The sequence below is a fragment of the Ptychodera flava genome, chromosome 5 (genome assembly GCF_041260155.1).
Source record: "Ptychodera flava strain L36383 chromosome 5, AS_Pfla_20210202, whole genome shotgun sequence".
Classification (NCBI taxonomy): domain Eukaryota; kingdom Metazoa; phylum Hemichordata; class Enteropneusta; family Ptychoderidae; genus Ptychodera; species Ptychodera flava.
The window spans coordinates 42,099,843-42,171,931 of NC_091932.1; the positions used below are offsets into that span (position 1 = coordinate 42,099,843).

Sequence of the window (72,089 nt, forward strand, 5' to 3'; positions counted from 1 at the left end):
TGAAGACACTGGCACTCAAGTTAATGCAAGAATCTCATACTTATAGCCAAACAATTTAACTATGCAACTAAAATGAAAAATAGTAAACTACCATTTGCTATGTAAGCTTGTGCTACTTGATAAATAGAACTGCCACCTAGAATACGTAATTGTAATGGCGAGAGATAAACTTGAGACACGTTGTTAGTTGTTTAAATTACTACTAACAATAATTGAAAATTGAAAAACTGTACTATTACACCTTTGTGATAGGCACTGTGGGCTTTCAGCACTGTTATCATTAAACATCTCTAAATACAAAAAGCAGACAACTTGCTGATGTTTATGGAGCACTAATACTTTGTTCGGAGATAAGTCAGTTTTAGAATATTCCCCGGCGATAGCTACTAGCCAGATGTCACTGAGGAAGGTTCGGTCAGGTTCAAGTGTTTATCCAGGATGTTCCCACTAGTACTGGTAAGCGTGACTTTATGCCATTGTTTATATTGAATCATTAGACAGCTTCTTGTGACTGAACATAAATGTTTAAAGTTTACCACGTCACATTCAGTTACAAGTTTGTAAAAGTAGTATAGCCAAAAAGCGATGACGACAGGGAAATGAGGTCAAAGGTAACGTTGTAAAAGGCGCGCTAAATAATTTTTGGGGTAGGAGTTAAGAATTGGGCTTGGAAACTTAGGGGGAAATGACTGAAAAGAAGGACCCAATTTCCACGATTTGTCACTGTATCCCTTTCGTTTTTGTGGAATCCTAACTCTGTCCACGTCATCTTAAAGCTATAAAGTCACCTGTGATCTAAATATGCCCATATATGGTCAAAGGGGCGTTCCTTGGTATTCAAAATGCCCATGTGGGGGCGCTGTTTTTAAAAAGGGGCCACCCGCTTAAAATCTATGATTGGTCAGATTTTCTTTTCAATGGTAACTGTAGCAAAATTGGAACAGGTGACAGTATACCTTAAGCAATCCTGATACCTGTGTGGGAGGAACAGTACATTTAGCATACAAGAAGAGCAGGAGTTTCATTGGTTCTCATGTGTTTCTTCTACAATAACAAAAACTCTGTTGCTATTCGAGTACATACATAACTAGAACAAATTGCAAGAAGAGGGCAATTCCATAGAAAGGTTACAATGCTAATACTATGCATGTACTGGTTGATACTTTATAATTGCCATTTCAGCTTTGCCAGTCTCTGTGGAAACTTCCCTCCAAAGAGCAATTATTCACAATAGAGTTTCAAGCTGACCTTCTGCTCATTGGAAGATGCGACACCATGGCTTATAATACTAACACACCTGTTTAAAAATTCAGAGACTGGTCTTGCAACGAAACATAAGAAATGGGATCAATTACAGATAACTTTAGAAGGTAGCTGCAAACAGCTCCGGGTTTTGTCAGCACATAACGCCTGCCTGAAGACAAGATGCAGCTTCAATCTGTAGAGTCAAGGAGATTACATCAATATGTTGAGAATGGATGATAAAATCAATGAAATGTGAGACTCAAGATAAGCTCTTCATGATTGCCGACTTTACGAACTACCTTGCAATTGACTGTAAACATGTGTGCAACAGCTTTCCATTTGGGTCAATAAGAATAACGATTTGTCATGATTATTTTCTTTCATTTTATTATTTAATTTTTGGAAAGCGAAAAATGTATGTTACGACATATCTCGGTTTTGCAGACTCCTGGACATTTACTCCAAGCCTTTCATTTTGACTTGAAATCATTATTTTGAAATTTAAAAGTTAAAGTACTAAACTATGCCTCAAAAGTCATAGCAAAGTTCCACTGTTACTCGAAATGTAATCGGTATTATTGTTTTTTTTTTGTCTGTGAAACACATTTCCTTGTTCTGCCTCAGACATAGATTAGCGTATAACTTGTAAATATCAGTTCAGAATATGTGAAATGTCAAATATTATTGTTGACCATTGCATTTTAGTCCTGACTGACTGCAACTAATTTGTCAAGAATACCTTGGCATATCAAATGGTTTCTGTCTGAGAATGTATACTGATGTTTCGACATACTTTAGGGTGCAAAGAGAAAATGAACTCGTTACAGACCACATACGATCAAAACATCATTAGAGTTCCAGCTATTGTCCCATTAATGGCTGTTTCCACGGCAACTAGATATGGATGATATCGATATCATCAAACCACCAAAACCACTTAACATAATTTCAGACAAAGGCAGTGCAGACGTTGTACAAATACTGTAATAATTTTAGCGTAAACGGATTAAAAGCTAGAGTGAATTGTTCCATACATTTACACTAGAATCAAAACGTGTCGCTCAAATTCAATTTACAATCGATTCGTTAGTTTCATTAAGACTAAATAATCAAGACCGACAGAGTGATTGCTAAAACTTCGATCAACCACCGACAAAGACAAGCAGGCAAAATATCAATATCCGACGCCCTGGATTCCTGAACGGGTTCATCGAAATGTTATTCTACGCTTTTTCGTGTGTGGTTGAAAGAAATTGAAAGCTTTCATTCAACAGACGAAACGCAACAAGTAAAAATGATTTAAACACTGAAAAATTATAACTTTTGATAATTGAACATTTTGTTTGACGGTACAATAGTTTCTACGCAACCATTCAGAAATGGTAGTTTCTGATATTGTCAGTAAATCCGGTGTCATTGTGGAAACTGCATAAGGGAGTATCATGAATCGGAACTACAATGATAATCAATCGAGACACTAAAACTAGATATTTACCTGCCAGTGTTTGGCAAGGGTTTGCTGTTGCGTATTCATTTTCACTTGAGTCCATTTCACAGCAACTAATTTAATTAGCGAATTCATCCCCCAATCAATCTAGTACTCCAAGTTTGCGTAATGGTTAAGGCTATGACAAATCGTGTTGCATTTAAGTCATCAGAAATGATTCCGAATTTTCCAAGGCTAAAACACGTTTTCGTCGACATGATCGTCGATATGTGCTGATGTGTTGAATGTTAATTTATTCGATAAACTCGTCCAATCATTCATCAATCAATTCAGCCATTCATTTATTCACTAATTCACTCACTCCTCTTATTTTATTTATTTATTTATTTATTTATTTATTTATTTATTTATTTATTTATTATTTATTTATTTATTTATTTATTTATTTATTTATTTATTTATTTACACTTTTCGGCGACCCAATGATGGCGTGACTCTCTTCAAATGTAAATCCAACAACAAGCCGTGTGATGTATTCCGTTCTGAGTTGAAATTGTTATTACCAGTGTGGATGGCGAAACAACGAGTCTTGTGGAGAAATGTCCTCAATTGAGAGTGGTATTCTAATCTTGAAAAATATGGGAAAGTTTAAGACGAAAATGGTAAAAGTACAGACCTTGTACTGTAACAAAGCTTTATCGGAAGTCAGTACATACTCGAGTATCAATCGTATTAGACTTATTTCTCCAATCTTCACACATACAGTTAAGGTACTATCCTCCTCGAAATTGAGACCTCAGAACTTTTGTGCAAACTTTCCTTAATGAAAGCTTCAACCATTCTCTTTTCAAATCAAGAATAAAAGATCAGGGGTCATCTTGCAGAATTTAGTACTAGCGAAACAAATTTAATAACATTTATTTATCGATATTTGAAATTCAAAATGGTCGCAACCCTCTGTGTTAACTCTATGGGGTAAATAAAATTTTCGATTTTCGAAAAACTAAGACAGTTAAAACTGTTCTTACTTCAAGAGTTTTAAAATGAGCTCAACAAGTGGTAGATCTTAAACGGATCGTGAAGAATTGCGAGTTCGAATGTCTGTCTCGGGGCGCATTCTACTTAATAGTAGACCCTAGGAATCGTATGATAAATCATGTACAGTGATTTCTAATTCATCGTTGAAAATAAAGATACATTATTAAGTACTGTGGACAATTATCCATGTAATACTAATTTAGAGGAAATTTAGTTTCTACACCTTATTTTTGTTGTCATCTCTCTACTTTTGCCTTTCCGTTTTACACATTTCGTCTTAAACTTTGTTGAGTTATGATGATTAGGTGCCTTATGTAAAATTATTTCATGCTGTTTGCCGTCTTCGGGCGGGAAACACAAATAGTGTTTAAAAGACTACAAATAAAAATAGCAATTTCCTTTGCCCTAGTCAAGAAACATATCAGAAAATTTGTAATGTGTTGTACTGTGTTATATTTCTGTGTTACGAGGAAAATGCGAGGACTGCAAATAGAGAATTTCATTTAAGGCGCCTTATGTTTGTTCGCAAATATAGCAACCTCATTTATAAGTTCTGTGTTTATCTCTGTAGACGACGACGACGACGACGACGACGAACATGTCTATAAATCTTTGTGATGTTCCTTGGTGGCGTTACTTAATATAAACATTCAAATCCTAGCTAGAAGCATGTAATCTGCATTGCAATGCATTGATTTATTTTCTGTAAACAGTAAGTTGCTAGAAATTTGCAATCTGTAAAGCATAAAAGCGGAATCAAATACTCTGGAAATAATATTATCCCATGCCAAAACCGAACGTATAGAGACGATGTATAAAATCAGAATGTAATAAGGATAGATTTCCATTTTTTAAGTTTGCGACTTTTTTATATCAAAGCTTAAATCAGTGCAAGGCTCTGTTAAGACTTATATAGGATAGCTGAATGGGCTAATTTTGGTATTTATCCTTCAGATGTAAAAATATCCTTGAATCGTGATATTTTCTTCAAACTCTTAATTTAGGATCATTCCTTTTGCACTAAACTATTCACAGGCACTTATTACTATTTTCGCGATTATGGAATTAAATATCAATTTATTAACGTAACATTTCAATATTCTGCTACAATTAGGAATCATGTCGCGATAATTTCTTACTTTATTGAATTTGTTTGTATCGGTATACTGAACGGCAAGATTGTTTACGCTATTCATAGTTTCTATATGAACAACCCACAACATTAATAGTTAATGTAGGATTTACAGTTAAAAAAACATCCCGTACATACTGAGGCTTAAACAATAATTCCATCTTTATGGAGTGCTTGTCACATACAAAATTAACTCGCGTAAAACCTCGCTTTGAATCCAGGGAGTGGATCTATACCTTTCATCATCATCCGCTGCCGGAATTCTATTTCCACGTGTTTTGTTAGTCCCTTAACAATATAAAAGAGGCCTTTGTTCAGGAGTTTGTTTCGTTCATGTTATTCGAAAAAAGTGCTGAGTTGACGAGACAAACCTAATCATGTGAGAGGGACGGCTAAAAGACACCTGGTCCATTGCAAGCCAATAACGGACACAGGTGCTAGGGACTCCCTAGCAGGTGCCTTTTCACAATTTCTATGGAAATTTTAGTATGCAATGACTATCCGCAAGGCACTTTATAGATCCTGCAAACCTTATATTTGTTGTATAGCTCAGATAAAGATATTTACACTTGTCGCATCATCTGCGTCCGTCACTTCCATCCCGGCGAACATTTCATGAGATTGAGTTTCTACCTCTTCGTCACCCTTAACCCTTTCACCACCATGGTTTGTCCCAAATCCATTGTTTTCTATGGTAAAGTTGGACCTGTACACAGGGAACTGGGGGTGAAAGGGTTAAGTACGCCAATATCGGAATGCAATTGTCACGACAACTGTGCAGAACTCTCTCTACAAAGAAAGTACCCTATTCTTACCCTCAGTAAGAATGGTTTATTCCTGATCCTTCCTAGTTGCACTTACAAGTGAAGGTTCGATCGAATCCAGCAGGTGTATAAAGTAATGGTATTTCAGGCGTCACTCTAGGGTACATATCATTAGGAAGTTGCCATGGCGACGACTGAGCTGTTTATCGTCCATAACGTGATATTGAACACTTTAGGTACGGTTGGTTTTCAACTCTATTGTAGAAAGAAAAAGTAAAGGCTACCGAAGACATATTTATGATGTGAAAACAATCAGTCTATCGTTTGTAATCTGAAATTATTTAACCAGCTCAGATAACATCAGAGCTAAGCAAACAACCGTAAGTGGTAGCTATGGTACGTAAGTCTGTATTTAGATTAATATGTTGTATTCCAGAGCTCAGATTGACTGTTTATTTTGCATTTTGCTGAAAGCATCTGTGTAGATATTGGTATTTGACTCGACTCTAAAGATGAAAGTATCCGTTCTGTGGTGTCTCTGGCTGAAAGGTAAGTCTTTCTTTTAATTTCACATCTGGCGATATTTTCATCTGCTGCAGTCGGTCAATATATTCGGTTTTTGAGGAAATCACAGTTTAAGCGACGCTAGGGCGAAATCAGACTTCCAAAGAAGAGATCAAGCATTGTCGATGTTTGTTATGCTCTAAATATGAACTGATAAATTACACAGAGAAGTCGCATTATGCTTACCAAATGGGGAGGCCATAGTTCAAATAGAAGAAAAAATTAAAGACAAAAGTGACCACTCATAAAATTCAAGTCTTTATCTGCTTAAGAGGCCTTTGAGGGGTTTCTGATTCCATTTTACCTCTTCAAGAAACAAAATTAAACTTTCATCTGATCTTCAATATTTCATGATATCAAAATGTCGTTTACGAGGTTTTCTTTGAGCCTACTGTTCTTAGACACTAGACACTGTACTATCGATTGCACCATTGGGACAGATTTTAGAACTAATGAAAGTCAAAATGTTACGTTTCTGCTATGTAGTATAGAGCAGCGATCTACGTACAGGTTGGTATTTTGTTTCCCAACAAATGTACATTTTGACGTCGAGGCGGCACAGAGAATGGGAACCCGACTCGAATTTTATACAGAAATATTCAGAGACCTTTTTCTACTGAGAACGTATAATGGGAAAGAAACCGGTTTTAAACTACTATGGTTAGTAATCAGCAAAATGACAAACTTTTCTAAGAAGCTCCAGGATTAATAAAGAAACTTAAACCACACACGAAAAGGGGTCATTTCTTGGCAAAATAATCGACTGGCTATCCTGGAAGAAATTTCAAAGTTTTTCACGTACAGAATATGGCGAGCTTTTAAGGCAGTATGCGCCTCGAAAGTGAAAGACTTAAGCTTCTGCTCAAACTTTCCTCAATGGAACTTTCAACCGTTCTCATACCAAATCAACAATAAAAATCGGGGTCACCGTGCAAATTTTGGAACTAGTGAAACAAACTACCCAACATTTTGCGATATCTGAAATTCAAAATGGCCGCCATTTCCGTCTTAACTCCATGGAGAAAAATTAAATTTTGGATTTTCGAAAAACTAAGAGACGGTGAAGTTTTTTCTTTCTCCAAGGCTTTAAAATGAGCTCCCACAGTGGTAGATCAGAAAATAATTGTAGAAATTTGAAAGTACGACTATCTGTCTCCGGCTGACACATTCGTATTTTACACTAGCTATTGGTTGTGACATGAGTATTATCTTGTTATAGGCGCTGTTCAAATGTACATGCGCAGTGTTTCAATAATTCGAACTCTGCTGAGCCAACACTCTCATGACCCTGATATTGACTTTACAGGGTGAATGGTATTTCCGATATTTTAATTAAATAACAGAAAAGTACAAGATACCTTAGGGAACTCAGGTATTCGTGATTTAAATAATTCTTATAGTTTAAAAGAAACATTAATGGTGAAAATTGTCTGCTTATTTATTAATTTGCTCAGTAATATAATCTCTTTAAAATCAAACGAAACTAAAATTCAAAAAGAGATTATGAAAAATTTTATTTGATTGTAGAGGACTTTATAGCAATGCACAAAACCCTCTTGATTAAATATCGTTTACTGCTTCAGGATAACTTATTGCAAGTAAATCATTTCGGTATTATAAAATGCTACTTAAATATACAGAAATTTAACTTTATACTCATGCATTGATGCTTTGATTTCATCAATTTCTGTCTTTATTTGGTGATGTTATTTTAAATCGACAATGGGATGACATAAACGATTCAAATCTTTTAGAGAGATGTAGAAAGACGAACATGGCACTTAGATCAGAGAATTCGAACAGACAGAAAGGATGGTAATGGAGACAGAAAAAGAGACTGTAGAAAGGAGACACGGAGAATAGTTCTGACAAACAGAGAGGCAGAAAAATAGTTTAGGAGAGATCTAGTTATAGGAATTGAGACAACAAAACGGAAAATTGACAATAAATGAAACTCGAAATCAATCAGTATTTGGTTTGAAACAAGCTACTTGTAGTCGCATTTACTTACCCATTTCTATAGAAAGGGAAGTTGTTTATTTTCATATAATGTAGCGAATATACATTTGATCCGTTGAAAGGAAATTCCAGTCTGCGCGGTTTTTAAAAAGATTGCCACAACAATAGAGGTTTTCTAAAGGCCATTTAGTCGCCAGGATATGCTTTTATTACTCTTACGTATCAAACATGAAAGTTTTCGAATGACTGGCTGGTAAAATGATTTCAGAACTACTGGCAGTCTATAATGTACGCAATTTGACGCAACTTGATCGAAATAAGTTTATTAACCACAATTCCACTTTCTAGCTAATGGAACTGATTGTGTTGATTTGAGTTTAATGAAAATCTTATATTCGGTTACGAAATTACTGCAAATGTTCGACTTCCTTTCCAGTTCAAAAAGCATAAATTGCAAAGACAATTTCGAATTTGTTTCGAGATAATAATTAAAATGAAAAGTTTATCACACATGTTGAATCACAGCTTTGAATGCTGGAACTCTAACAAGAATCAAAACCCCCTACCTAAACAGAATCCAAAGCAGAGTTGCATGTTAGGAATCTAAAAAAAATCAAAATATTTTTTGTGTTTCGCCATCTTCATTCTCGTTACACGTATTTTATTTTCAGATCGGTTTGTATCGTAAAAAACCGCTACACGGGCTTTTACTAGACGAATTAAAAATTCCCTATCTTGCGCATATTGATAATTGGTGTTACGATACATACTTACAAAACCTAACCAAAGTGTAACATGTCTTAAATTTAGTAAGCCAGTTACAGAAAGTGTCTTACTTGCGCACCTCCATTTCACTTCTCAATGTATCGTGACTTAGATGAACAAATACCTTTTTCTTCATGCCAACTCAGTGAAAACCAAATGTTTACAAAAAAAACTTCCCCGGAAATTAGACACTATTAAGAAAACCTTGAAGGCATAAATCATAAGGTGGCGGTAAGATTTCAGGAGTTAAGTTTCCCATTAAAACAAATAGTGATTGATATCGATTTCATTGTATTCTGTTGTTGCAGCCGTTTCAAAATTATTGAAAGGATTGTCGATTTCCTTAGCAACCAATGTAATTATAACTTAGATATTGACCAGACGGTGTACATTCACTCGACAGCGTCTCTTTACTGGGTTAAAAAGATATTACGATAATAACGCTCTCTATGTAACCGTGCAGGGTGAATAAAAACGGTCATGATATGACATTGACGCATTTCAATAGGGCACTAAATTTTGTATTATGGGAATATAGCTTTTTTCCTTGATTGATTGAACTCTTTGCATAACTATTGACAAAAGATGAATTTTCATGGTATTGATTACATAGTTTCGTTTGTATTTTTAGTGTTTACTGCGGTAAACTCTTTGCCACCTTATGAATACGTTGGTTGTTTCATCGATAACCGGGAGAGGGCGCTCGGCTGGCACAAAGACGAATCGAACGATCAAACCATTGAACGATGCATTGATATATGCGATGGCTTTAACGCGCCCTACGCTGGACTTCAGCACAGAGATCAGTGTTTCTGTGGACATGACTTTGATCTTCACGGAAGAGGAGACGAGAGTTCGTGTCGTTTGACATGCAAAGGAAACAGTCAACAGATCTGTGGAGGAAATTGGAGATCAAACGTATTCAGAATTGGTGAGTAAACCTCTTTGTTTAAAAGAGGAAATTCTCAACAACACTATTGGAACTGATTTGGGATAATTGCATAGTGAAGTGAATTAATGTCGGTTTAACTTGCAATGTAAGCTCATCTGTTTTTCTTTTTAAGTTATACACTTATTTTTATGAGTAATTTGTAATATTGCAATTGAGAAATTTGAACAATTTGAAGATCCGATTCTCCGAAATTAGTACCAATCGTGTTCAACCCCAAATACCCCCATGGACATACTTTTTCGCCATCATCTAAAATTATCAAATCAAATTTGTAAAACATTCTGGACGTCTTTGATGGCACTTTGAATTCGCTGAAGGTTATCATCAGATGGACTTTTGACTGACATGTGTACTGGTACCATCAAGTGACAAAGTGTCTACATGAGAAAACGGCCGGTGAATTTTGTTCGCTGTATGCTGGAGGAAAAACGTAGCATCATAATGCCAGGTATTTTGTAGGGATTTGTTCGGGGGGGGGGGAGAGGAGACATATGGTTGGAGAAGACCCTAATCTAGATGTAAATAAGTCTGAAATATTTGCATAGTGCATTCTAAATCATCGTTCTGTGCATAGATATTGCGTACCCGTCCACAGGCATGACATTTTTCACTCTTTTGAAATAAGAATCGACCATGCATTTGATGACTGTACATCTGTACATATACCAAACTATGGTAACCTGAGTTAACCATATTCATCGGAGATTGATGCGTGTAGTGCCCCGTGTGGTCGTCAAATCATCATAGTTCCCTTCTATACCTGTTTGTACCATTTAAGGTAGCACGCGCCTCGGGGACAGATAGATTGACTCTCAAACTTTTACAATTCTTTTCTGACCCACTACTTGTGGGGATTCATTTTTTAACTCTTGGTTTAAGAAAATTTCACCGTCTTAGTTTTTCGGAAATTGAATTTTTTTTCTCCATAGAGTGAACACAGGGTTGGTGGATATTTTGAATTTCACATATCAATAAATCTTTGGAATTAGTTACTCTCGTACAAAAATTTGCATGGTGAGCCCTGATTTTTATTCTTGATTTTCAAAGAGAATGGTTGAAATATCCATTACTTGCGAGGAGCATACTACCTTAAGCCAGAATGCGACTCAGGAACATATATTCGGACTCTCACATTTTACGATACTATTCTAGCCGCTGCTTTTGGTGACATACTTTGAACACTTCAGAGGAGGGAAGTTTTTATGGTTTTCGTTTGTTTTGTAAAAATCACAACTCCAATTTTATGCATGGCGTTAACTCTGGGTATAGCGACCATTAACTTTAAATACGAGTACCGATAGATTTTCGGTAATTTCCTTCGTTAATCTGAAACTTTGATCGGTGACTTCTGATTTTGATCTTGATTATAAAAGATAACGGTTTAAAGAATAGAGGAAAATATCAAAACATTGCTAATATTTCTGTGTCAATATGCCTATTACATAAATGTACATTCCTTAACCAAGCTGTTTATGAAATGATAGCATAGCCGTTTTTCAAAGTCGCTTGATTTAAGATGTTCCGTCATCAACAATTGGGGGGGGGGGGGGGGGGCTGAAACATTTGTAAAATCGATGACATATGCGAAATTGTATCAGTCAAGTGGCGACAGACCTCCATGTTTCTGCTGATTACTAAAACAGAAACATGTTAAATTCAACTAAAATTTCGAAAGCGTACGTGGTTAACACTTTAATTAATCGTGTTTGAGAAATTCAACCCAAAAATGTTTGAAAAAAAAGCTTGAATAGAGAATTTATTGTCTGAAGACAATATTTTATTGAATATGCTGTTCGGAAACATTTTTGTCATTCCGTGAAATTCTCAATTTTAAAATATTTGTTTAAAAAGTCTCTGGGAATGACGTTTTAGTTTTTAATATGAAATAAGCAGATGCTTCATTTGTTTTCACTGCCCTTTTGAACGACGCGACACGATAGCTCAAGTTGCACGTGAAGTCTTTCCGATATAAACGACACAAAACTTGCATAGAATCGTCATGATTTCAGTGAAAAGTTGGCAGAGAAATAGGGTGAAAAATGATGGACATTTTGTAAAGGAACAGTGAATTCATCAATTTGAAACGCTATGAATTAAATGTCAACATAGTATAGAATTGATAAGCTGACTTATGACCACAATTGTACATGTACAGACGGATGCTGATCAAAGAGACAGATAGCGACAAACAGATAGCGACAAATAGACAGTAAATAACAAAAACAGGTACGACACTAACAAACTGTCAAACGAAGACATCACAGAGAATACAACATTTGAAACAGGCGAACTGCGACAAACCGATTAGTATTTTCCTTTATTTAGTGAAGTGGACGAGATTTATAAGAGATCCTGCAGGGCTGAACAATCCAATACGAACCGGGATACCAAGTAACTGGTAAGTACTATATTTCTTTTCGTATGGTCAATTTGTCGTGACTTAACGCTATATGACACTTGGGTGGCGTTATTTACACTACTGTCTAACACTCGGCCACATCTCCGCAATGGTAATCAATACTTGTCTGTGGTGCCTGTAATGTTCAGTATATATTACAAAATAGCCTCTAAAGTTAATGTTGAATTATAATTACAAGTTATCATTATGCAAGTTTTTTCAGTCTTTCCGCACACTGTTTTATTGTCAGTCAAGCCCAGCAGGAAGTCTTTATAGAATTTTTTCTCATTATCAGCCAAGTAGTAGTTTCAAGAAGATTTCAAGAAACACAGTAAATCAATATTTCTGACTGAGAATTCGCTATCATTATTGATTCATTGATTTTACCATATTTATTTTAATTGACATTTGGATGCAATTTCATTGTTTTTCCATGCCCAGGACAATTTACACTGAAATGGAAGTTCTGGACTGTGCCATGGAATGTTCAAGGCTGGGGGAATGTTGGTCGTTTTTCCATGACAACACAACCGCGAAATGCTTTACACAGACTTTACCCGAGTTTACTCCACGGCTCTACGTCAAGGCCAATACTTTCTGCTCCGATTGCTGATGGGACGGTTAAAAAGCAACAGCAGTCTATAGGTAGACCCAATTACCACGTGATCCAAAGGAACCAACTGAAAACTCACCTGCGATGATCGGGATGTGAAGCATAGTCCTAAACCAATGGTGTCCATCGGTAATCGTGGCAGTCACGCTGGTTGTCAAGCAGGTGACCATACAAAAACAACCGTGTTGCGGGACTGTATAACGCTACTGACGCTTACGGGTAAATGAAGCTGACTCACCTCTGTGACCATATATGGATGCCAGTATATGCAAATTTACGGTGACGGAGGACCTTTCATTAAAAGAGCGGTTTTTATCAGCTTTTTCACAAAACAAATTAATGAACTTGGCACATTTTAAAAAGAAGAATAATAGATTAACACCATGTACATCGTTAATGTCAACATGCACTGATACGAGAAACTGGGATTGATCGTGGATTGAGGAATGCCATTTGAAAGCCCCCACTCAATTATCATATTTATCTAATATAAATATTATCTAATTGATAAAATATTCAATGGAAAACAAAAGAATGACAAACTGTTAATGAGCTATTGACACATTTGCTAATGCGAGAACCTGGAATTGAGAAGGGCGCCTTTAAGCTTTTTTTACTATCCCTATATTTATGAAGAAGATTGTCCGTAGATAACCTCTAGAACACATTCAATAGTATATGCGTAGCGCTCTCCGTGTTGACATCAAGACAATATTTCAAGAGTAAAGTGTTAGTTCTGACAAACCATACAAACACATCTGGGATATCATTGCCATGATGCGAAATTGGACTCATGAAAGCAGGTTGGGGAGTGGTTGAAGGGCAATGCCTCGTTTTTTTGATGTTCGTTCATTTACTTAATATATTTCATCGATCGTGGACAATTTATGAATTCTCTCCACAAGTGCGTGAATCTAATAGACGAGCTTTGGGTCAGTCCCATAAGAGTGTGTGGTAATTTCTATTGAATAGAGTCCATCACTGTACTTTAACAATCCTTAAAATGACATGATACAAAAGACAGAAACATTCCAATGTACATTAATGCATTTTACTTAAATTTGCCTTTATTATTTGATGTTAAACCAATACAGAACAGCATTGAGACAGCAAGCAGATATTGCCGCATCGAAGAAAATACTCTTAGTCGATACAATAATCGTTTAATACGGCCTTCATTGTCACTGTGATAAGTGTTTCCTGGAGTAACGGTGCCTTATCACCATGACTACGATAAAGACTGTTGTCAGAATGATGAAGTAGATGAATAGGTAGCCAAAGTATTGCCAAGCACCTGAAAAAAAGTGATTGTGTAAGACTGTTGGCTAAATCGCCAACTTGTGACGTCATAATTTGTAAGATCAGTGATCACAATAAGCCCCTTTATTGCATGCTTCGAATATCGAACGCCGCGCGCTCCACTAGGATTCAACGTGACCTTTGGTGGTGGGGTGGGGTGGCGCATAGTCAATATTGACTGAAACGAACCAGAACTATTTTCAAGTTTACAACGTTTGGAGTTAGCAATGTTCAAACTACATGTTTTACGCAGGAAATCTGATCTTCAAAAAAGTTCACCTAAAAATATTTGATAAACCGCATAACAGTGATTTAAATATATCAATGCGCCATTCGATGATGAATACAGGTCTATTTTTAACGGATTTTGTTCTTAAAATGATTAAAGCATTTAATTACCATTTGCCAATAAACATAAACATTTGGAGTGAAAACTATATGTAAGACAGGTATGTAATAAAAACAGTTAATATAGCCAAAACAAGGGACTATGGTTAGCTACCCTAAGGCACAAAATCCCTTGTTTGGACGATAAGATGACTGTTTCATCCTAGCCTTTATCCTGTAAATGTTTGGGTGTTCAAGATGTCACAGTTTTCAGACAGAACGCTATAGAGCAATATCAAACGCGTTGCTATTTATAATTATCAGCGACTGCATAAGACACGCTCAGTCCAAAGGATATGTATTTCTATGCAAAGCTGTCATCCGTTTGTTTCGCAAAGAATGAGTACGGAGAATTACAAGTGTAAAAATTCTGGTCAACAATATAAAGGAAATGTTGATGTCCTGTATATTTTTGGAGAAGAAAAAGTCCTGCTATATAATTTCCATGTTTTGACGCCATCGTTGTTATAATTGTGTCGCTTTGAACATGGTGGTTATTAGATAAATTTTGCTGCGTTTGCCAAGAAAAACTTTTTACAGGCATTTTATTCGATAATGATCGCAGCAATCTACAAGCTGAACGATTTTATTGAAAGGTGTATAAGACCGTAGGAAATTACCTTTATTCACCAATGGCTTCGTTACTGTATGGAAGAAAAAGAAACGTGGGAGGTCAGTGTACATTTCATTATGCCGTTTCATCCAAAAACGAAAACGGCAAAGTTTTGGTGAATTTGTGGAACGCATTGCTGTATGACAAGTGTTTTCGTAAACTCGCTCATGTGAATATTTTCATGAACAAAATGAAGTAGAAATACTTGGAAGAACATTTTAAAGGTAAAATCAGGTGGTAATCACTTAAAATACTTACAATACTTAAAGTGTTGTGCAGATACCCGCTTTGAGTGGGATTTAGTTATTATCAGTAAATGTGAGAAACTACAAATGTATCTAAAGAACAATGGAATATTGGCAAGTTACCTTTAAGCCTGAAGTCCGCCACTTTTCTGCCCTTAATCCAACAAGTGTACGATCCTGAATCAAATCTCACGAGATCTCGTATATGCAACACGTTCATGACGTCAATTTTCATCCTACTCTGTCCTCTGTGCAATTCTGAAGATTTCAACGTTTTGGTTCCATTCATCCACGTGATCGGAGTTGTCATAGAACCCCTGTCATTGGAAGATTATTTATTTCTATGAAGATAATGCACTCCAATATTTGTTTCACACACAAACTTAAAACAAAGTAACTAAATTTCATTCACATATATCCACTCTTTACTGCATCACAAGTGCGTACATGCGTAAATTAGTTAGGTTGTCATGAGTGAAACACTTACCCAGGGCACTGAAGCCGCACGCTCTCACCAAAAACTCGTCGGACAATTTTCGTTTGGAGTTTACCTAGAGGCACTGAAAAGGGAAAGTTTTATTGGAAGCTGAAATAGTGTAGGATAAAGATGTTCAAATACGACTCCAGTGTATAAAGGGTGAAGGCCAAGAAAGTTTATTGTAGGATCTGTCTTTATGTAGAAGAAGAGTTTTGAGTATGAGTGTTAAATCTGACTTAAAAATTATCAATTACATTAAAGGTATACTGTCACCTGTTCCAAAATTGCCACAGTTACCATGGAAAGAGAAAATCTAACCAATCACAGATTTTAAGCGGGTCGCCGCTTTTTACAAACAGCGCCGTCACATGGGCATTTTGATACCACGGAACGCCCTCTTTGGCCATATATGGGCATATTTAGATTACAGGTGACTGTATACCTTTAAGGAAGAATGCGCATCGAGGACAGATATTTGGACCTTCAAATTTTTACAATACGTTTTTGAGTCTACTGCTCGGGATGGGGGGGGGGGGGGCTTATTTTGAAATTCATGGATGAAATATAGTTTTCACCGGCTTATTTGTGTGAATATCGAAAAGATTCCCGTATATTAACACAGGAATGGTGGCCATTTTGAATTTCAGGTGAAGGTAAGTATTTAGTAATTTCTCTATAGTTAATTTTGCACGGTGATCCCTCATTTTTACTCTTTATTCCGAAAAGGAATGGTTTAAAGTTTCCTTCTGGAAGGTTCGATATCGTGGCGCGTAATACCATAACTAACTCACTTTCCAATGAAACATTCCTTCAAATACAACTGCACATCTCGTGAATGCACAGTCGTCTAGATTTCTTTCCCACTTTTAGCGCCGACTGCAATAGTGAGTGCGCAGCCAGCGGCAGAAACGGGGCAGGGAACCGGACTGGAACGTACAGGGGCTTCTCAGTTTCTACAGATATGCCTCTGCTGGTTCCTCCCTTGTGCTCAAATACAAATATCGAAATATTCCAGATGTCTTGCGGATATAACATGTGAAAGTTGTAAAGCTTTTATACAGTCCGTTGTTATCAACGGTGAATGTTATAGAAATAACGGGCGACGCGCTGACCATTAACTTTTATTTGTGGGCAAGGGCGAGAGGAAAGCCAAAAATTAACGGGCGAGGCTTGCCGAGCCCGTTAATTTGGCTTTCCTCGAGCCCGCGCCCACAAATAAACGTTAATGGTCAGAGCGGAGTCTGTTATTTCCATTATATTATCAGCGAACCCGAGAAATCCGTCAAAATTTGCGAAAATTTCCGGAGCGAACGACAACTGGGCCCCAGAAACTGAGCAATACGCGACGCACTGTCACGCGCGCTGTAAAAATTGGCAAATCCGGAGATGTTTTCAGAAAAAAGTATCTCAACATGACCTACAAGTGCTTCATTTTATTTTGTGATTGATGGTGATTTACGTTTGAGCTGTAAAGTTACGATACTTTGAGTTGTTAATCTTATTATTCATATTCACGGGCATGTAAACGAACCATTACTGTGTATTTGTGGTCAGTCACGTGGTTCAGCTCGACCAATCAAAATGCGACAGGCAGGGCATGGTAATATAATTGTCTTTAAAGGGCTGTGTACAGTGACTGCAAACTGGGCGTTATGATCGGTCGGTCATTCACCGTACCATAAGCGATGTGTATACCCAAGTGTAAAATATTTGAAAAGTGCATAAATGTATATTTGACTTACCTGTGTGATCAATACTTGACTCCATTTTTGGTAGGCTGGTTCCGTCATCTGAAATCGTAAATGTTGGTGATAGTTAGATTAAGGGCCGATACAAAGCTATGCTGTATTCTTTAATTTACAGTATATCAACCAGTCATACAGATGGAAATTTTGATAAATTATCATACTGTCATGCAACAAGTGTCATATTTGGTTGTTGCTATCACAACATACAACCTTGCTCCCTTATCGTCTGGTATAAATGCCATAACGCGGTCGTTGAAGCATCATACACTCGATGACTGGCAAGGCAGGGCATTCCCGACCGGATGTTCCATGAGGAAATTGCAGGCACTAGGCTTGGAATGCATCATGGAATAAAACGAATGCATAAAGTCTAACAGGCAACGTATTCTGCAGTGAACACTAGCGTCTGAGAGATGAGAGGCTATGAGCTCGCACGTGGCTACTAGCATTTTCTTTTTCTTGTGTGTAATTGTAGATTGTCTGGTTATGCACGCGTACATGTCTTGGAAAACAAGATAAATCTAAGCAATTATAAAAACTAAGTTTATAATCAAATTTTAAATGTTCACAAATTGAAATCTGATTCGTTACTATCATCATGTACTTAACCTGTATTATCGCAAGGTTCATGGCAAATGTCGATCATCTTTTCATCCTTGCGGTGCACGAAAATTTTTCGGTGACGATCGGAAAGTTTCGTAGAGGAACAGGGTAGACCATACGCATACTGATCGAGTAACACCTCGGCAAAGCAGTAACCTATGACAAAAATCGAATCGGTGAATAATCATTTGTTAAAAAATTGACAAAAAAAAAAGAAAAACGAATTTAAACAAATACAAACTGATTCCTTTATTTGATCTACCCAATTTTGAACTGATAAACACAACCTTTCCAATTCATTCATAAAAAGTGCGTACATTTACATAATTTTAGCATTTTTCAGAGTCACAGTGAGCAACGAAAGGTCCACAATTTGACATGTCAAAAGGCATGGTACAGGTGTGCGTGTCCGTTGACTTTTCATAATCTGAAAATAAGACTTTGGAAACTGCCGGTAGATTAATTTTGTCCGCTCTATTCTGGGATATAGTATGTACACCACAACGCTAGGTATTTGTCACTGGTTGTGGTCAATGTTTTCATGAGGATAGAAAGCTTGTTGAAGAAGACCTAATCAAGGTGTTAAATATTTACATGATGGAATATATACAAATAAAATTTTCACCACTCAAATTTCCTGTATCCCGCAGGACAAAACATACCAACTACGCTTAGCATCCATTTGATTTGATAAAGATTGTAGATATTTTTTTATTTATTCATTTATTTATTTATTTTTATTGATATTTGGCAGCAGAGGTACTATACAGTAATTTCCATCGGGGCCCATTCAGAAAACAAAATTTGAATAACTACAGATCACAGAAATACGTACACGAAGAGAAAAACTACAGGGAATACTCTGATATAATCTTTCAAGATCTGATTTCAAGATTCTGATATAATCTTTCAAGTTACATTTGAAGGTATAAAGACCTAGTACTGTGATATCTATATGAAAGGCATTCCACTCTTTAGACCCTCGGAAGTGTAACCTACGTTGACCAGCTTTTGAAATACATCGTGGAACATAACAGACCTGTCGATACGCAGATCGTGTGTTATGATCATGAACATTGCAGTTGTAGAGTAAATAAGCTGAATAAATTTTTGGACAAATTCAATTCATACATTTAAAAAGTAAAATTGCCATTTAAACATTAATGAACTGATCAATTGCTTGAATGACATGTGACAAGGTGGCCTGGTGGAAGGAAGAGTATTGTACTTGTCCTATGATTACAACAGAGTGAACTATAAATGAAAGAACAAATTCACCTGTTTTCACACATCATTTTTTTGTTTAGAAATCGATTTTCTGTTGTTTACCAACAACAGCTCCATAAAAAACATAATGCTGCTGTATGTGATAAACACGCGTTATGTTTTAATCACGGACTATCTTGTGCACATTGGAATATATGACGTGGAGTTCCCCGCTTACCCATTCGAACTCTTTCTCCTTCCTCGCCACACTTGCTACAATCACTCCATTCGCTCCATTTGGTGTATAAACGCACGCCCTCTTTAGTTTCATCGGTGAGAGGCGTTTCCGGTTCTGTGAGAAACACTTCATGGACATCACTCTCTTCTTTGACTTCCACATTGTACATTCCTAGGATTCTTCAACAGAAATTGGAAAACTTGTTTTACTGCCAATGTATTTTGAACAGAAATTAAACATAAGTCTACCATTCGAGCATTCTTGAACACTCCACGAATTCTAGTTAGGATTTTTGATCAAACTTTTGGATCACTCAAGTATCCAGAGGCACCGATGAAATAAAAATTCAAAACAAGATGCATTGTTACTCGTCTGGTTTAAAAATTCTACGCGGCGGACACTCATCTCACTTAAAAAAGAAACAAAAGTGTCGGGCTATTGAAACAAGATATTTCGTCGGCTGTTGTTATTTGTTTGCTTTACATTTTTACCTCATAGAATGCGTACTATCTACTTGTCGTCTGCCTGTGCCAATGATTTGTATCACAAATATCACACTCACTTTCCATCTTTGATGGCTCTGCATCGATATATCCCGGCATCCTCTGGTGAAGACCTCCTAATTTGCATAGACATGGTTTCTGTCAAGACAACGCGATTGTCTTCTTCGTCGTCATGGAAATCAAATGCTATTTCCACTTCACGTGATCCGACATCGTCAACGATTTCCTTGAACCAGTGTACATGCTCACTTGACCTAGAACTTCAAGGAAAAGATGATTAGAGTGTTAAACTGAGGAAAGGTCAAATTCTGAAACGTACCAGATGACGGCCTATATGTACTGATAACGTCCACAAGTCTGTTCTTCAACACACGCTTGTATTCTCGCAATTGATGTTCATGTCTTGTAACTGAACACTTGGACTACACAGACTTAGTCTGAAAATAGCGCAAGCAGGCAACAAAACCACATTTACTAATGTAGGTTTACGTAAATGGTGGTCAGATGCAAAAATGTTATCCGACCTCCATTCTTGAAAGTTAATCATATTTGTTACATTTTCTTTATTCAAAAGAACAGCATTACATTATGAATGATGAGATAGACCGACGGGTAATTTTGGAATGAATTTCCAGTACAAGCATATCGTATGATAACACTTACCAAGGGTCACATGGCATATTTATGTGTTGTGTTTGATGGGTTACCAACGCCATGATAAGATTCTCCTTTATGCAGTACGCCGCCGTGTTCCTCTTTACGCTGTCATGTTCATCTGCGCTGTTGCCAAGTAACCGACGGATCAGAACTCCGCCTGAAATAGGCTGATCCGTTTCAACAGGTGCAGATGAGACAGCTCTTGGCTCACTCAAACGAGTCTCGGGGCTTTCTATGTCAGGAAACAGATCAACAGACTCTTCACCGTTGGCTACCATTTTTTTGAAGTCACCAAGTAAATTATCCACTGTTTCATCTTCTCCGATGACGTCAGCCAGATTAAACATTGCTTCCATGGCAACATTTTCTGAGGGACTGTCTGAAAATTTCACTTCCTTGTCGCCCGGTATTATCTTGGCAACCAGTGATGACGTCACGTTCCGGTAGCTGTCGTCCATCAGAGCATCCTCACCACCTTTTGATGTTGAAGTTGCTTTGCTTTCGTTTGCAGATTTTTGTCTTCCTCCAGAAAGCTTCTCACTTTCCTCGGTGCCACTCCTTCACCTTGCTTGGAACAATTGATATTTTTTCCGTCGTCATCGACACAAATATGGACTGTATACTTGACATGATATTCTTTTCGTTTGTCCAAGAATTCCTGTGGTACTGCGATAAGACCGCTATCACTGTGATTCAGCGTTTCGTCTCCGTATTCTACAAACAAATCACTTTTCATCGGAACCTTTCTTTTTCCCTTTTCATTTTCATCGAGTAGCTGACTTCCAAAGGCTTCTGGTCCTACCCCCAAGCGTGATGTCGATTCTGTAGGTTTCTTGTTACTTTTCTCCAAAGACACTGAATTCGAGTAGTCATCGCCATCCGATTCTAATTTTACCGTGGTGTCGTTAGCTTTCCCGGTTTCGCTCAAACTCATTTCATCATCATCATCATCATCATCATCTTCGTCTTCTAAAGGTATACTGCTATTCGACTCATCGACTGTAAGTTTTTCGTTGTTTGTCCGACCAGATTCCTTCAAAATTACATCTTTACTGTTTGTCGAATTCATCTTCACTGATTGGGACATGCTATCATTGTCGGGTTCTTCAACACTTCGGATTGCTAATCTATGAGGTATAACGTTGTTGTTTCCGCCGCCTAGGTAGAGAGTATCGTCTCCGAGTATAGCTCCTAATAGACGAGACACAAGTTTTCCTTCTGCAAACGCAGACGACAGGCGTTTGCCTAGTGTATCAAGGTTCGAAACGTCTGATTGGTTCATTCTCATGTTCGCGATGTGAAACTCGACATGATTGGATGTGTCGCTGCCATCACTATCGACATCGATGGTGATGTTATCGACGTATCTATCGACCAAGTTTGACATATCATCAGAGAATTCTTCGACATCATGGAACCGAAAGTTCCCGAAGAAACCCGATAGAGCATTTCGCAATGCCGATAGTTTGTAGTCGGTGACCTCCCTTAAAATTTGCTTCTTTAATTTAGAATTCCGATGTGAACTCCCTTTTGCTGTAAAATAAGACACTATGAATTATTTTCTCAAAACTAAATAACCTATTTGACAACAAATATTTCAATACGATCGATTATATTTGACCGAGAATTTCACCTTCAATTGTGCCGAATGGAAATGCAGCTTTTTATGAAGAACTAGTTTCGCATACAAATCAAAATCAAACAACAAAGTGCTTTAAATTTCTAAACAGTAGACTAAATACTGGAAGGATAATGACAAGGAGCAAAACAATCCATGGGCAGGATATTGAATGGGAAATAGAAAGTTGGGGAAATAGGAAGAGGAGTAGAAGTAAATAACGAATAGATATCAATGGAAAGATCACTGCCTAGCAATAGTTACACGGTGTTTGGTAAGCGAAGTTCGAAATTTCGAGGATATATTCGAGTTTGATGTGCAATTGCCTTATTGTTCCCTTCTGCGATATAACTTTAAAATTTGTTATATCGTCAATTCTTTAAAACATTTACTGACATTGGCGCGATGTCCGTGACATCACTTGTCTTTCACAAAAATCATAGATTGACTACTTTTGCTAATATTATCAAGAATATACTCACAATAAGAGATTGTCAAAAGTATCAGAACCAACACAATTTGTAAAGATACTTTTTTCATCTTTTGGTGTCATTGGAACAGACGATAAAGATGAGTGAGTCCGATCTTGCTGTAGGTTGCCGATCCTTGTCGGTTTCTGTATGCGTATGTGGATCGATCGAACTTGAAAACCGAATACAAGCATCGAATTCGAAAAAGTGTTCCAGTGTACGCGTGGTGCAGATTTGCATAAGCGGTGGACCGAGTGCAATGTTCAGCGCAGTGCGTCGAATATGGCGCGCATCCTCATTCAGCCAACAGTTTTTCACTTCCAGAAATTTGGTTCAAAAATACAAGATTGCTTTGCAATTACGATGAAATCACGAAACATTAATAACTTACTTGAAAGATTCCAAACTGTGGATACCTGATGGTTGTTGAACTGTTAAACTTAGTCCAAGAATTTGCACTACATCGCACGAGGTGCGATGAAGTCGATGCGCGCTGAGGCGAAAATGTTCGAAAATCGGCACTTTTCGAACGATTGAGCAACGGTTCGCACTTGGACAGTTTACGGGCGATTAAATGTGACGGACCTTGTGAAATCACAAGCTGACAAAATGACTTTCGACGTCATTTTGTTCAAGTATGCTGATGTTATCACTTAGTACTCTGATTGGACTCTGGGTATATGTTATTTTGAATATGACGACATTAGTGCACGGGCAAGGTAAGAACTTTACGAAGCACACACCCTTGCATGCACGCCTATACGCATGTGTCTACGTCAGCTTTAGTTTGTTGTTTACCTGTCAACCGTGGCTTAGCTTATCGTGTTTATGTTTTCTGTCGTTCACATGGTCTGCTTTCGATTCTTCAAAACTAACGGATCTTACGTTTAAAAAAGTGAGAGAGATGACAGTTTTCGTAAAGTATAAGGCAGACACTTACTACACTGAGGGAAATAAATATGCAAAGAAAATCAAGATAGCAGTGATTTTCACTGAATTTCAAAAATGGCTTTATGACATTGAATGCCTAGTCATTTCCGGTGTGTAACAAAGAGAGAGTGTTGAATATGTTTAATAAAATAAATCCATTCTGTAATAGAAATTAACGGGAGCAGAATCATAGGTTTTGCATCGCATAAACTTGTAATGTGAAAGTGTTTATATGTATTTTCAGGTATATTAGAAGACGTTGTAAAATTCGGTGAAAGTAGAAACGCCCATCCCTTGTAACAGTTCTTTAATTTGGGTAGATCTAAGGAACAATCCTACTGTATGAGATAGACAAAGACAGGGCTATTCCTAGAATTTTAATAGAAAGCAGCATGAGTTCGCAGTTGTCTGTACTTGCAACTGATGAACAAGAAAGTGTATGAAAACCTGCATAGCTGTTAAATTCACATCTTTTTGTTGGAAATACACATCCAATTAAACAGTAAATTAGCACTTACGTCGAGCTGCTGTCTGATATATCGGTCACGTTGCTCTATTTCCAGGACAAACATTCCAGGAAAAGCTGGCTTTTCGGAAAGGAGAAAGAGTGTCTCTACCTTGTAAGGCAGAATTGTTATTGATGTATCAACCCAGTGCCGTTGTTGGGTAAGTATCAGCATAGAAACCATCACAAAAACTACAGATAGATTTTGTCCTGTTTATGCGGAATGTAAAAAAAGTCAACATCACAATGTCAGGTATTTTTTGTGTACGGATTATCTGAGGCGGCAGGACAGCTGGTCTTAATCAAGGTGTTAACAGTTCAAACGTATTTGCATAATATCACACCAGTAAACAAGGCCGGACAAAAATCCACTTGCCCGGCTCAGCATGTTCATTCCCTTTTAAAGTAAGCCCGTAGATCATGCGAACCGACCGGGTGAGAACTTTCATTGTACGTAGAACGAGTCATCATTATTCTCATCAAATAATTGGGAAATGTACAAATTCGTCAAAATTCTCGTTTCCGTATTTCAATAACAAAATTACTTGATGAAAAGTTGGAGTGTTGTGAACGTTGTGAACTAATTTTCCTGCTTCATTTAAATCCCTTTAAATACTTTAAAGACGTATTGTATCAAATGTTGACCCAAATAACTTTATTTGAATGTAAAACAGCTTTCTGTTTTCTTAAAGTCTTTCCCATATCTCTAGCGTCAGAATAATTTATCGGAATCAGTTATTCCTTTTCCTGTTATTAAATCGTTGTGTTATTACTCGTACTTTACTGCAGCTGTGAACTAATCAGTCACGTCTTTAACATTCTTTTTCAGGTGGTATAAAAATGGACGCTTTATGGAAATCAAGCCGAGCAAAATTGACATAGATGAAACTTTCACGTTACACATGAGCTCGATAACTTCAAATGATGCTGCCATATATACGTGTCAGTTGACCTATTGGGATGTTACTGTAGTTGCTAATGAAATCGCGATAATATCGGAATCAAAGAAATCACAAGGTATGTATTTTATTAATTTCGCCATTTTATCATGATTTCAAGGTCAGGTTGAAAACAACTCCCTGCCCATCGATGGCCAGAAGTCAAGGTTACTAGTTAGACATTTAAAGGCCCGTAGTCCCTGTGTCCGTCTTATAGTGTGTGCATATTTTACACTTCAGAATCCCGGCTTTGACCGACACACGTTGAGTATGTTAGACCCTGTAGCCTTTCATCAGCCTTCATAGAACATTACAGTTTATGATTATACGGTATTTTAGAATTCAACTTTCACAAGGCAACTAAAACAAGTTCTGCAGACCTTAACCCTTTCATCTCCATGGTTTTGCCCAGAACCATTGTTATTTATTATGGTGATTGTGGACCTGTTTACATGGAATTGGGGGTGAACAGTAAACAGGTTAAATGAGTAAGGTCTAATTTCAGACATCATGGAAGTCGTCTGAGGTCTAAAATGTGTTTGAAACACGGTACCTAACGGTATCTACCTCCGAATTCCAAGATGTCAATTTATCGAACTCTAAAATGTCAATCTTTTCTAAACGCTTTTTAAATGTCAGACATTCATTTTATGTTGCCTTGTCAAAGTTTGACTGTAAAATTTTACGGTACAAGTCTCGTCATATTGCTCGGTAAAACCTATAATGCACACGTTTTAATGTTGTGATGTACACAAAATATCTGATTTGGAGCTCATCTAAAATGCCAATCTTGAAGGTTTAAAATGCTCTGTGCAGATCCAAATACTATACAGATCTAAAACATGTTTGGTCTAACGTGTCTAAATGTCTAGCTTGTAGTTCATATTCAATTTTCTTCCGACATCCGAACCAACATATCAAATGTGCCGACATAAAATGCAATGTGCATTCCTCAGTAGTATAGGGTATAACTTTTCTAAAATCTATAACTTGCTGTTCATTTTAGCTAAACTTCCTAAGTTGAAAGTGAAATCCATGGCCCAGTGCAAGAGGGGCGTATGTAAAGGTAGAACGCGCCTCGGGGTCAGATAAGCGGACTCTCAAACTTATACAGTTCTTTTCTGATCTACCACTTATGAGGGCTCATTTTGAAGCTCTTGGTGTAAGAAAACCTTTTACCCGCTTTGTTTTTTGAAAATCGATAATTTTATTTTTCTCCATAGAATTAACACAGGGATGGCGGCCATTTTGAATTTTAAATAACGGTAAATCTTTGGTTATTTGTTTCTCTAGTACCAAAATTTGCATAGTAACCCCCGAATTTTATTCTTGATTTTGAAAGAGAATGGTTGAAAGATTCTTTAAGGAAAGTTTGAGCAAAATTTTTAAGTCTTTCACTTTCGAGGTACATAGGGCCTACTACCTTAAAGCATAGGCGATACGCCCCTCTTTCACTGGGTAATGATACGGCCTGTCTCTAGACATGGGCGTTTAAAATGCCGAGTGTGCTGACGGCCAACTGCACGTAGACACGTGGTCCAGGCGTTAGATCCAAAGGCCAACCTACGTTGTTATGTGAATACTCAGAATACTAAATGTGTCGGGTCGGACGTGTCAAAAATGACAAACTTGCAACTGACAGTTCAGCACTTATGGTCATTTAAACATCAAATGTCTGGAGAGAACTTAAAATGAGCTGCACTTAAAAGAATTTTGACAAGTTACTCCACATTTTAGGTCATGCACGTCACATTTTTATCTTTTCTTTTGACATTTAGTGTTCGACATCTACAATGAGCTGCGCGTTTGTTGTTTTAGACACGTACATTATATATAAATTTCAGGTCTATAGACCTAACTTTGCCACTGTCAAGTCAGACTCTAAATATTACACGTAAGGACCTAATGTAAAGCTTAAGTTCTACCCACAATGTATAAGATCATAAGTGTTAAAAGGAAGGGGAATGTCAGAACTGTGCCCGGTGTGCGACTTTCTTGTTTATAAAGAGTGTGCTAGTATCTCATGAATGATATCTAGCTGAATCAGGTCAACATGCATGTAGCTACAACACATGAATATGATGTACATTATGACAAAACATGTTTCGACATTCATCAATCGCCAAGGTACTTGGATACAGTGTTTATATCGGCTATGTTGGCCCACCTTTGAGCGCAGTTCCGACGACCATCCGCCCCACTTTAAATTATCTAATTTGCAGTTCATTTTAGGTCTTGTAACCGATGTCAGACTCTTTAAACGTCAGAATCTTTATTTTCAGACGTACCCGCCTGGTATGAACTGTGCGGACCTGTTACGTATAACTTCAGAGTCTAACACGCATAAATTTTCTTCCGAGTTGTCCTTATGCAAATAACACGATTTGAACTAATTTGGGATAATTGGATTTTTATATTATTAAATTCTAAAAGTCTTAGGGGCAAGATAGTTGATTGTTGCAATAATACAAATTACTCATGAAAACAATTGTGTAATGTAAAAAGAAAAGCAGATGAGATTACATTTGTACATTAAATCGGCATTACTTCACCATCCAATTATCCCGAATTAGTTCCAATCGTGTTAAATACACATCAATAGTGGATAAATTAACAATTAAGATTCACTGAATTCTGCAAGAAACAAAGTATTTGAATAACAGTTATAGGTTGATCTTGATTAAATTTGCAAATGCTACCACATAACTCTCTTATTGTCACTAATTCGATTTTTATTGATACCAAAAAGTAAATTAAATGCACCGGAAGGGGGGGGGGGGGAGATTAATTTGTTTATTATCGTGCAATGATATACAATATTTGGTGCGTTATTTTAAGGGTTTCCAATGATTTGAGTATACAATTCTTCCAGTGGCTATCATTTTAGCGTATTCTCTATGAAATGATCTTCCACCGGAGATAATTCGGAAACCGAATATTCAAGCAGGTAATTTCAAACAGGCTATCGTGGCAATAGCGATGGTATGCCAAGCAAGGCCTAGATTTTTTCCGGTCTGATACACAAAATTTGCAAAAAGGTTCATTACTATGCTTATGCAAATGTTGCACCCCTATAAAATATCCATTGGGGTCTTCTCAAATTGTTATGTTTCTTTCCAAAATCATATACTACAAATTCTACAGGCGATTTTTTCCTTACGGAAAAGTGAGGGAATACCGAAGTTTATTGTTTTTATGCGATTTGGGTGCACGGATTGCGGCGCATAGCGTTTCAGTAAACTGTTGGTCACCCTTGATAGAGTTTGAATGAAATATCTTTTTCAGAAATTTCATATTTTTATTGTTTTTATTGTTATTTGTAACACCAAGGTCTCTGGGTAATTCAACACAACGACACCATCGGTGCCAGTAATCTGTGGATTGTTTCGTCGATACTTTGTGCTGTAATATTTACTACCTGGGTGATTGTTGCTCTGGTGATACGGAGGAAAAGGTCAGTATTGTCAGTGATCCCCCTGATCCCCTGCCCCGTTAATGCTTTCACCCTTGCTAAATGGTTGGTCAACAGAACACTGCCCTCACCCTGTTAACATAGTTGCTGACCTGCCAGTCATCAGAACCACTGCCCTCGATCTGCCCACAGACTTGCTGATTTTCCAATCGACGTCGTCAGAACGTTGCCCTCAGTCTGCTCAAGGATCTAGACTTGCTGAATTGCCAGTCACGAGTACACTGCTCTCACTGTGCTGACAGACTTGCTGAATTGCCAGTCACCATAACACTTCCCTCACAGTGCTGACAGACATACTGACCTGTCAATCATCGAAGCACTGCCGCCCCTCGTTTTCTTGCCAAATTTTCAGTCATCAAACCACTGTTTTCACCGTGGCAACAGACACATTGAATTGTCAGTCATCAGAGCGCTGTTTCCACTTTGTTACGGACCTTTGCCTAGTCTACTGAAACAGATTGCCGTTTCTGTTCGAGAAATTTCTGATTTGTTGCTTATAATCACCTAATAATTATTAAATTCACATTAAAGAATCTGTACTTTTTACAAAGCAGCACGAAGTTTCATTAATAAAGAGTTTCTTGTTTAATTTACAGGAGGGGACGCGGTGGATATAAGTCTCTGGACTCCGATGAAAGTGATGATGATGATAGCGATTAAGACTGGATTTGATGGATAATATGAAATTCTCGGTCAGCTTTTAATTCAGATCACGATTCTCATTGACTCAGTGACTAGTAATCGGGTTTAAGGCTGATGAGAAAACAGTGATATTAGATTTGACAGTTTCATCATAATTTATTTTATTCAAAATTCTGCCTATGGAAACTGTCATCGATTCGAAAAAAAAAAGACTATTATTAAGGGTAATTGTCATCCATCAGAATACTGCACTCATTGGCAAGTTAGCGCCCTTTGACATTTTTGTTTCTTTGTTTGCTCAGTATAGTAAAAGCTGAGCTGCCTGTTAAGGTAGAGAGCGACTCAAGGACAGATATTTCGTATACCACTTGTGAGTGCTCACTTTCAAGCTCTTGGAGAGAGAAAAATTTTCACCATCTTAATTTTTCGAAAAAGGAAAATTTTATTCTTCCCTAAAAAGTTAACACAGGAATGGCGGCCATATTGAATTTGAAATATAGGTATATGTTCGGTAATTCTTTCCTCAGTACAAAATTTCGCACGGTGACCGCTGATTTTTAGTTTTGATTTGGTAAGAGACTAATGAAAAGTTTATTGGAGAAAGTCTGTGCAAAAGTTTAAAAATTTCACTCTCTTGGCGTAAACTACCTTAAGGAGAATAACTCAGCTGTAATAATGGTTACTTTGCTTTTGTTTTCTTCACAATTGTGTTTTAGGAGAACATTTTTTTAAATAAACAGAATTTTACACATCGACATACTCATAGAGTACTGTCTTAGTTTTAAGTTATAGTAATATTACTTTAAATTTTCAAACTTCTACTTCGTCCATTTGCTCAGGTTTTGCAGTTTAAATTGTTACAGCGCTTTAGACCAGAAAGCATTGAATCATAACACAAATACAGTACAGTGACCGACTATAGGTCGTGTACCAGGCATTAGATTGTCTTGCCAGGAAATTTACTTATTAGATTACAATGTCAATAGGAAAAGGCTGTGACACCGCTACAATCCTCTAACAGACTAGAACAAACTTGACCCCTGGGATCTAGTCCTCTACCTTTAAATCCACAAGCAAATTCGGGGTGAAACATTGTTGTCGACAACAAACCATCTTATCTACAGAAAAGTTATTAATCCGTGCATTTTTTTTCACGTATCACGCCCGGCCCGGTTCCCAAATTTAGATGAACGCGTCGAATCCCAGACCTACCTACTTCTGCATTTAGAACGTTTTACTGTAAACAAAAGTGTACGGGATTCGAAAGTTGCAGTGCGGACGCATATTATGCGATTTTTCCGTTGTTGCTAAGCATGCTTATGCCAAATTCCATCGTTGCCAAGGGGTCCTGGCGTGCGCTTCAGAGCAACATCAGACTGACTGGGTGACGGTTCAGGTAGGTGAAGCTCTCAAAATTTTCGTTTAATTTCGTCAAGTAAGTTTGAGATCGAATATTTTAAGTAATCTTATTTTAAGAATACTGGTCTCCGATCAAAATTGACCGTTCATGCAGTAATCCTCCTCTAAATAATGTAAATATGCCCAAAGAAAATTGACATTGCTGACGATAGTGGATTGCATCGTTAGGAGAAAGTTGTCGGTATTATGTCCTGCTTTCTGATGTTAACATTTTCGTCTCACGGCCTTATCTTGAACAATTTTGGTAATTTTCGTAACAGTTTATGTATAGGAATAGATTTTGTGAATATCGCTTCTGGAGGAGGTCATTTGACAGTACGATAGCGTATGAAATGCAGACACCTGAAAACCGGAAGTACATTCTTTCCAGGCGATATAATTGATGATATTAAACTTCGTTCACAATATTCATATTTAGTATCACGGTCGTTTAATCCAGTTATTTGTTAGGGAAGCATTAAGTTGACAATCTTCTGTCGCTTACTTAATGTATTATCATGCAGAATAGCTATAACAGGCGCGGTATTTCAAAAACAATACCCTGCAAGTTACCCTCGAGCCACAGTCAGTTGCTGTTCGATATACGGTGATGGCCGCTTTGGTATGCATTAGAAACATAGGAAGTCGGGAAATGGAATAGCCGCTATACGCACGTACAGCCGATTCGGAGACGGATTTTCCTGTCAAAAAGCTATAGTTTACTCAATAACCAGCATCGATGGCTTCCAATACGTCTCTGAATCCATACCTGTTATAGTTTATCGTCAATAACGATCTTCTTGCATTTTGATTTTCCTCTGAGTGTTTACAATGTGACGTAGTATTAAACATGAAAAAAACAAAGTCCCCTTCCTATGACCCGCGTCTTTAGCCATAGCAGTGACTATTTTTTAGCTTCACCTGTACACATTAGAGAAAATGTTAGTCTAGAGGGCGATGCTGTATACTAATTAGGCTGAAGTTCATATCAAGCATAGGGAGTCTATTGGGAGTTCACATCGGATGTGCATTAAGTTTGTGAGATGAGATCCTATCAGAAACAAATGAGAGCATTTCAGTCGGACGATTCCACAGAACAGCTGATATGGAAGGATGTTTTGTGAAAATCCTGTTTTATATAACAATATCTGCTACTGATATCTGTTAATATATCATGCATGTTTATCCATTGAAGTGATAATTTTCAAAGAGTGTCATTCTTTGTACAATTTACGCACTAAATTGTCCTAACAAGTGACTGAGGACTTGACAAATAATCATTGACAAATACTTTAAAAAACATGTGTATAATAAATAATAAATTTGCTGGTTTTTAATATGCATGTTTATTAATAAGTGTTGTGAACTTATTCTTTCAGATCAACACTACATGGACTGACGGCCAGTGAACGTTATGCGTGACAAGACTGAAACATTTAAATTTCTTTTTGACATGTCATTACAACAATGATTTATTTCTATTAAAGACATTAATCATTATTACAATCTAGATTTGCTGCAATTTTATGAATTTTGGTTGAAAATGAACTCAAAGTTCCATTATAAGATGGTGACAGTGATATTGAAAATGTAGAAAGCGAAAAGCTGCTTGGTGTGGAAGATTCAGAGTCATGTTGATAGTATTGTGAAAAAATAAAGAGTGATCTGTATCTTCTTGCCAGAATTTAAGCATTTTTACCAGTTTCAGCAAGGCGTCAATTTTATAACAGTTTCATTTTACCATATTTTGATTATGGTCTCGGTATTTGGAGTTGTTGTAGTCAAAAGGATATGGATCACTTGAACTGTCTTTTAAAGCGGGCAATGTGACTGATTTTGAATTGTGACATTGGTACCTCATCCATTGAAATGTTTACACTTCTACAATAGTATCTGCTATCCCATCGCTATAAGTACAACCTAATAGTGTCTGTTTACAAGTGTATGTTGTGGCCAGTCTCCTCCATACATCCGGGATATAACAACGAAGTACAAAGATCCACAAAGATTTTAAGATTTATTAGTAATAAAGCTCTACAAGTTACATTTGCTAGAACCGAATTATTTAAGCAGTCTTTTTGAGTAATTACCTGTACAACAATTTGCCTTCAGCAATAAGAAGTTGTACAAGTGTCAGAGGTTTTAAGCAGGCTTGTTACAAATTTTATCGACAAAGCGTTTTCGACACTTTTACATGAAACCTGTCTGTGTTGTAATATTGTTGTTATCATCCTGTACTCTGTCTTCTGTGTATAAGTTTTCTTTTGTGTTTGACCATTGTGAAAAGAGGCGTATACCTATCATGGCTATACAGTTAAAATAAGTTTATAGGGCCTATTTTTGTTGTATTGTTATAAGATACTTATTGCATCAAATTGTATAAGATTTATAAAAAATATGTATTTTAGTTTAGGTAAATCGCATAACCGTACTTTTAGAACAATAATTGTTAAAATAACTGAACTCAGGTATAGCCTTGAAGCTGTGATACTTGTAATTTTTTTCCCCTTTCTGGCTCAATATGCAAGTGTGCATTTCAGAAAAATCAGTGACAATCAGTAATAGTTCATTTATGTTTTTTTACTAAATTTATATTGGCCACTTTAGAGATACAAGGCTTCAGTAAATCGCCTCATTTTTTATGCTTAATTTTCTGCACTTTTATAGGGGAGATACTTTCTCCGGCGCAAAAGTTCAGGATGAGAAACGGTAAACGGTAGCCGACTGGTTTTGTGTGAGGCCTAGCAGCTAGGCGATGTTGCTGTGAGTGTGTGGGGGTTCGAATCCCGTTTGGGTTATTGTAAAAATTATATTTGAGAAACGCTATAATGAGTATCGTCGCTAGAGGGCAACCTTCACGCATGCGCTTTAGTTGTTATTTTAGGGATTTGCAAGGACAACCTGTACCCGCCAGTGCTATTTTAAGTTAACATTTCCGTCTCACGGCCTTATCGCCAAAACTGAGGGCGTAGCGTTTCAGTTGGATGTCTGTGTAAAAGGACAGTGACAAAATCAAACTTGGAGAAGAAACATGTAATGAGCATGACCGGAAAATTCAGGAGTGAATGAGTTGTATTTTCTGTCAAAACGCACGAGACAACATTTTGACTTCGCGATTTTCAGCGATATGAACTAATAAGACACTAAATAATGTACGATTTGGTAAATCTAACTATTTATCTTTCAATTCGCCTAGTTATAATTAACATAAGTTGAATTCTCGATGAACTACAGGCGATATTTCTTTACAATGTGAAGCGCTAGATTTAGTGATTTTTTTGAAATTTTCGCGTTCCATACCACCCACGAAGGAAAATCGATTTGCGCGTCTCGGGTATCTGCGTCCGCACTGTTGTAGACACACTGCATCCAAATATGGGCAATCGCGTGCATTCGTGAACTACCTCGATTCTGGTTACAACGCGCGTTGCTATCCGCAAACGTTCCATTCATACACAAAGCCAGCACGAGGTTGAGAAAACGTCTGCTCGCTCAGATTGTTGCACAGGGTATTGCACGCAATATTAGTCTAAAAATTATAATGATCAATAAATGCAATATATTTAACTGTTTTCATTATACAAGCCTTACCTGTGTCTAGTGTGTGTCTATTACTTTATTCTCGCTATCTCAGTGAAGTATTTCAAAGAAATCAGTTAATTTGTTCTACCGATCACAAGGGGGGGGGGGGGGGGCTTATCGCCCCGAGCAAATAACTCGTCAGCAGCTTATAAGGTTACAAACGGATTTATTCCGTCTTTTACCTTATGAGCTGCTAACGAGTTATTTGCTCAGGTCGATAAGCCCCTGCGCTGTTGATCGGCAGGGTATTGGGGAGGGTAATTAAGAGATATAAACTGTTTTATTTGAAATAGCCCTACTGTGCACTGATAGTGAGGGTAAAGTAATACTCAAACACGCGACCAAGGTAAGGCTTGAATAATGTAAAAAGTTTAATACATGACATTGATTGATCATATTCATAACTTCTAGACGAATATTGCTTGCAATGATCGCAGTGGCTCGTGGCGACAGTGGAGACGCGCCGGTGACATAGGTTGATATTTCCTAATTCTAGTGAAATCCTAAGTATACTAAGTGCGTGCCTGTTCAGTATAAATATTACAATGATTTACATCACGCCTTGGTCCTTCTTACACCTCGATTTCTGTTGGTCACGTACGAGTATGTTGCTTTGCGTGTTCTGGAATTCTACAGATAAATAAATGGCGTCATATATATGTCAACCCGCGATGGGAAGCGGTCATCGCTTTCCTGAAATATTGGCAAATATAGATGATTTTTTGGTATCGCACGCATTTCTATCGTCGAAACAATGTTGAATATTGTGTTAACTACATATTTATCATTCCAGATCAGATATATTGTACAACCTTTACGGCCCTGATACGGCTTTTGCGGGCCTTGGTCGTACGGCGTACAAAGCATAGGGGCTGCCTACATGTCTGTCCACAAGGGTGGGTATACGGTGTTTTCTTTTTATTGCTAATAAAGGTTTATCCTACCAACCTTTAGTGTTTTGGTCTTAACTTAGCACTGCCCTTGACGATCTTCCGTAAACGTTTTATCACCATGCTGCATCTATTATTTGAAAAGTTTGATCGCATAATGCGCCAAAGCAAGCAAGGGTAAATTACTAATCGGTGAACGCTGTCATCAGATTATCACAGGATTAACTTTGACAAAGTCAACAACGAACGCGCCAGCTAGGTATCTTCTGTTATACCTTGCTGGTGCGTTCGTTGTTGACTTTGTCAAAGTTAATCTAGTGATAATCTGATGACAGTGTCTACAGATTAGTAATTTACCCTTAAGACGATTGGAACTAATTTGTGATAATTGGATCTTCATATTTTTGAAATTTCTCAAAAATATTAGGTGCCCTATGGCCGAATGTCTGAATATTACAAATTGCTTATGAAAACAAGTGTGTAACGTAAAAGGAAAAGCAGATGAGCTTACATTTGCAGATTTTAAAGACATTATTTCATCATCCAATTATCCCAAATTAGTTCCAAGCGTATTCCTTGCTTGCTTTAGTGCATTAGGCAAACAAACGTATCAGATAATAGACGCAATACAGTGACAAAACTTCGCGTAAGATTGTCAAAGGACAAATACGTGCCACGACGAAGGAGAAAAGGAAATTGTTACAAAATCAGTGCTACCATAAGACCAAGACACCAAAGGCTGGCAGTATTCTTTATTGGCAATACATATCGAACGTATTAAAATAAAGTAAACCATAGCAAGAAGAACTCCGTGTTGAGCCCAAGACACCCTACCTTGCCCCCTGCCCTTTGAGACGGGCATTTTGTGCAGCCCCCTATGATCAGGGCCGTAAAGATTAAAATTGCATTTTTTTGAGGAGACGCGTTGATAGTGATATGTTTTCAACAGCTTGGCGAGCTGCCAACTCCCCTATACGCCCGTCACATGACAAATATTAGCCCACAGTAAATGTTTGCTCAGGCTGCGTTCTCGAACACCTCTAGGGAAGGGAATCTAGGAATTTTTTTTTCACTAAAACATCCCCCCAGCTCTGAAAACCTCTAAAACTTCAAGTACCCCTTTCAACTCATGATTAATTTCACGCCTCCACCCCCTTCCACCAAAATCGTCTCCAGTCCGCAGAGGTGACTTCCCTCACTTTCAGAAAACTATACATAATTGCACAACTCCTTTTTTACCGTCATGATATATATATATATATATATATATATATATATATATATATATATATATATATATATATATATATATATATATATATATATATATATATATATATATATAACATATTGACTGGTAATATCTATGAAGAATATAATGTCTCAATTCGATCTTGATCCGTCACTATGAGTTATCTATGTATTTGAGACTATGTTTGTCTTGGAATTGTTTCGAGTGACTCGGGCTATGGAGATATGTTCAGCCAATGCATCATGGCCAGCCTTGCAGTCAATGTATGCATACTGTTCCTTTTTTCTTCTGTCATCCAGTGTGCATGTATAATAGTGGGATCCCTCGAGGTCGGTCAGTACCTATATGGTTTAATCAGTTTTGTAAACGAACATACGCCTTTGGTTTCATGTCTCTGCTGAAGAATAATGCAGAGTATCGTGTATACACTGTGGACATGATTGAGTTCAGACACACTGAACTAAGGCTTACGAGGAGAGGGTAGCTTTCTTCTTGCTGCTCTAATAAAAAATCAGCGTTTCTCTTGACACAAAAATGGCGTTTGAGCAGTTTCATGTGATTTGTGCAAAACTCTATGCGTTTCAGAAAGTATCCGTTTTTAAAGTATATGATGGAAGCTTTCAAATTTCGTTCACTTAATGGTTGTGTGACATTTTGTTCAATAATATTCAAGTTACTATTCTGTCCTAATGTATTTTCAAGTCCACGGCGCAAACGCCATGGTGCCTTCAGTTTTTCAGGCCCCTCCTCAACTCTCCCTCCGGACGAGTTTTTGAAAACAGCCTTACAGTCTGTTGACTAACCCTATACGCCTGTTAGCCTGATCCTCGTGGTGCCAGTTACATGAATTATGGTTCCGTGTAATTAAAAGTAGCAATATCGGATATGTTAGAGTTTCATGTCGAAACACATCCATAATCGATCTCCAGTCTTTAGTGTGCAAACATGGCTAAATCTTGCTACGTAGAAAACAGAAAATTTTGGGAATCTTTTCTATCACCGCTGAAAATATCCACCTTCTGTGCTACCAGCGATCGACTACTACAACCATTGGGAGATACAGACTATTCACTTCCACCCGATGATACATTGGCGAGGCGTTTCATCAACGAAGTTGAGGAACCGAAAATAATGGCCGCCAACCTGTCAAAAAAACCTAAAACGCCCCGTTCTGGAGGTGAAGGGACCACAGCTGGGGTTTGTGCGAGCGCTACCCCGTCCACCAGTGGCACACAAACTCTTACTGTAGACGATTCGTGTAATCTTGGTGACGTTGACTGGGACGATGGCGTTATAAACATGGGCAAATATATTGGTAATGTGAAATTGGTACGCAGGGAGTCCACAGATATTGGTACGGCTGAAGCAAATCTGGCTGTTGAACATGATGACAAAAGAATCGATGACGCTTCGCAGTTAAAAGGTAACGGCCGAGGCGTTGCTGGCAAAGAGATGTCGGATGAGCGAAAATGTTCATCTCCCAAGAAGGCAACATCGAAAAGCGGGGGTGACTCATCCAAACGCCAACGTCAACTTAGCTTCGAAAGAACAAGGCCACGCCTTGAGCGCCAAAGCTCCTTTGAGATCGAAAATATGTCGGAAAAAAAGAGAATTTCGGCCTTGTCGAAGGGCAAGAAAAATCCTCGCAAGCGAGGTCTGGACAAGTTTGACATAGACAAACCCGCTTCCCAATGGACTCTTGATATGATTGCAAACTACTTTGGGGAAGGAGATGTCTTTGAAAGTTGCTTTTCTCCAAGACCACTGGAATTGAGTAGTCCTGGAAAAACCTTGATGAGGTCAAGACGCGACTTAGTGAGGTTAGAGACATCCTTGGCGTTCAACTTGATGACACAGATTCAAGCACCACTGGGTTAGAGCTTATGTACAGTAATAAAACTTAGCGAAGCAGACTGTAGGCTCATTTTAAATTCCATAATTTTTCTGTTGTGTAAATTCAATGATGTCAGAATCGCAACAGAACAAGAGCTTGATAGTAATCTGGGTCCAAAGTGTAAGTATGATTACTGTTTCTATAAGGGAGATCGCTGCATTGGTATCATGGAGGCTAAATCCACTTCAGCGACAGGTATGGTTCCCAAAGCTGTAGCTCAGGTAATTATCCAGTTGTTTGGTCTAACATTGCAAGTTCAAAAGGGAGAAAACGAAAGTGAAAGAGAATGGTCCCATTCTCCATTTGCTATACTGTCTAATGGTTTCCAATATGTGTTTATGCGTTTGTCAGAAAATTATCTACGATTTGAGTGCGCATTACCTAATGGAAATTCAACGCGAAAAATACTAGTTAATGAGGCTAAAACGTGGGAGAATTTGAAAGAGATTGTTGAGAAAATCAACTATCTGTTTTCAGATTGCTAATTTTTAACAACTATTAATAGATGAGGAATTTGTATTTTGCTGCACACTTCATGTTTTTTCCCGATTTTGTGGTTTTGTGGTTTTCATTCAAAAACCCGGTTTCTGTTCCTTATTTGCAGGAGTGTAATGTTTTACTACACTTTTAAGAGTGATTCATTGTGTCATTTGAAAGATTAGCCACATCTAATTGATTTACAAGATGTAAAGTTAAGTAAAGTAAGCCTTTATTGAAATCGTATCCCAATTTGGATCTTGATCAGAAAGTAATATAAAGGTTTTGCAAAACCAACAAAAGAGTAATAAATAATATATATATATATATATATATATATATATATATATATATATATATATATATATATATATATATATATATATATATATATATTCACACAAGAAAAAATGAAAAAAACAAAGCAAAATATTGAACATGTAATATCCTCACTTCATATATATATGAAGTCAGGATATTACATGTTCATCAATATTTTGCTTTGGTTTTTTTTTTCATTTTTTCTTGTGTGAATTTAAAACATGTATGTATGTTTTTTCCCAATTCACATAATGATGATTTGTCTGTTCTTTATAAAAAGTTTATAAGGTCTTATGTCTCTCAATGTGTTTTTACAAATGTATCGGATAACCAGGATATTGTTCATGAGAGAATTGTTATGAATACTTTATCAGAGGATTTTAAATGACAGTGAAATTTGTACGAATTGAAACAGATAGAGCGAATATGTTTGCTATGCGATAGGAACGAGGTTGAAAATACCGCTTTGTTGTAATGTGTAACATATTTTGATAGTTTAATTTATCCTCCGACAGAGAGAGAAATTTATCTCTGTGATGAAATCAAATGATCCAAATATTCTTCAGCGTATAACAGCATATACGTTCCATGCTGTGAAATTATGAAAAGAGCTAGGTGAACAGTATTGAGGGCATGAAGTAAGTGTTTATAGTATTTACCTGTCAATTGTATTATTTTGTCAATTTCGCTGTAATGTTATTGTGTTGAGCCGATGGTCTTAAATCATTGGCTTAAAACCTTACAACAACGTTCTGTCATTTTAGTTTGATTAAAGCACATGATTAACAGAGACAAGATTAAAATTAATTGAATTAGAAGACACAACTCAGAAAAAATATTCTGTCATCAAATGCAACTGATGTCCTGGGATGCAAGTATGATTAACTCTCTCATTACATCAGAAAATAAAAATCATACTTGTAAAATGTAGGAAAATAGGCATCCGATTTGCGTAAAAATTGTGTAACGTTATTTTTGTACCAGTTATCAAAATAATAATCCACAGCACAAATGCTTTGAACAGCTTCCTTTGGATGTTAAATAGGGCTCCTCATTCCCTAGGCAATTTCGAGGCAGCCTTGAGCAATGTGCTCGCGTAATTTGGTCACTTTTGTCTTTGGTAAATTTTCAAACCGTATGATGAAAGTTTGAGTTATTATCGTACTTGGAATGCATTATATTTTAATTTAAAAATTGTAAACCAGTTGGCGTTTGTCTTATGTCTTAACGGTTTCTAGATTAGTCAGAGTATCTCAAGAACGGAAGGAAATCAAGGATCTGGCTATCCTGTGGACTAGAGTGCGCTCGCGTCAATCTTCTGCCGAGTTGACAGCGTGTGTGTACGTACATGTGCTTGAATAGAACTTCACTGACATTGCAACCACTTGGCTTTATATTGAAGTGACGCCTAATATTGTGATATGGGTTTGAAAGCAATCTCCTGTGCTCGGTGAATTACTACTTAATGTTCGAGTTACAATACGGCAGAAATATTCACTGTATGTTTTATCAAACATCAGCCATGTCAGCATACTCAGAGTGAATATTGCAACTTCTTGCCGGTGATTATTCCGCTATTTTGTTTCGAAATCTTCTGTAGTCATGGTAACGAATTGCATTGAATGCATCTATTCCGAAATCAGATTTGAAGTGACTAAAAATTGCCATGCATTGAATTTTTTTTGGTTCTATCTCATCGCTGTTGCAGCTGTTTGACACAGTGAGGAAACAGAAGTAAAACAAGAAAATCCATGTACAGCGAAGATAAACATGAAGTCACCTTTACGTCACTTTAAAATTTTAACATTAAATCAATTTATATTACTACTTCTGTTTTATAAGAAATGTAAAATGTTCAGTTCAATATACTATCGATGGATCATGGAGCCATGATTATTCACATGTAGGTAGTTATGGGTTTAGAATGTTTAATTGAAGGAATTCATCTTTCTGTGAACATGGTTGAATGACATCACTCATGTCATCCTTATATACTTTTGACCGATGTCGGCAAACAGAAAGCAGTGTTGCGGGTGAAATAGTTGAAAGTTTGATAGAAGAAAGCTTGAGCAAAAGTTTAAATATTTCACAGTCGAGGGCATACCACCTTAACGAGAAAAACTCAGCTGTAATTTTGAAATTTGCCGTTGTTTTCTTCACAATTTTGTTTTAAGGAATATTTAAAAAAAAACCAACAGAATTCTTCACATTGACACTCTCAGAGGGTCCTGTCTTGGCTTTATGTTATGGTGATATTACTGTAAATTTTCAAACATCTACTTCATTCGTAGTTGAAATTATGAAAGCCCTTAAGACCAGAACGCATTTAATAGTAACTAATATAGTATAGTGACCAACTTCAATCTAAATATGCAAAATCGCTGAGACACTGTTGTCGACAACAAACCATCTTATCTACTGGAAAGTAACACACAGGTGAAAACTGATACAAGACGTGTGTGTGAGCTGTTGGCGAGTTTCAAGTATAAATCGAGGGGATAATTCTCCACGTTTGTGGCATTCGTTAAGGGAGGGGATTAGAGGTATGTATGTATGTATGTATGTATGTATGTAAAAGTAAAGTAAGCCTTTATTGAAATCGTATCCCAGTTGGGATCTTGATCATAGAGTACAATAAAGGTTTTGCAAATACACAGGTAAAAACTGATGCAAGACATGTGTGTGAGCTGTTTGATATGTTTTCATAAGCTTTCAAAAGCAAGGCGAGCTGCCAACTCCCCCATACGCCTTCTGCAGACATGTATGGGCGAACAGCAAATGTTTGCTTAGACTGCGTTCTCGAACACCTCTGGGCGGGAAATGCAGAACATTTTATCTCATTTTAAACGTCCTCTCTGAAAGTCTAAAACCTTCAAGTATCCCCTTCGAAATCATAATTGTATTGAACCCCCCGCATTTTTTCGGTCCGCAAAGGTGACTTCCCCTCACCTGACGAAACACTGTACACAAATGCACCTATAACTAACATACATCTTTATTGAACATATCGACTGGTAATATCTGTGAACGACAGAATGTTTCAATTCGATTTTGGCCTGTCAACGTGAGTTATCTATTTTAGACCATGTCATAGAATTGTTTAGGATTACTCAGGTCTATGGGGAAGTATCGCCATCCAATATTTGCATTACTGCTTCACTGCTCTTCTGTCATCCAGTGTGGATGTATAGAAATGGGATACTACCCCTGGGGTCCTACGAGGTCGGTCAGAACCTACAGAGTAATAGTAAGTCTTGTAATTTAACACGCGCTTTTCGTTCCATGTCTCTGCTGAAGAATATTGCAAATTATTGTGTGTACACTGTATAATTCAGAGTCTGCACTCACGCTGGCCAGGAGAGGGTGGTTTGTTTAATTTAGATCACTACCTTTGTACCAGCTGCTCTGATAAAAATCAGGGTTTCTCTTGACCCCGAAAATGATGTTCAAGTAGTGTCATGTGATTTGTGCAAAGCTGTATCAGTGTCAGAAAGTATCTGACTGTGAAAGCTTTTTCGCTAAGACAATTATTTTGTGATATTTTGTTTATTAGTGATCCATTATGTTGATTCAGAAGCAATCAGTTTTCAAGTCCTCATTCTGTCCTACGGTATTTTCAAGTCCACGGTGGAAACGTGCCTTCATATTTTTCAAGCCCCTCTTCAATTTCCCCGGGCCCCTCCAGACTTGTTCGTGAACACAGCCTTAAATACGATTAGAACTAATTTGGGATAATTTGATGGTGAAGTAATGCCGATTTAATCTACAAATGTTATCTCACCTGCTTTTCTTTTTTATATTACACACTTGTTTTATTAGTAACTTGTAATATTGCAACATTCAGCTATACGGCACCTAACTCTTTTGAGAAATTTGAAAAATATGAAAATCCAATAATCTCAAATTAGTTCCAGTCGTGTTCTTTAATAGAGTCTGTTGACTAACCTTACGTCAGTTGCCTGATCCTCATTGTGCCAATTACATGAATTAGGGTCACTCCCGGTCACACCCATAAAGCCCTGTTAGATATTTTCATGTCTAAACACAGCATAACAACCGTTCTCCAGTCTTTAGTGTGTAAACATGGCGTCATCTTGTTATAGAGAAAACAGAAAATTTTGGCATTCTTTCCTATCACCTCTGAAAATATCAACCTTCTTTGCTACAAGCGATCGACTACTACAACCATTGAGGGACACAGACTATTCACTTCCACCCGGTGATACATTGGCGAGGCGTTTCATCAACGAAGTTGAGGAACCGAAAATAATGGCCGCCAACCTGCCAAAGAAACCTAAAACGCCCCGTTCTGGAGGTGAAGGGACCACAGCTGGGGACTGTGCGAGCGCTACCCCGTCCACCAGTGGCACACCAACTCCTACTGTAGACGATTCATGCAATGTTGATGACGTTGACTGGGACGATGACGTTATATGCATTGGCGAATATACCGATATACAATTGGTTCGCCCGGAGTCCACAGATATTGGTACGGCTCAAGCAAATCTGCCGGTTGCATATCATGGTGACGAAAGAACCGATAACCCCACGCATGTAACAGGTAACGGCCGAGGCGAAAGGTCAGATGAGCGAAAAATTTCATCTCCCAAGAAGGCAACATCGAAAAGCGAGGACGACTCATCGAAACGCCAACGACAACGTAAACATGGCAACGAAATAACAAAGCCACGTCTTCAGAGCGAAAACTCCATTGAAATCGAAAATATGTCCGTAAAAGACAGAGTATCTGCATTGTCGAAGAGCAAGAAAAATCCTCGCAAGCGAGGTCTGGACAAGTTTGACATAGACAAACCAGCTTCCCAATGGACGCTTGATATGATTGCAAACTATTTTGGGGAAGACGATGTCTTTGAAAGTTGCTTTTCTCCAAGACCAGTGGAAATGAGTAGTCATGGAAAAACCTTTGATGAGGTCAAGACGCGACTTAGTGAGGTTAGAGACGTCCTTGGCGTTCAACTTGATGACACTGATTCAAGCACCACTGGGTTAGAGCTTATGTACAGTAATAAACTAAGCGAAGCAGACTGTAGGCTCATTTTAAATTCCATAATTTTTCTGTTGTGTAAATTTAATGATGTCAGAATCGCCACAGAACAAGGGCTTGATAGCAATCTGGGTCCAAAGTGTAAGTATGATTACTGTTTCTATAAGGGAGATCGCTGCATTGGTATCATGGAGGCTAAATCCACTTCAGCGACAGGTATGGTTCCCAAAGCTGTAGCTCAGGTAATTATCCAGTTGTTTGGTCTAACATTGCAAGTTCAAAAGGGAGAAAACAAAAGTGAAAGAGAATGGTCCCATTCTCCATTTGCTATACTGTCTAATGGTTTCCAATATGTGTTTATGCGTTTGTCAGAAAATTATCTACGATTTGAGTGCGCACCTAATGGAAGTTCAACGCGAAAAATACTAGTTAATGAGGCTAAAACGTGGGAGAATTTGAAAGAGATTGTTGAGAAAATCAACTATCTTTTTGCAGATTGCTAATTTTTTAACAACTATTAATAGAGTTATCTTTAAATCACAGCTGATTGCCGTTTGAAATGAGACGATACTATGGTCACACTAACAAACGATTGCATCCGCATTGTGTATTTTGCTCCACACTTTATGTTTTATGGTTTTCGAACAGAAACCCGGTTTCTGTTCCTTATTTGCAGTAGTGTAGTGTTTTACCGCCCTTTTAAGAGTGCTTCATTGTGTCATTTTAAAGATTAGCTACATCTATGTGATTTACAAGATGTAAAGTATATATATATATATATATATAATATATATATATATATATATATATATATATATATATAGATAGATAGATAGATAGATAGATAGATAGATAGATAGATAGATAGATATACATATATATGTATATATAAGGTCAGGATATTACATGTTCATCAATATTTTACTTTGTTTTGTTTTTTCATTTTTACTTATGTGAATTTAAAATATGTATGTATGTATTTTCCCAATTCACATAATGATGATTTGTTTGTTCTTGAAAAAAGTTTTTAAGGTCTTATGTCTCTGAATGCGTTTTTACAAATGTACCAATTACAACTTCGCCGATGCTAACTCGCCATGTATACCACCCCGAAATTCCGGGGTTAGTTAATATGCTAAGCCGGTCGGAAGGTGCAGGTGTGAATCACGATGACGTCAATAATACCAAAATCAAAATACTCGGACAGCCTTTGCATGCGAGGCAGTGTGCGGAAACAGCGACTATCTCCCTTATGAAGTTTGACTGAATGTTAGTTTCGTCAAAGTCACTCCATGAGGGACTGTGGTTTCGTGAAGGTTAGGCTGCGTTCACAAAAAATGGGGGGGGGGCTGGAGGAATTCAGGGGGGATTCAAAAATTTCCGGGGTAGTGGAGGGAGGGGACTTGAAAATTTTGCTCTACCTTTAGGGGGGGGGGGCTTGAACATTTTTGGGTCCCTTTTGAGTTTGACATTTTCCAATTCCAAGTTTTTGTAGGTAATTCAATGAAAAATGAATACCATTTTTTAAGTCATCAAAATGTTGTAATGTTAGTAATAATTTAACAAAATCTAGAACCATTTTGTCACATTTCATGACTTTTATCTCGAAAAAATCTAAATCTGTGATTTGTCGTAAAAAACAAACTTGAGCCTCGTAACAGGGCAGAAGCTGCTAATGATTTCTGCAATATTTCTATGCAATATAACAACTACAGTTTCTTGCTATCTCCCTACAGCATGCTAAAACACACAATATTTAGTTTGTGGACAAAGCCTGTATATATAAATATAAATATGTATTTGGTGATAATTTAATTAGAGTCCAGACTCACAGTCAGTTGTCAGTGATACAAATGCATGGTACACGTACATAGGCTGTGATAGCAAGCTGAATACTGAACAATTCAACATGCTGTAGGGAGTTGAACAAGAACGCAGTTGTAAAACTGAACAAAAATATTGCCAAAATTATCAAAGTTAATACAGCTACTGCCTACGGGTAGTGTCACTATCAGATACTGCAGTGTCACTGTCACTGCATACCTGAACAGTGACAGAGATAGCTCTGACTCTGATGTACATGGTAGTTGAAGAAGAGTTTTGGTCAAATGACACTCATGACAGTGAAACTCACTCGTACACAAGATCAGGCCAGAGAGCAACACATGGAAGAAAACATAGAAATGTTTGAATTCTGGCATATGAGAATAATCAAATATTAAAGAAAAAAGATGGGGTCACCATGCTTGATTTTCTAAATTTTCACACTCTTATTATGGAATGATACATAAGTAAAACTTTGAATAGTAAAGACTAAAAGAAAAAATATGTGACCAAATGGAATTATTTATTTTTTAACCAAATTTGCAATTATCACACCCAAAATTTCAGAGATTAAAACATTTATTTGATGAAATATTTTAACCTTCCAGTATTGTCAATTTTGAGTAGCATCTAATTCATATACGTCTTGTAGTTTCAAAACAATTTTGGTAGGTCACTGTGCAATACGGCAATTAGCCAGAATTCACAATTTTCCTACTCTCTCATGATTGCATTTTGTGTGCTCTTCAACAGGAGCAATTGACCTGTCCAGAGTTGATTAACTCAAGTTGGCTTTTAGACCAATAAATCTAAAAAATTCGCTGATGCATTTAAAGAACTTGCCTTGGGAATATGACTATACAAAGTGCTAATACAGGTAGTGTTGAACACCTGTGAGCAGAACGGCGCAATACATGTTTATTTTTTCTGCGCTCACATCCTTTACAAATATGCGGGCCTGTGATACTTTGGGGGGACTTGAAAAATTTTGACCATATAGAGGGGGGCATTTGAAAATTTTTTAGGGTACTTAGGGGGGGGATCTGAAAAAAAAAAAGATTTCAATCGAGATTCCTCCAGCCCCCTAATCGTTATTTGTGAAGGTTATTGGTATTTTGAAAGTCTGACACCCGACTTGGCAATTGCGATGCGACATCGGTACAAAAGAACTGAAAAGACGCTTCGTTGTGCCAACACCTGACACAATAACTGAAAATGGTCGAAGCCAGGAGTGTGCGTAAACACGGCCACTCCACAGACTTCGCTCGATCGGCGACTGGTGTATTGACTGCAACCACAGCTGCAACAAAAGAGTGGAGTGACCGTTTCGTACAGACTTTGCTCGATTGGCGACTTGTGTATTGACTGCAACTAAAATCCATATTTTACGAGCATAACTCCTACTTTCGGCCCGTACTTATGACATAGCTACAGCTGTATACTTCATACCTCACCTCACCTCACGAGAAAGACAGAGACATTGTCTATGTATTTGACTCGGGTGTATCGCATCTACATCTAGCCTCGCTAATCACAATCGTACGATCAAATATTTTGAATCAGACAAGGCCTTCGTCAGAAGAAAATACTCTAAGTGAAGGTATATAAAGTTATTTTCGAATTAATAAATATAAAAATACGAGTTGAAAGTCTCTGGGTGACGCCAATTTCTTACGCTGGTGATAATGAGGGGGCCGGGTTCTTCGGACTACAGTCCCTCCACACTGTGTTCGGACTCACCATTTGCTCGTCTAAAGCGCGTAAAGGGCACAACGAACGCTCATGACTGCGGTATTTACTGAACTGGTCATTATACCACGGTCACACCACCAGAATTTTGAATCCAACAGACGGCAGTGTGAATCACTTGGCTTGCCTATCTCCCTCGGCGAAAGCTTAGATCATTTTTGCCTAAATAATGCGATCAAAACATCGCGAACTTTGTGGAAACAACATTTGATGGACATTCATGGATTCATGAAGCATGAAAACGTGTCGAAATTATTCCTCTGTTAGTGATTCGCGTACTTTTTGGAGAGCTGTCTTTCACATTGTTACCTCCATGGTTTAGGCTGGCATAAACGCTAGAAGCGAGGACTGCGTTCGCTTTTAAATCGCTAACAAAATGCAATTTACCGGCGGTACACATTGATTTGGAAAGTCTGCTAAGCTATAAAACATAGTGAGAGTGACTGTCATCGAAGGAAGACCATTTTCACGAAAACACAGAGTAATATCAGACAGAGTGGCAACAGCTATTGTTTAAGGCGTGAAGCGGTTACGTAAGCAATCCATGTTTGCCTCGCCTCACGAAGCTCTTGGCTCTCTTTTCCGAAGAGTGCCGACCATGCACCCTTCGGTAATTTCGGATTTTCACCAATTGTTCAGTGAAAGTATGTTCGACAAAGCTTGTGTTGTTGTTGTCGTGTGGTGCTGATCGGAATTGATGTGCTGGCGAAAACGGAAGTGTTTTGAGCTTCAGGAAGTGGGTTTTACCGTTTTAAAAATTCCTCTCATATTTTTATGAATATATAATGAGTGTGTTTGAACCAAATTTGAAAGTCTTTTATCGATACTGTCTGGTTTTACTCAATGGTTTACGGTCAGTCATACCGTCTTTTACACGTGCGCCAAGAAAGAACATGTTTATGAAACTGCTGGCGTGTTATGTTTTGATTGGCGTGAGGCAGTGTTTCTGGCCTGAGAGCTCACAAAGTAACTATGGTTGCTACGCGACTGGCAGTACGATGCCATCTCGTCGTATGTTTCGCATAATCTCGTGTAATTATCAACCACAAACCAAGCCTCCAAAAGTTTAACACCTTTTAAGCTCATTTTAATATGAAAAGCCAATAGTCTACAGAGACGACCATGGAACAAAAGGCATGCAAGTGTTGCCACTCTGTCTATGATATTACTCTGTGACGAAAACAAGGATGGAGTGTCGTTGAAAGGCGATCAATACCAATATCCCACTCTATTTTATTGCATAGGTGCCTTCAAAGGTATATATCACATTATAATCACATCATTTCATAGCCAACCCAATGACCATAAAGTTCGAATTTCCATTTCCACACTAATGTTGGTATTTTAGTTCTGTTGGTTTAGCGTCGCCTTCGATTTTAAAACTTCACTGAACGAACTCGGCGAACAATGATCGCTTCCTTTCTCCACAGTCCTCTATGTTGGATAGAGGGACTGTGTCTCTACATACGCAGTCCCTGTCACACAGAGAATCTATCTACCTACCTATCTGTCTATCTGTTTATCTTTAGCTATTTCATAAGTTATGCAAATGGCAACTATTGGTCGAAGGTTTTATAGGTCGTTGATTTGCTCCGAACGACAATTGAATGGGGGGGGGGTGGGGGGTGCGATGGGTGCGACTTTTTTTCTGTACCGGTCGGCGGACATTGTTCTCAATAGGGGGCGGACAGCGGGAGTGTGTAATTTTCTTGCTCATAAAAGGCAGGGAGTGTGGCTTTCGTGTTATCAAATTAAAAGAGATTAAATTTGTACTCTATACCCCTTGACTTTTGTGTAAATTGCCCCTTTTTTAAATTGCTTACTGAGGATTAGAATGAAATATTCCTGCCCGCGTGAGAAAAAAATGCCCAGCCAAAGGACATAGCATACGAAGAGTTTTGCGCGAACAGCTTTTTTTGCTACGCCTGATAAATCTGTTTTTATAACGCCAACAATACACATATAAGCGCGTTTGATTTTCAAACGTACATGTTACTCGACTTACTCAACAAAGACAGTACGAATATGAACAAAATCAAAAGAGTCCGTTTTCTAAATATTCGTCGTGTATGTATTTTTCCCTGTAAGGTGAAAAAACGTTCACTTTGGCTGTGTGATGTGGTCACCTGGGGATAAATTGGAGTCGTCTGAAGGTCATACAACTATTTAAACAGGTAGATAGCAATGCCATGCGGTAGCCCTTGACTTGTGATAAAGCGCCCTCAAAATATTCGTCATCCCCTAAGATCAATGACCCCAATCTCAAGTTCACACTTAACGGCTCCATGAATGTATTGGAACATTTCGGATGCTATAGAATCACCATACACTTAGTACTACAAATGAGTGCCTTTGTAACAATGGAGGGGAAATATTTCACTTCCAAATTTATTTTCTGGCCCTATGTGTTGAATGTGAGTTGACCTTGTAGATGATCAAAAATAACTACGGCTTGTTTTAACCACCTCTGTGTGCACGCGGTATGCTTTGCAAACACCTGCAATGTCCAAAAAGTGCTGAGTTTCGGGAGATCGTCAACGGGTTTCGTTCCATGACTGTATCCGCAACCTGGAAAAGTTATCGTCTTAATAGAGAAACCGTATGAAAAATCTCCTTTTAAAGATCCATTAGCTGTAACTTCGTCATTTTTTAAAATTTTGTTTGTTCTGTGTATCATCTGCAGTTTCCGGTTTGAATCCCAGAACCATGGAGAAATTCCTAATATTTAGCTCATAAATATACCCTATGTGAGTATAATCTGCGTTGTTATTGTTTAAATGTTGTATTCAGGTCCGGACTATAATACATTTATCAACAATAACAATGGTCATTTCACATATACATTGTCTGGTGCAGGGTCTACTTGTTGTATTTGTTATGAAAATTGAATGGCATTCATACTTTTTTAGATTTTTTCGAAATAAATTTAATTAAATGAGACATAATGGTTCTAGATTTTGTTTAATTATCATTAACATTAGAACCATTCTATGACATGAAAATGCAATTAATATTTATTGAATTACCTACCAAAGTACAGGATTTTGATAGTGTAAAATATAATCACTGAATAGGGAACAAAAATGTTATCAGGTGTCCCCTATACATAGAGCAAAAATTTCAAGTCCCTCTTCTACTACCCTCAGAATTTTAACCCCCCCCCCGGCCCACTGGGCAAAAATGCTTGATATACAACAATATCCATACATATGCTGACTCAGTACATTTGTGAAATGCGTTACGTATACACGTGCGTATATTAACAAAATGAACAAGTACAGTGTACTCCTGTTCTGCATAGATATACGCTGTCAAAGTATTGATATGTTCCATATACAAAGATATACGTAAAATATACCACTAATTTTGCGTTCTGTATACGTAAATTATACGTTCAATATACGTAAATATTCCTTTAGCCCCTGCCCTCACCAGAATTCGTGCAATGCAGCCTCACAAATAAAAGCCTCAGTAAATATGACGTCATACACACCTGAAATTAAAAAGTGTCGAAATTACAACTGGTTAATTAAATAGAGTTGAAAACTCTGAAACTACAGACAAGCAATAATTCTTTCTTTGTCGTGACATTTCAGTTCTTGTTTTAATTTGCTATTTTCATTTGCAGATGTAATATTTACCCCTGCTGGCACTAGTCAAGTGAGACTAATTTATGAATAAAAATGCATTTATAACTAACTTCAACACAAACAGTGTCTGGATCACAAACCTCTTCGAACGTTCGGTGTCCAGTAAAAGTGTGATAAGGCCGTTGTGTTCGCTTGTTACTTGTTTTCATAGTATTTGTTTTTATTTGTTTTATCGCCTATCGTTTTTCATGATAACAACTAAACGCGAACGCACACAGAGCCAATATTTTCGGTATGCGTATACTAAGCGGATAACCAGGATGTTGTTGATGAGAGCATTTTTATGAATAATTTATCAGAGGATTCTAAATGACAGTGAAATATGTACGGATTGAAACGGATTCAGCGAATATGTTTGCTATGCGATAGGATCGAGGTTGAAAATACCGCTTTGTTGTGATGTGTAACATATTTTGATAGTTTAATTTATCCTCCGACAGAGAGGAAATTTATCTCTCTGATGAAATCAAGTGATCCAAATATACTTCAGCGTATAACAGCATATACGTTCCATGCTGTGAAATAAAAAAAAGAGATACGTGAACAGTATTGAGAACGTGGAGTAAGTGTTTATAGTATTTACCTGTCAATTGTATTATTATGTCAATTTCACTGTAATGTTATTGTGTTGTGTCTTAAATCATTGGCTTAAAACCTTACAACAACGTTGTGTCATTTTTTGCTCACGTGTTCACACACGTGAGCATATGTCGCAACGATGTCTGTCTGTCTGTGTGTCTGTCTGTGTGTCTGCTGTCTGTGTGTCTCTGTGTCTGTCTGTGTGCTCGATATCTCAAAAACGGCTCATCAGATCAGAATCAAATCTGGTATATAGATTCAGTTTGCAAATGGCAAGAACTGATTAGTTTTTGGTGGGTGTGGCTTGCTTACTTTTTGCTCATTTGCATAATTAATGATTTTAGAAAAAAACATATATTTACAACGACTGCATACAATTTGATGAGATTTGCTACAAATGTTGATCACACCAAGATATATCAGCTGTGAAAGATATTAAGGGGTGACATAAAAGATAATGGATAATTTGCATATTTAATGAACTTTCCTAATTAGGGATATATATCTGATTTGACTAGATCAAAATTGACAAAACTTGGTATGCATATTGAAGATACTATGATTTAACATTATTGAAAGTCATTAAGCATTTTCACTTCATCAAACTCTTAATAAGCATATTTAATGAACTTTTGAAATTAGGGATACTTATTTGAATTGACTAGACCAAAATTGATGAAACTTGCTATGTACATTAAAGATACTATGATATAACAATGTTGAAAATCATTAAGCATTTTTACTTCAGCCAAATACTTATTTGCATATTTAATAAACTTTCGTAATTAGATATATAAATCTGAATTGACTTGACCAAAGTTGATGAAATTTGCTATGTACATTGAAGATACTATATGATATAACATTATTGAAAATCATTTAACATTTTTACTTCAGCCAATTCATAATTTGCATATTTAATGAGAACACTTCACTAATATTGACTCGACCAAAGTTGATGAAACTTGCTACATATATTGAAGAAAACAACATTATTGAAAAGTCATTAAACTTTTTTACTTCAGCCAATTCCTAATTTGCATATTTAATGAACTTTCCTTATTAGGGATATTTATCTGTATTGACTAGACCAAATTTGACGAAACTTGCTATGTACATTAAAGATACTATGATACAACATTGAAAGTCATTAAGCATTTTTACTTTAGCCAATTCCTTATTTGCAAATTTAATGAACTTTCCTAATTAAGGATATTTATCTGTCTTGACTAGACCAAAGTTGACGAATTGCTTTGTACATTAAAGATACTATATGATATAACATTATTGAAAATCATTTAACATTTTTACTTCAGCCAATTCATAATTTGCATATTTAATGAGAACATTTCAGTCAATTCTTAATTTGCATATTTTAATGAACTTTCCTGATCCAGGATATATACTTGGATTTAAAATTAATCTGTGGTGAATATTATTCATTGTGTTGATCATAACACTTTCAATGAAGTTGCAAACATGTGGCAAAGGTTCAAATTAACTACTAAATCTCCAAGACTGTATGTAGATGGAGTACTTTTCGCTCGGGCTGGCGAACTTTGGTAGGAATTCAACATTGCCAATGGTGCTTCACAATGATGATAATGATGAAAATAACAACAACAACAACAATTTTCATATTTTTTATATTTCTTTCATAATTTTCATATGTTCCATATATAATAATAATAATTATAATCATCATCATCGTCATCATCATCATCATCATCATCATCATCACCACCATGATCATCACCATCATTTTCATATTTCTTTATTATCATTGATGACTACTGAATCTCCTCTGTCCAGACTTGTTCGTGAACACAGCCTTACAGTCTGTTGACTAACCAAACGTCAGTTGCCTGATCCTCATTGTGCCAATTACATAAATTAGGGTCACTCCCGGTCACACCCATAAAGCCCGGCCCTGTTGGATATGTTTATGTCCAAACACAGCACCATAACCGAGCTTCAGTCTTCAGTGTGTAAACATGGCGTCATCTTGTTATAGAGAAAACAGAAAATTTTGGCATTCTTTCCTATCACCTCTGAAAATATCCACCTTCTGTGCGACAAGCGATCGACTACTACAACCATTGCGGGATACAGACTATTCACTTCCACCCGATGATACATTGGCGAGGCGTTTCATCAACGAAGTTGAGGAACCGAAAATAATGGCCGCCAACCTGTCAAAGAAACCTAAAACGCCCCGTTCTGGAGGTGAAGGGATCACAGCTGGAGATGGTGAGAGCGCTACTCCGTCCACCAGTGGCACACAAACTCCTACTGTAGACGATTCGTGTAATTTTGATGACGTTGACTGGGACGATGACGTTATATGCATGGGCGAATATATCGGTAATGTAAAATTGGTTCGCCGGGAGTCCACAGATATTGGTGAGGCCCCAGCAAATCTGCCGGTTGCATATCATGATGACGAAAGAACCGATGACCCCACGCATGTAACAGGTAACGGCCGAGGCGAAAGGTCAGATGAGCGAAAATTTTCATCTCCCAAGAAGGCAACATCGAAAAGCGAGGACGACTCATCAAAACGCGAACGACAACGTAAACATGGCAACGAAATAACAAAGCCACGTCTTCAGAGCGAAAGTTCCATTGAAATCGAAAATATGTCGGTAAAAGAAAGAGTATCTGCATTGTCGAAGGGCAAGAAGACTCCTCGCAAGCGAAGTCTGGACAAGTTTGACATAGACAAACCCGCTTCCCAATGGACGCTTGATATGATTGCTAACTATTTCGGGGAAGACGATGTCTTTGACAGTTGCTTTTCTCCGAGACCACTGGAAATGAGTAGTCATGGAAATACTTTTGATGAGGTCAAGACGCGACTTAGAGAGGTTAGAGACGTCCTTGGCGTTCAACTTGATGACACCGATTCAAGCACCACTGGGTTAGAGCTTATGTACAGTAATAAACTAAGCGAAGCAGACTGTAGGCTCATTTTAAATTCCATAATTTTTCTGTTGTGTAAATTTAATGATGTCAGAATCGCTACAGAACAAGGGCTTGATAGTAGTCTGGGTCCAAAGTGTAAGTATGATTACTGTTTCTATAAGGGAGATCGCTGCATTGGTATCATGGAGGCTAAATCCACTTCAGCGACAGGTATGGTTCCCAAAGCTGTAGCTCAGGTAATTATCCAGTTGTTTGGTCTAACATTGCAAGTTCAAAAGGGAGAAAACAAAAGTGAAAGAGAATGGTCCCATTCTCCATTTGCTATACTGTCTAATGGTTTCCAATATGTGTTTATGCGTTTGTCAGAAAATTATCTACGATTTGAGTGTTCATCACCTAATGGAAGTTCAACGCGAAAAATACTAGTTAATGAGGCTAAAACGTGGGAGAATTTGAAAGAGATTGTTGAGAAAATCAACCATCTTTTTGCAGATTGCTAATTTTTTAACAACAATTAACAGAGTTAACTTTGAATAACACCTGATTGCCATTTGATTGCCATGGTAGGGTCACAACTTCAGACTTTTTTCTTCACACACTGACAAAGGATTGCATCTGCATGAGGCTAAAACGTGGGAGAGTTTGAAAGAGATTGTGTTGAAAATCAACTATGTTTTTGCAGATTGCTAACGGCCTATATTGGGGTCATCCTATGTTCACGACTTCCACAGCAGGTATTGAGTCTCTCATCGCACACTGACAAAAGGTTGCATCCGGAACGTCTGTTTTATTGATCCACACTTCATGTTTTATCTCGATTTTAAGGTTTTCATCCAGAAAACCCAGTTTCTGTTTTCTTTTGCAGTAGTGCAGTGTTTTCACACCCTTTTAAGAGTGCTTCATTGTGTGATTTGAAAACTTAGCTACATCTATGTGATTTACAAGATGTATCAGATTACCAGGATGTTGTTGGTGAGAGCATGTTGATCATTTTTTCAGAGATACAGATACAGATACAAAATTAAGAAATGGTGTACATCAACTGATATGTTTGCTCCGCGATAGAAACGAGGTTGAAAATGAATATTGCTTTGTTTTACTGTGTACTATTTTTTCGATAGTTTAATCATAGACAGTAGAGAAACGACTCTCAAGTAAACCAAAATTTTCTGTTTGGGATGTCGGTCATTGGCAAAGATCACTCAAAACACTAAATGCTGCATAAAACTTGTAGTTTAATGAAAAATTAACTAACGAATTGAAAATAAAATGCCAGTTATCACAACGGCTTTAAACTAAGCGTGACCAGGTAACTAGAAGTGAACAAAAAAGGAGAGCACAGACCCGTCAGACATGTTCTCTGTTCTTGAACCGAGTTGAGGTTCTCTACGGCACGAGTCGAACAGACTAGACACAGTTCAGTTCTTGTACGACATTTGATCAATGACGGAGAGCTCGACGGCCGAGGGAGTACGCCGACCTCACGTGAGCGACAGTAAGGTTTACAGTGATTGCCAAGCCCAAACATCTATCGTGTACGTTTACCACTTGATGTCCTGCGATAATTTGCAAAGCGGTGCTGTTCAATAATTATAATATTTCTCCTTAACTGGTACCCAGCTGGCAAAAATACAGCTAGCTGCCGGATTCTAATGAAAACAATGAATGGCAGTAAGCGTACTTTCAGATGAATTTGGCTTTGGAATCAAGATAGTTAAGGTTGTAAACACCCTGAGAGTTAAAGACTTAAACTTCAGCTGAAACATTCCTCTAAACTTTCTCCCAGTCTCTTTCAAAATCACCGGTACCAGAGAAACAAATTTATTTTAACGTTACCGATATTTGAACTTCAAAATGGCTAAATCCGTCTGGTAAATCTATAAGGAAAATCACATTTCTAATAAGCTAAAGATGCTGAAAATTTCACTTGGATGAAGAGCTTTGAAAAGATAATGTACAAGCGACTGATAAGAAAAGTACTGGAAATTTGAGAGTCAAGATAGCTGTCCAAGAGGCGCATTCTACCTTAACTTGTAAAAATAAAGAATCTGCTACTTTACCATTTGAAATTCAACCAGCTTTGTACTGAATAACGAGACAAAAAATCAAAAAAGACATTTATAAGATTCTAGTTTTCAATATGACAATGAAGTGCATTTCGATTTGGGAAATTTCTCCTATAATTATCTGTTCGACCCGGTCAAAAAATAAAAAGATTTGCGACCTAATGACTCTATTTCTTATAGGGGTGTTACAGGTTACAAACAATTACAGTTTTGAGCTGCTGGAATTTTAAGTTTTAGGACATAAGTTCATGGGATCGGAAGTTAGGTCCGAATTCGAAGTAGGTCAACTTTCGAGGGTGTCAAGTTGTGAATGGAAGTTTCGAAGTAGGGCCAAAATCCTCGGTCAAATATTCAGGGGCATCGTCAGTCCAAGATTCTCAGCTCACTCTATCATTACATACAGTCCTGTGATTCCTTCATAAATGTCAATGATAGAGCTGTTCGTTGAACCGAACGCCTGTCCTTGCAGTAGCTTTCAACGCGTGGGCCTATTGCATCAAATATATAAACCTGTCAATTATGACGGCCACGGACCAAAGATGTTGACGCACGAAACCACAAAAAAAATGACACGATCAGCTAAATTGCACTACTCGGACGCAGGAGAAAAAGGAATTCAACTTCCTTTATCACAATGCAGTATCACAATTGAGTACCTCTTATCACAATATAAATACAACCTGTAACCTAACATCTTCATTACCTATGCCACACTCGGCTGGTCTGATAAATGACACAAAAATTGAATACAGAGATAAGGCATTCGCCTTCGAACAGCTAACAAGAGAAGCAAAGACCAGGTAAGCTTATAACGATGGACAAGCCGCCATCTCTACAGACGTCAGATTAAGTGTCTCTGTGTCCTGGCAACCCATGCCGAAGGTTAGAGGTGAGGCTGAATTAAGCCACATGTTCGCACAAGTTAAAATTTTTAATCGGGGCTTGACAGTTGCCAAAAAGGGTCGTCTAATTTTTTAACAACAATAATGGTATCATACCAGATCAGCAAACATTTTGAAATACACCGATATTTCAAAACCTTAGTGGATGTGGTTGAGTCGCTGATATACGGTGACATCTTGATCCTACGATAATTAACGAAATCGGGTCGGTGATAATGGTACACTAAACCTAAAGTCGATCATACTAAAATTCGCTGTTCGTAAATTTTAACACAGTGACAAAATCAAAAAAGGCCATATAAACTTATCCAAGCAAGTGATGTGTTGGAAAAATTAAAGTGCGATCCACAATTAGTTTTCAAAAAGTTGGTAACTATTTTATCAATACCTCCGAGTAACATAATAAATTTGTGTTGAATATGGAAGGCTAATTATTCGCTTCAACTGGCTATCACTATGAGCATTGGAGGGACCGTGATATGAACAAAACAACATACATTGAGATGGAGTAAAACCATGGATTCATTTCTTCTCAGCTTGGTATTATGTCATTATTCCAGCCAGCTCGACGTGTGCAGGACACATTGTTAGTCAGCGGTTCTATAATGCGTGTATTTCTCATCCAAATACTCTCAAAAGAGGTTACAGACTGGACTGAATATGAAGTCAAAATGTTGGCCTGTGATTGGACGTATGAAAAATACTGAGCTCTATCTAGATGCTGCAAAATCTGATCTCTACATAATTTGGTGTGAAACTTGTTATCTGCAAAAATATTTTTCTTAAAATACTTATTTGTCATGTTTATAGGTGTAAATGGTCTTCCTTCATTATCCCTTTCGGACAACTACAATTAGTTGGAGCAACTTAAATCTCCTTTAAAAATCGTGATATCACGTGGTAAAGCCTAATTTTTAACAATTTTTTCATATTTTTGATTCAAATTACATCCTCAGTATGTGCAAGTAGATCATAATTAATACTGAATCGCATGGTTTGCATACCCAGCCCGCCTAAAACACGTGTACGATTAACAGTAAAAGGAGAGATATATGACTTGTTGTTCAGACCAGAATCGGGGTTCGTTGACACACGAAGCGAAACGTAATCACACAACCGCCCATGCTCAACCACTTCTACGCAAGTTTTACTGTGGCGTCCATAGAAACCTATGCTCTTCCTAACGGTCTGGCCAATCACAGTCCCTCTGTGGATAGAGGGACTGTGGGTCAATCGAAACTATATATATATATATATATATATATATATATATATATATATATATATATATATATATATATATGTTTATAGATTGTTCCGACTATAATGAGTTGTGCAAATAAAAGTCCTGAAAATCTAAACTAACGATCGAGGCAGTAGATTGCAAATGGACGCTTGACATGATTGCAAACTACTTTGGGAAATACAATGTCTTTGAAAGTTACTTTTCTCTGAGACCACTTGAAATGAGTAGTCATGGAAAAACCTTTGGTGAGGACAAGACGGTTCATTTTAAATTCCAAATATTTCTGCTGTGTAAATTCAATGATGTCAGAATTGCCACAGAACAAAGGTTTGATAGTAATCTGGGTCCAAAGTGTAAGTATGATTACTGTTTCTATAAGGGAGATCGCTGCATTGGTATCATGGAGGCTAAATCCACTTCAGCGACAGGTATGGTTCCCAAAGCTGTAGCTCAGGTAATTATCCAGTTGTTTGGTCTAACATTGCAAGTTCAAAAGGGAGAAAACAAAAGTGAAAGAGAATGGTCCCATTCTCCATTTGCTATACTGTCTAATGGTTTCCAATATGTGTTTATGCGTTTGTCAGAAACATATCTACGATTTGAGGGCGTACCTTATGGAAGTTCAACGCGAAAAATACTAGTTAATGAGGCTAAAACGTGGGAGAATTTGAAAGAGATTGTTGAGAAAATCAACTATCTTTTTGGAGATGGCTATTTTTTAACAACTATTAACGGGGTCAAAAACGGAGTATTGAATAAAAGATATATATATTTAAAAACTATCTACTGTTGATTGACCAATCAGAGTACTCAATTCAGGGTGTTTTATCTACTCGTAAAGCCTTGGTCACCAAATTCCAGAAACGAATGACAGCGCCGTAGTAAAGTACTGTCCAATTAAAAGTGAACATGTCATATTCTGTAGACATCTGGTACGTTTTAATATTCAAATTTGGCAACACAGCGGAAACCACCTGCAATACAAAATCTGCTGTGGTACAAACATAAACTAATGTGCCCTAGGGCATTTATAGGATGTTCCATTACATTGGAAGGCTATTTCACAAAATCTGCTGTGTTACAAACATAAACTAATGTGCCCTAGGGCATTTATAGGATGTTCCATTACATTGGAAGGCTATTTCACAAATAAAAGTTTTAATTCATATCCTAAACATGTTACATTGACAAAGGGGACGGTTGACGTAAACACATTGAAAACAAAAATATATCAGTTAGGGGTGATAGTTTTTAAGTCAGATAAAACCCTCGTACTCGGGCTCTTCTGGTATATAAAGTCCGACCCTATGATAAAATGTCTCGGCATGCGGCCTCGACATGTGTCGACTAACTAATTACAAGATGTGTATATGAGAGATAAACGTCCTTGTAATGGGGTGTAAAATGAAAAAAGAGTCAAGATACTAGGTTAGGTTATATCATTATTTATTTTATTTACTCCAATCAATCAGAGCATGAAGAAAGGAGAGGAAAACTGAAAAAAAACCTCAATACGTCTGGGTCTTCTTTGTTGTGAGGAGATGCGTCAACAGTAATATGTTTTGTATTTCAAAATCTTGGCGAGCTGCAAACTTTCTTTGCGCCCTCGCAAGACATATATGGGCGAACAGCATTTGTTTGCTTAAGCTGCATTCTCAAACACCCCTGTGCGGGAAATGTGGAACATTTCGTTTTCTCATTTTGAACATTCCTCTGAAAGCCTCAAACCCTCAAGTGTCCCTTTCAACATCATAATGATGTTGAAACCCCCCCCCCCCGGAATCGTTTCTGGTCCACAAAGGTGACTTCCCTCTTCGCTTGCCGAAATACTGTAAGCTTACACAAATGCACCTAAAACAAACATACATCTTTATTGAACTGGTAATATCTGTGAATGACAGAGTGTCTAAATTCGATTTTGAACTGTCACCGTGAGTTACCTATTTGAGACCTCGTCATAGAATTGGTTCGGGTTAGGGAGCCTTCAGAAATTACAGGGGGTTGGGCAGGGGGAATGGGGGGAGGGTCACTTTTTAGCAAACAGTTCAAGGGGGAGGGTCATGCACTTTTTATAAACCTATCTTGAGGAGAGGGTCACTTTTGACAGAAACTGATTTTACAATCGCAATTTATCATGCTAGAATTTTTGAAGAGATATGGTATTTCATACCATGGATAGTGAATCAACTTTTTAGATGAAATTCAGAAATCAATTCTTGTACACAAATGCACATTTTACTTTCCTATTCAAGCAAAGTACATTTAAATACATTATCAAACATATATAATATACAGATATAGCATGTTTTGTGGGGGAAAATTGTCAATAATTTGCCTGATAGACTCCATGTATTTTGATATTTTTGGATGAAGCACTAAATCAGCTACATCTTGCCTTCTCATAGTTGCACAAAATATGGTGACCCTCCCTCAAATGTATGAAATACCATATCTCTTCAAAAATTCTTGCATGATAAATTGCGACTGTCCCTCCAAATTTAGATCACAACCTTTGTACCAAGTGCTCTATTAAAAAATCAGAGTTTCTGTTGAACCGCAAATATGAAGGTGAAGCAGTGTCAAGTGATTTGTACAAAGCTGTATCAGTACCAGAAAGTATCTGTCTTTTATAGTAAATATAACTGTGAAAGCTTTTTCGTGACTATAAATTTTGCATAATATTTTGTTTAATAGTTATCCATTTCAAGTTCACATTCTGTCCTAATGTTTGCAAGTCCACGGTGCAAATTTGCCTTCAGTGTTTCAGGCCCCTCTGCAATTCTCCCCTCCAGACGTATTCGTGAACACAGCCTTACAGTCTGTTGACCTATATCTGTTCGTCTTATCCTCATTATGCCAATTCCATAAATTAGTGTCACTCCGGTCATGTCACTCTCATATTGGATATGTTAGAATTTCTTGTCGAAACACACCACCATAACCGATCTCCAGTTTTTCATGTGAAATCATCGCTGTATCTTGTTATAAAGACAACAGAACGTTTTGGGATTCTTTTCTATCACCTCTGAAAATATCAACCTTCTGTGCGACAAGCGATCGACTACTACAACCATTGCGGGATACAGACTATGCGCTTCCACCCGATGACACATTAGCGAGGCGTTTCATCGACAAAGTTGAGGAACCGAAAATAATGGCCGCAACCTGTCAAAGAAACGTATAACGCCCCGTTCTGGAGGTGAAGGGACCACTACTCCGTCCAGCAGTCACACACCCTGTCCTGCTGTTGACGATTCATATACTAGTAAGCTTAGTGAAAGGGATGATGACGTTATATATGTGGGCAAATATAGGAACTCTACAGATATTGATACGGGTCAAGCAAATCTGCCTGTTCCATCTGCTGACAAAAGAACCTATGTAAAAGGTAACAGCCGAGGCGAAAGATCGGACAAGCGAAAATTTTTATCTCCCAACACGGCCACATCAAAACGACAACGACAACATAAACATAGCTACAAAAGAACAAAACTGCTCCTTGAGAGCCAAAACTCCTCTGAAATCGAAAGAATGTCGGTTGAAGAAAGAAAATCTGCATTGTCGAAGGGCAAGAAAAATCCTTGCAAGCGAGGTCTGGACAAGTTTGACATAGACATACCCTCGTCCCAATGGACTCTTGCTATGATTGCAAAGTACTTTGGGGAAAGCAATGTCTTTGAAAGTTGCTTTTCTCAAAGACCAGTGGAAATGAGTAGTCATGGAATAACCTTTGATGAGGTCAAGACGCGACTTAGTGAGGTTAGAGACGTCCTTGGCGTTCAACTTGATGACACCGATTCAAGCACCACTGGGTTAGAGCTTATGTACAGTAATAAACTAAGCGAAGCAGACTGTAGGCTCATTTTAAATTCCATAATTTTTCTGTTGTGTAGATTCAATGATGTGAGAATTGCCACAGAACAAGGGCTTGATAGTCATCTGGGTCCAAAGTGTAAGTATGATTACTGTTTCTATAAGGGAGATCGCTGCATTGGTATCATGGAGGCTAAATCCACTTCAGCGACAGGTATGGTTCCCAAAGCTGTAGCTCAGGTAATTATCCAGTTGTTTGGTCTAACATTGCAAGTTCAAAAGGGAGAAAACAAAAGTGAAAGAGAATGGTCCCATTCTCCATTTGCTATACTGTCTAATGGTTTCCAATATGTGTTTATGCGTTTGTCAGAAAATTATCTACGATTTGAGTGCGCATCACCTAATGGAAGTTCAACGCGAAAAATACTAGTTAATGAGGCTAAAACGTGGGAGAATTTGAAAGAGATTGTTGAGAAAATCAACCATCTTTTTGCAGATTACTAATTTTTTAACAACAATTATCTCTGAGTTCACTTTGAATAACAGCTGATTGCAATTTGAATTGTGGCAATGGTAGGATCATAACTTCAGATTCTTTCATCACACACTGACACAGGATTGCATCTACATTGTGTTTTGTTGCACACTTCCTGTTTTATCCCGATTTTATGGTTTCATCCAGAAAACCGGGTTTCTGTTTTTATTTACAATATTGTAGTGTTTTACCACCCGTTTAAGCAGTGTTTCATTGTGTCATTTGAAAGATTAGCTACATCTATGTGATTACAAGATGTAGCGGATAACCAGGATGTTGTTGATGAGAGCATTTTTTATGAGTTCATTTGCAGAGAATTTTAAAAGGCAGTGTAATATTGTAAGAATTGAAATATACAAAATTAAGAAATGGTGTACTTCAACAAATATGTTCGTTATGCGATAGGAACGATGTTGAAAACGAATACCGATTTATTGATGAGATTATGATGAGAAAACTAAATTTACCTTTTCTGCCATACCGGTAATCAGCCTGAGAACGGGATCAGAGAAATTAGGGTTGGTGATACTTTGATTCCTGTTCACTTTCAGGCCAAAAGCTTAGGAGCCACTCTCGACTCGAGCCTCACAATGAAGCCCCTTGTTGGTCAGATCTGCTGTTCAGCCATTTTTCATTTACGTCACATTGCACTTATAGGCAAGTATCTTTCTAAATCTGACACAGAGCAATTAATCCATGCATTTGTTACATCTCGTATTGATTAACTCTCTTAATCGTGTTCAACGTATTCAGAATATTGCTACCAGAATTGTCATTCGTTCTAAATCCACTTCACATATCACTCCTGTACTTAAGCAATTACATTGGTTACCTGTTTCTCAAGGCATATTTTCTAAGATTTTAATTGTAGCTTACATACCAATGAAATGTATCCATTCCATTGCTTCATTATATATTATTATTATTTTACTGTGTAATATTTTTGATAATTTAAATCATCCCCGGACAGGGAGAAAATTTACCTCTCCGATGTAATCAACTAATGAATAAATAACTCTACGTCTAGCAGCATATTTTGAAATTAAGAAATGAGATAAGTGAACAGCACTAAGAGCGTGGAGTAAGTGTTTATAGTATTTACCTCTCAATTGTATTATTTTGTCAATTTCACTGTAATGTTAATTTGTGTTTGGCCGATGGTCTTAAAACATTGGCTAAAGACCTTACAACAGCATTATGTCATTTTAGCTTGTTTTAAGCACAAGATTGTAACAAACCACAAGATTAACAATTGAATAAAAAACTCAGAACAAAAATTCTGTCATCAGATTTCACTGTAATGTTAATTTGTGTTTGGCCGATGGTCTTAAAACATTGGCTAAAGACCTTACAACAGCATTATGTCATTTTAGCTTGTTGTAAGCACAAGATTGTAACAAACACAAGATTAACAATTGAATAAAAAGCTCAGAAAAAAAATTCTGTCATCAGATAGGTATTATTTACTCCCTCGTTACTTCAGAAAATAAAATAATTCATATTTGTAAAGTGTACGAAAAAAGACATTCGGTAACAATCTAGCAGTATAAAATGCTTTGAAAGCTTTCTTTTGATGTCAAATAGGATTCCTCCTTCCCTAAAAGTGCTAGAAAGTAATGGTTTTGAATTGTTGAACTAACTTTAGTTTGGCTGCCAAACGTGTGTTAACTTTTTTCGCCTTGTTGTACTATACATTAACGTTGGGGGAGAGAGAGAGAGAGAGAGAGAGAGAGAGAGAGAGAGAGAGAGAGAGAGAGAGAGAATAGCTTTAAGTTGTAATCACATTTTTACCTTTATGTCAACAGATTCTTTTTCTACTCCCTAAAGCATGTTGCAAAATCCTCTATTCGGCATGTCAACACAACGTCTATATAAAATGCATCGTTAATGTTGAAAATTTGAATTTACCTTCAGACTTATTAGATGTTCACTTGTCAATAACAACAATGCAGTTTACACATCTACGGGCTGAGTTGACAAGCTGAATACAGTGCATCTCAACATGCTTGGAGAGTACAACCAGAAACTCTTGTTGACATTAAAAATACAAAAATCGTGAAAAATGATCACCAGGTACATCTTTTTCAAACAGTGTTATAGTTACCAGTTCTAACTGACGTCCGAAAAGGGACATAACCCTTGAACATTGAAAACTACAAATCATTTATATGGACATGGTTTTAGTGTTGTTTTGGAAACACAAAACGTACATATGTAGGTTACAAAAGTCTGTTCTCATCAAATTAAATCGAAAGTCTCTGGATACTTGATGGCAGAAGTGGTCGCAAGTTTCATTGAAGTTAAACACTTACGATACCATTTTTATAAAAATACAGTAATCTAGAGAAAGATTTTAGTGCAATGTGCAATCAGATATATAGAAGAGCTTTATGAAGGTTTAGAAAATCGAGCACTCGGTTACGAAGAGAAAACGGAAGACCCAGAAAAAATAAGAGAGAGAGAGAGAGAGAGAGAGAGAGAGAGAGAGAGAGAGAGAGAGAGAGAGTATAATAATATTTCAATGATGAATATTGAGCAAGTTAATAATGAATATGATAAAGTGGGGCCGGTACATGTCATCTGCCAGTCTGATACGAAAAAGTTATATTGTAAAAGGTCATTATGCCATTATGCAAATATTTTATATCTCGATTCGGGCCTTCTCCAACCAGTGGTTTTGAGTTTCCTGCTACTTGTACACCTCGCATGCATCTGTACGTAACATTATTTTTCAATGTTACCTATTAGAGGACTAGAGTCCATTGTACTGAATAAACGACGTTACTACTGTACTTAAATGTCGGTTATGATACATCAATAGGAAAACAAAAGGCAGAATTTACGGTGAGTATCCAAACACTGAACTCAGGATGACGTCAGAGATGTAGAATACGTTTTCAATAAAGAAGAGTTAATTGTTAAAGGTATACTGTCACCTGTTCCGATTTTGCCACAGTTACCATGGAAAGAGAAAATCTAACCAATCACAGATTTTAAGCGGGTGGCCACTTTTTAAAAACACCGCCCTCACTTGGACGTTTTGAATACCAAGGAACACCCCTTGGTCATATATGGGCATATTCAGATTAAAGGTGACTGTATTACCATTAAATGTACTATCATGATTTGTTTCAAATTTTGGCACTGATCTTGTATGAACATACACTTGCCCCAAAATAAAAATTTGGAGGGGAAAACGGAAAACTAAAAGTTGTCTTTGCCTGCTGATTTGAAAAAGATTTCCCGATAGGATGGTTTGTGAGCATCCCTGCATTTGCTCTGATTTGATCACGGCTGACCATAAGTACGACTGTTCAAGTGACGACAGGTTTCGCCCAAATGCGAATAGAATGTTCACTCCTTGACAAGTGATGGGGTTGCAAATGGCAACAGTCGACAATACTGTAACAATAAGCGTCAGTATTTCGGGTGTTTTATAGACCCATACACATACCTGGAAGACAGACTGGTTGTGTTGCAAATAGCTGCCGACTTGCACGTAGAACTGTTGGCATAGTAGCAGGAAAATGTCTGTGTTTCTGGTGGATGGCTGATTTGGCCGAAAACAGTCTATCCTTGTAAACTCATCACCCGAGGCTGTGCAGAATACATCGACTCCTCTTGTAGAAGTGGGTCACGAGATCCTGACGAGCAGTCTTCAATAATGTCTTCATTTGGTGGCTAATTTGGTGCCGTTGTTGAAACCAGATGAATCACTCGCTATATGCAGATTAGTTGACCTTCGTAAGAGTAGAACAAAATATTTGTCTCTGTATACGCTGCGATGTACACGAGCGATGTGCGTACTATAAGTCGTTTCATGGATAATGATGATGATGATGATGGAAATTGAAGTTATTCAAAATAATATTAACAGCTTTTCAATATTTGTAAATTATGTGACTCCCTCAGTAAATATCCAGTATTGTGGCCCAAACATCTGCAAAATCCCTGGCATTGCCTAAGGGACTGGTCAGTTTCTTCGGCTGGGGGGGGGGGGGGGCGGTGGATTATTTTTTGCCGACGTCAAAAAGTGGCTGACCCCCCCTATGCCAAATTTTGAAAACAGGGTGACCCCCCCCCCTATTCCAAATTTCGAAAACAAGGTGACCCCCCCCGGCGCGCGACATAGGTAAAGCAAAAGGTGGACAAAAAATTATATATATATATATATATATATATATATATATATATATATATATATATATATATATATATATTATATTTTACATTTTACATATATTTATATTTTAAATAGTCATTCTATGTTTTAATGAAATTGTTGACATGTCAGTTGTAAGATAGGAATTTCAAAGTGTCAATCTTAAAGTTTGAATACAGTACATTTTGAATGAGCTTTATTTTGAATGAGCTTTGAATGTATTTCACACTATATGCTTAACCAGATGTCCTGAACTGTTGTACAGAAATGGATGTCAATCATTAATATCAAAGAGGAAAAAGCAGTGAATCAAAAACTTTGATGGGTGTAAAGACTTGCCAACCATCCAATTAAATCTCCTGAGGAGCCTTAGAGAGCTTTTTTAGCCAAATCTGATGTGTACAGTGTCTGAGAGGACCATTTCTTGTAATAAAAGCACAGCTAATAATGACAAAAACTGCCTTTTTAACTGTTATTTTGTTCATAAAAAAGCATCTTTCTACAGAAAACCTGTGACACAAAGGAAAATAATTGCATCAATGAGAAGGAAAGATATCTTGTCATTTTTCTATCTCTAAAATAAGTCACTGTATCAAATATATATTGTGAAATATTTGTGCATGTTGCTTTCTCATACTGAATTCTCATAGAGAGAACAGAAAAGTATCAGAAATTTTTCATCCTTTTCATATGAAATGCAGATTTCATAATGGTACACTTTCACTTAGCAAACATCAAGATATCTCTGATTTATTAAAGTATGGCGCCCGAAGGGCGCGCCGAAAAATATGAAACATCCTGATATCTCTGATATATATGCCTTGTATATTAAAGTCATGCACCTGAACGGCATGCTGAAAAATGTCTGATATATATTAAAGTAATGAGCTTGAAGAGCACGCTGAAAAATATTGAACATACAGATATCTCTGATGTATGTATGCTTGATATGTTTAAGTTGGGTGTGCTGAAAAATATGACTGATTATTAAAGTTACGCGCCCGAAGGGCGCGCCGAAAAATACAACTGAATAATGAAATTTGTGGCTGACACTAGCATTTTAGGCAATGATGAGCCTGTGTCAAAATTCAAAAACACACTGACCCCCCCTATTGGGCATTTCAAAAACAATGGTGACCCCCCCTATCACCAAAGTCAAAAACAGGGTGACCCCCCCCCCATGAATCCACCGCCCCCCCCCCAGGCTGAAGAAACTGACCAGTCCCTAAACAATAATATCAGGCAATAATGTACCCTCGCCCGACCCATCATAAACGCATGCACCCGTGTAGCTATAGGCCCAGGCCTACTCGTCTTCGCCTCGTGATCACATGTTGTGCGAACTTTCTTTTCGTCCATGATTGGCCGAGAGGGGGTACATCATTCCGTAATCGATAGTCCACTTTGACCGTTAGAATGAGTTTCAGGTGCATCATTTACCATCAAGGCTCACAAGACTTGAAAATTTACCGATACAATCTACAGCGTAATAATAATAATAATAATAATAATAATAATAATAATACTAATACTAATACTAATACTAATAATAATAATAATAATAATAATAATAATAATATTAGCTCTACGACCCCTTTTGGGGTAAGACTTGAGATCACAGTAAAATTGCCTAAATAAAAAAAATAAATTGCTATAAAAGCAAGCACATTTTAAAAGGCAAAAAAATGAAAAAATATGGTTCAAAAATACAGAAAAAAAGTACAAACACCACACTATGGAACAAAAGGACTAAAAGTCATAATAAACATAATAAGTTTGGTGAATTTGGCTAGATTTAAAATTTCGGAGAAATTACTGCTGTTGAAAAGCTTCTCAACTTTAAAGTGATTGGCTTTTATAATAATAAGTCTCCGGTTGCCGTTTTCTCTAATCTGTTCTCTCATCTTTTAGCTCGATCTGAGCATACAAGAACATACTGCATTTCGTAATCTTTTTCGCCAGTTTTACAAAGCGAGCAGAAATTACGAGTGGCATAGATTTTCTTAACGAGCTGAAATAAAGAGCTTATGGTTTCCACAGCGGACAATCTCAGTGAAATAGGGAGATTATGTTTCCACAGCGGAATTGGTGAGACTAATTGTAGTTATCAAAAATACATTCATTTTCAAAAATGCAATAGTTTTTACACAAATTATTATTTTTAAGCTTTGTATGCTTATCTTTGATCATCAGCTCTAAACAAATCATTACTATGTAGGCCTAAGCTTAGGCCCATCAGCATTTCGTTTTTACCTTTTTAAGCTTATGCTCATACCAAATGTTTAAGAAACCACACTTGTCAAGAATGCGTTTGATTTGTACAATCCAGGCTGACTGAAAGGAGTTTTATATAGACTTTAGACGTCTAAACGTAGTACAGGATAATTTACTCTCCTTCAAGTTTGAACTTAATATTGGATATATCTGGAAGTCGCAGTGCGCACCGCCATGGTTGGTTGGTTGGTTGATACAAATCCCTCCTGTTATGTAGGAGCACCCTATGATGAGGTAAAATAAAGGTTATCAGTATTGCTCAAAGTGCGCATGCGTAGGACGTGACATGCAAATAAGTAGCGCCTGGAAATGTCTTCAACTTTGCAAATGACTTCCATGTGGTTTGGTGAAATGAAGTGAGAAGCGTCCAGTATGAATAGGAGCATATCTTTGTTGGATGATTTGAGGGAGCCAATGAGTGTTGGGTAATTGTTAGCAGCAAGGATATCCCATAAAAGTGGAAAATATTTATCTCTCAAGTGGTTCATATGGGTACAATGGCACACTAAATGCAGTCTATCTTCTGCTCCATCTCCACAAAGTTTGCAGGTTGGATCGACTTGGTTTTGGTTAAATTTAGCTTTGTTAGCTTGTAAGGTGTAAGTTCCAGTAAGAAATCTTGCTTTAATGCAGGCTCTTTCAATGTCGCGAATGTTAGTGTTAGTTGAAGACCAAACATGATGTGGCTTATTCAGAGAACAGGCTTGAAGATTAACGAATCTGGTTGACTGCTTTGATGCAACATCGTTCTTGAGTTTTGAATGCCAATATGTATCGATATGAATCCTTAACAAGGTTTTCCACTGGTTCTTCGATGGAGGTTCTGAAGAAGCTGATAATAATTTGGAAGATCATATTTTTGAAGGATATCTTCGACCGTATTAAACCAGGATTTACTCTTGAAGTTGCTCATACTATATTGACGAAGAGCAAGGTTGTGTTCTGTAGAGTTTTTAAGACGGCAAATGTTAACAAACAAGGTAATGATAGTTTTGTCACGAAGGGCTTCTAGAGTCTGTGCACCGAGTAATAGCAGAACAAGAGAGTTGTTGCATCTATTAGGGAGGTGTTGAAGTTGTTTTAGTGTTTTAACTTGAAAACTCTCAATAGTAGTTATGTCCTTCTTCTTTATGTCGATGATTTCAAGACCAAATAGGAGTCTTGGGATAACATAAGTTTTCCAAATATGAGAAGAGATAATTGGGTTTAAGCCGTTACGTCCGTGGAGTCCAGCGCCAAACAATTGGTACAATGTTCTTCTAGCAATTTGAATGTTTTCTGAGATATCGAATTTTCCGTCTTTTCTTCGTATGATGCCTAAGTGTGAGATAATGTCACCACTGGAAATGACGTCATTGTTGATCTTTGGTTGGGAAATGGAGAAGTCTGTAGACTTGGCGTTTTTAGAGATACAGATACTCTTAGATGCGTTGATCAGTTGTCTTTTACTATTAACATTGTCTTCGACGATTTGTACCATGGCGTTTATGTTGTGATCACTATCGGACAGTAAAGCGATGTCATCTGCGCATGTTGGGCTGCCAATATAGACATGTCCATTGTGCAAACCCAGCTGAGAATTTTCGAGTGTCTGTAAGGTATTATGAATAAAGATTTTGAAAAGTTCGGCGGAGAGGGTACTGCCTTGTCTTGTGCCTTGTTTGAGTATGATGTCTTGTGACATGAGACCATTCCATTTGACACGGGAAAATTGCTTTGAATACATATCAGCGATGAGGTTCCAGAGTTGACCTTTGATCCCTTGGTGGAACAGTTCTACTAAAAGTTTGTTGTGCCAGACCACGTCAAATGCTTTGTGTGCATCTAGAAAGACTTGATGAAGAGACGATTTGTTGTTATCTGCAGCCAGGTTTGCTTCTGAGATAATCATGGCTGCCATCATAGAAGAACACTTCGCCGTGAACCCTCTTTGCAGTGTTGTTTGTGAGAAACTATATTTTGTAAACGAACCAATACAAGCTTTTCAAACACTTTATTAATAATGGACAGGTTGGTGATACCTCTATAGTTTTCTGGTCTTGAGGGGTCTTTGCCTTTCTTGAGAATTGGAGTTAAGATACCGCCTTTTAGGCTCTCAGGAATACATCCATGGTTC

General features: G+C 37.4%; 1 protein-coding gene and 3 long non-coding RNA genes across 4 annotated transcripts; 3 read left to right on the forward strand and 1 right to left on the reverse strand.

Moving 5' to 3' along the window:
• Positions 1 to 9,573: 9,573 nt before the first annotated feature.
• LOC139132626 (uncharacterized) lies at positions 9,574 to 12,877 on the forward strand. Its single transcript, XR_011552380.1, has 3 exons — positions 9,574 to 9,845; positions 12,192 to 12,264; positions 12,706 to 12,877. It is a non-coding gene; the product is annotated as an uncharacterized lncRNA (long non-coding RNA).
• A 1,072-nt stretch (positions 12,878 to 13,949) lies between these two features.
• LOC139133741 (uncharacterized) lies at positions 13,950 to 22,241 on the reverse strand. Its single transcript, XM_070700508.1, has 10 exons — positions 21,478 to 22,241; positions 20,861 to 21,412; positions 20,257 to 20,457; positions 19,695 to 19,873; positions 18,257 to 18,406; positions 17,642 to 17,689; positions 15,909 to 15,981; positions 15,545 to 15,738; positions 15,184 to 15,207; positions 13,950 to 14,171 (listed from the first exon to the last, which is right to left on the reverse strand). Exons 1-10 carry the CDS (start codon positions 22,239 to 22,241, stop codon positions 14,059 to 14,061), a joined length of 2,298 nt encoding a protein of 765 aa, XP_070556609.1. The 3' UTR covers positions 13,950 to 14,058.
• A 1,125-nt stretch (positions 22,242 to 23,366) lies between these two features.
• On the forward strand, positions 23,367 to 25,330 carry LOC139132627 (uncharacterized). Its single transcript, XR_011552381.1, has 3 exons — positions 23,367 to 23,661; positions 24,436 to 24,538; positions 25,207 to 25,330. It is a non-coding gene; the product is annotated as an uncharacterized lncRNA (long non-coding RNA).
• Positions 25,331 to 45,146: 19,816 nt separating this feature from the next.
• Positions 45,147 to 47,721, forward strand: LOC139132628 (uncharacterized). The gene is made up of 2 exons (XR_011552382.1): positions 45,147 to 45,564; positions 47,176 to 47,721. It is a non-coding gene; the product is annotated as an uncharacterized lncRNA (long non-coding RNA).
• The last annotated feature ends 24,368 nt before the right edge of the window (positions 47,722 to 72,089 follow it).

Excerpts from the sequence above, each read along its gene's own strand:
- LOC139133741 (XM_070700508.1), bottom strand. The coding sequence starts at position 22,241 with ATGTCAAACTTGGTCGATAGATACGTCGATAACATCACCATCGATGTC. Across the intron at positions 19,874-20,256 it reads AGAGCCATCAAAGATGGAAA|AATCCTAGGAATGTACAATG; the intron begins GTGAGTGTGATA and ends TTTCTGTTGAAG. Across the intron at positions 15,208-15,544 it reads GGCGGACTTCAGGCTTAAAG|TAACGAAGCCATTGGTGAAT; the intron begins GTAACTTGCCAA and ends TCTTCCATACAG.